Source organism: Dipteris shenzhenensis, chromosome 2 (genome assembly GCF_047967505.1).
Source record: "Dipteris shenzhenensis isolate YYH24624 ecotype China chromosome 2, Dip_SZ_1.0, whole genome shotgun sequence".
In the NCBI taxonomy this organism is placed as follows: Eukaryota; Viridiplantae; Streptophyta; class Polypodiopsida; order Gleicheniales; family Dipteridaceae; genus Dipteris; species Dipteris shenzhenensis.
The window spans coordinates 33,144,697-33,216,785 of NC_141597.1; the positions used below are offsets into that span (position 1 = coordinate 33,144,697).

At 39.6% G+C, this 72,089-nt stretch overlaps 2 protein-coding genes across 2 annotated transcripts in view; one reads left to right on the forward strand and one right to left on the reverse strand.

Moving 5' to 3' along the window:
* Positions 1–2,547, forward strand: part of LOC147904646 (uncharacterized) — a 5,295-nt gene extending 2,748 nt beyond the window's left edge. Inside the window, exons 3-5 of the mRNA XM_087387808.1 lie at positions 942–967; positions 1,495–1,971; positions 2,361–2,547. Of these exons, the coding sequence (XP_087243934.1) occupies positions 942–967; positions 1,495–1,690 (222 nt within the window). The 3' untranslated portion in view covers positions 1,691–1,971; positions 2,361–2,547. The remainder of the gene's footprint in view (positions 1–941; positions 968–1,494; positions 1,972–2,360) is intronic.
* A 9,097-nt stretch (positions 2,548–11,644) lies between these two features.
* On the reverse strand, positions 11,645–59,541 carry LOC147904647 (pentatricopeptide repeat-containing protein At5g27110-like). The gene is made up of 12 exons (XM_087391995.1): positions 57,530–59,541; positions 57,354–57,454; positions 57,051–57,143; positions 56,839–56,963; positions 56,521–56,625; positions 49,516–49,788; positions 49,321–49,413; positions 44,719–44,805; positions 23,754–23,780; positions 23,506–23,577; positions 11,832–11,963; positions 11,645–11,746 (listed from the first exon to the last, which is right to left on the reverse strand). The coding sequence occupies exons 1-12, from the start codon at positions 59,539–59,541 to the stop codon at positions 11,645–11,647; spliced, it is 3,222 nt and encodes a 1,073-aa protein (XP_087248121.1).
* Between the last annotated feature and the right edge of the window lie 12,548 nt (positions 59,542–72,089).

Genomic DNA, 72,089 nt, shown 5'->3' on the forward strand with positions numbered 1-72,089 from the left:
TAATGGTGCAACCACACAACTTTGTACCCTTGTGCAAGTTGGTAGACTCAAGCTATTGTCACATCATTTTGAGTTGAGCTCAGTAGAGCACAGCTGCCTCTTCAACTGTGTCTGCCGTGTGTTCAGGTGACTCATGCTTTGTGTGGGTCTCGTGGACGAAGAACTCCTCTCAAGGCCTCGATTGCAGAGCCGACTCAGGTCAAGCTCCCCAAATGGAGACCCTGCATTGAGGACGAGGGGGAGTTCCGACACGCCAGGCAAGCCTTGAGAAAGGCCGTACTGTGGAAGTGTTGGCCCATGTAAATTGTGATTTAGGAAAGAGAGGCAATGTTTGGAGTTGGATGCATCAAATGTTTCAAAGCATTCAGGAAGGTTTCAAGTTGTTAAAAAATGCATCCCCATGTTTAGGGTAATGTTAAGTATTGCAGTTTCTATGAGGCTGCATCTTCTCTCCCACCTCTTTTTCTCTGGTTTGGTGTTGGCATGGATGCCACATGTGTGCTCATAGCCCTCTTGACGGCAGCGGTTTTGATGATTGTTTCAATGAATTTGACAATCGGGGGAAGGCGCTGCTTGCTAGCGCCTTTGGGTGTAGTTGCATGAGGTTTTGATCTGCTACAGTTTTTTTTGAACCCCATTAATAGCAGAGGTGCATAACTACCTAACTCTCTTCGGCTAATAACCTGGCTTGCAGGCCTTAACTATTTGTTCTATTAACAAACTGGTCAGAGCGTTGCAACAAGGTGTCCGTACCACTAGCTTAATTTGAACCCTACGATGTAGACCATGCCAAGTTGCAAATGTTCAGTTTTATCGTCTGTTCTTAAGCTCCCTCTGTAATCGTGTACAGTATGATTTTGATGGAAATTTTTTCTTGATCCTGCTTTATCATGATTATGTCCAGTTGACATTAATAACCATGTGTTCCTGTGGTGCTGCAGATTCGGCAATTAACGATTACAATCCGGTATGTTTTTTTGTCTGTGATTTCATATTTGAACTCATTACAATGTACAAACTTAGATGAGACATGCATATTGTCTTCAGTGCTGGTAAGCATCTGGTCATACTTAAGATTCTATAGCTTTTGCGAGCAGTTGTAGCTTGAATGAAGAGGTTGTGGACTACTTTTTGATTAGCTTTGTCCTATATTGCTAGCCTTTGTCACACCTGAGTCTGCCCTTCATATCTGGAGTGCTGACAGGAACTCAGTATGAATACTTTTGTACAAATGAATGCCCAATTGTGTGTGGCTGTGTGGATATGTATGTGGGAGCCCTGCTATAAATGATGGAGTTTATGGTGTGCTCAAACTTGTGAGTGATCATTATGAGATTGGAACTGCACTATTCGTTGTCTGTTTAGAGGATAGGTTTGAGCACGTTGCTAGATTCATTCAGATATATAGTACTTGTGCCTTGTGGAGTTGTATAATCGACAAATATGTAAGGCTTACATTTAGCTCACTAGGTATCTCTTCTTTATTTTGTGCAGGACGATTATCAATGGATTGTGCTACCTGGCAACTTTTGTTTTTGCTGCCAACTTCCTTGGCTTGACTCTCTACTCCATTCAGCTGGCATTAAATGTAGGTCAAACCCAACTCCCTCTAAGCAATAAGGATGAGAATGATACAGATGCTAAACCGGGGGAAGTGACTAGGTCAGATGATATTGTAGAGAAAGAGTGATTCTTGCAATGCTCTTGCCCAATCCCAGCTTGGAGGATCACTGCAGGGGATGTGCAGCAATGGAGAAGGAAGTTGTGGATAGATGGGCAGGTAGATGAAGGCTGGATTTCGATTGCACCAGTGTTTTATGTATCGCTTTAAAATTTTATCAATGAAGTGTGGGGTAATCCTGCCAGCAACGTCTGCAACATATGAATGATAAGCAGTTTTGACGGTGCGTGACCGTGGGAATCTTGTAGCGTATTGACCACAACTGTGCTTTTGAATCTATATGAAGCACTGTTATGAATTGTCTGAATGCTAGCACTTGTTATGAATTTTGGACTACCTTTTCATTAGCCTTCTCCTTTAGTGCTAGCCTTCATCATGGCTGAGTCTGCCCTTCACCTCCGGAGTGCCGACAGAAACTCAGTACGAAGACTTTGTATAAATGGATGCTCAAGTATGTGTGGGTGTGTGGATTTGTATGTGTGAGAGCATATTTTTATACTATGGTGTACACCCACTGTTGGGCGCTGATGACGTCAGTGGGGATGTCATAGTAGCTAGTCCCTGCTATGCATGATGGAGTTTATGGTTTTCAACCTTGTGAGTGACTATCATGAGATTGAAACTGCACTATGTTGTGTTTTTAGAGGATGAGTTTGGGAATGTTCCTGGATTCATCTAGGTAAATGAATTGTCTGAATGCCATTCCTTGATTGAGTGAACTTGTTGAGCATGCATATGCAATTCCAAGTACACTGTGCTGTTAAATATGGTGATGGTTATATTTCACACTTGTACCACATGTAAGCAACTGGTGAAACAATACAGTATCACTGTGACCACTTGTAACAGTGTTCTAATCCAAAGTGTAGGACATTATTTGGATGTTTTGTACTCGTGCATATCTTATTTCACATCCCTTATTTCACAATGCTTATTTGAAAGAGGCTATACCGTACATAGGAAATGCTGATAACCTTGGGATGTGTTGGTCATGTAAATTCAAAACTTGTACAACGATACCTTTACGTATAAAGTCTATTCATATAAAAATTGAAATCAAGCACAACAGTAGTTGGAACTCTTGAACAATCATACTGACTAAATTAGTAGTGAGAATTTTGGATTCATTTAATGTGCCTACAACTAGATAAAATATCAATCTATGACAGTGTTAGAACTTGCTTCTAAGTATTATGTAATTAGATTATTTGACGGAATTGTGAAATTGTAAAACATGTGTTGTTTTGGGTTTGAAGGCTCAAATACAGCTTTTTTGGGTTTGCAAGTATAACATGGGTACGCCATGACTAGAAGATAGGTATGAGTACTCGTGTTTGTGATGTATATGAGAAATTTTCATGTATGTGAGGTATTAGCCTTTGTTTTTAAAAACCTTCCTCCATTAAAATTATACATTTATTGTTATTATACGAGTGATGGCAACCGATAAATAAATAAATTGCATTGTGAGTGGGCTAGAGAATTTGGAATAGACTTGAGTGTGTTCGATTTATTAGCAAATTATAGAAGTTTGACTCTAGATGTTGGAGGTAGCATGTGAGCCCCAAGTTGCACCACCAACTTACAAACAAGGTGAGTTCAACTTGCGGACGATGATGCTTATTAACATTACTATATAAGTTAGAACATGAAAATAGATGCAAATCACACTCATGCATTAATACAAAATTTAAAGTAGAAGATCAAGGCTGAAAAACATCATGTTGTGTTTAGATGCAAATTGCAAAAAGTAAACTAAAATGAGAATTTTATTGATGATAGAGATTAATGGAAGCAAAATTTTTAGTAAAAAGTCTTAAGGCTAAAAAACATAACGTTAATTCAAAGGCAAATTGTAAAAAGTAAACTAAAATGCCTTGTAATAAACTAGCGAGAAATAATGCTATTGATGTGTGATGTGCTATAGTAATGCTTGTATTTGTAATCAAGGAAAATGAGCTCCATGATAACAAGTTGAATTTGCATTCAAATGGCTTGCCTTGTAGGTACTAATTTTGAAAGGCCATGTATAAGAGGTAGTGGTTGGACCAATATACATAATTTGTGCTTGTAATATTTCTATTTGATTTTTTGTTTGTCCAAATTTGATCTATTGTTGAGCTATGTCCTATTGTGGGTTGGCCAATTACTTGTTGCATTTCCTTTCTCCAGTGGCTTTGCTTTGTTTTGATGTTGCTCTATTATAATCTATGTTAGAGTCTCTCGAGATGATTGTTTACATGTGTTCTTGTATGTGTTGAAGCATTTGTGCGAGGGTAGCAATGAGTTTTGTGGTGTTTGTATATATTAATTGTTGCTATGCTGCTTTGTTTTGGAAGTTCAAACATAGCGAGTGTTGTAGTACTGATGCTGTTGTAGTTTGAGTTGTTCTTTGTAGTATGTCACTATGCCTACGTAGGCTTTCACCCCTATATAGGTATGTGTTGGGAGCTTGGCAACTTGATGTTTGAAGTGCATTTTGCTTATGTTTCTTGGATGCACGGAACTGTGGTTGCACTTATGCTCTTGGTTGATAGTATGTCTTGTGCGTGAAGCGGAAAAGATCTTGAGTTTAAACATTTTATGTTCATGGTTGTTTCTAGTAGCGTGGAGAAATCCTTCTGATCCATTGTCCATGGGCATTCCTCTTATAGGTTCTTAATTTCAGTGGTGGTGATTCTTAGAATTGCATAGGAAACCACCTAAGCAACCATAAAGACAAGTCAATGTTTTCATTACTGGATTTATAATTTAAACGCAGTCTAATACAACGAGCTTCTCATCAATGAATCAACTATGCTTATGTATTATTCCCATCATGCTAAAACATTTATGTGAACGTTGTAGCAAGAGTGCTTATTGCAATTTTATTTTTCATTTCAAGCCCGAGCTTAGCTAGCAAGAAAGACCAAGTTCTCCGATCCGAGGCTTTTCCATTATTGCAAGCAAACCATATTGAAGTAGACCTCATCTATAAACAAATCTCACCCTCGAAAGCGTTAGTTCCAGTTGACTTAAGGGCCACAAACTCAAATAGTCTCCCCTTCTTATGGATTAGAGAGTTATCTGAGTATCTCTTATATGATTTTGCATTTGAGGGAAAAGCACTTGCAAAGTACGGGACTTTAGCTTTTCCAGTGCATGGGTGCCACGTGTTCTGGCTTCCCTTATGTTGAACCAGGGAAGGAGAATTAGGTTTGCCATCTCAAGAAAAGTCTCTATGGCTTAAAGCAAGCATCCAAGACCAATTATCAAATCTATATGAGAGTGGACTTCACAAATAGAGAGTGTGCTAAGACCATCACACTACACGTCCCACATGCTTATGTCGATCAATTGAAGGATATTATCCAGGTTGATAGTTTTTATTGCATTAAGGCTCTTACTGTTTCCAAGAGATCTAATGGAGAGGGTGGTAGGTACTTTGCCTCATTGCGTGTTGATGCAACAACACATGTACTGAAGGCAGAGCTCTTTGACGATGCTATATACTTTATTCCTGAGAAAGAATACACGTCTATATTCCATGGGTAGCAAACAAACGACAATCAAAGAGCTTCATTCACATCTATCATAGGCACAATTGCTTTTGTCATAGTGAAAGTCACCCTTGACAGCCTCGAATCTTATCAAATTATTTTCATTGATGGTTCAAATCCTCAAGACTGCATCACAGTCAATCATCGAACCCATCACAATCTTCCTCAGTAAAGACTCTTTTTTTGGGCTGCAGCTCTGCGTTATAGCTGAGAAATGTAGCACATTGACTCACTTAGTATAGGAATTCATTGACAAGGATGGTGTCGCTAAGAATATCTTGTTCATGAAAGGAAAACACACATAGGTGGTCTTTGGTTTATCATCAAATGCTTCATAGAATCTGAGACATTTACAAAGGAAGGTGTTGCAAGACTGCTTCATAATTCCTTCAGTTCTAGAGAATTGATTTATGATTGCTACAGACGCTTTTCCAACAAATTCTTGGAGTCATTTATTTTGTTTTCCTTCAAGGAGGAGAATGTGCTAGAGGTATTCAAGGTTGGACTACCAAAATCTCACAACAACCACGTTGTACTTTTGGATGAATCCAAACTCTCTATGAGAATCTTCCTTTGCTCCCAACTACAAAGCAATGCACATACATCGTCTGCAGAAAGGAGTATGAAGCCCAATCAAAAGATCAACAACTCCCCCAATGTTCCTGCAAGACAACTTGTGTCTATATATGACAATCAATATTTACATGGAAGGTATTCCATTCAGGCCAATTTTTAACAAGATATACAGAATGATGACTACATTTCAAAAGGAGAATCCGACACTTATTCTAGCATTTCCCGACGAGAGGGGAACAAGTGCAATAATCCATGGCCTTCTGAAGGCACACATCACACTTGTCTCATGACACCCACATAATAAGCACTCTTAAGAGGAAAAGGGTTGCAAATAGTGCTCAAGCTCTATGCAATAGGAAAGTAGAGGACTCTCCAAAATTTCAATGCATCTACTTGTGGGTGCCTGAGTTTTTACTACAAACTGAAGAAAATGAACCCCACGATTTCATTGTTCCTCCAGGAGCACAAAGTCCTTGAATATACAACAATTTATCAATGGACAATCTAATCCCTTTGCTATGAATGATCTTACAAGAACAAATTACCAAAATTTTGCACAAACAACATGGTTATGTCAACAAAGACACATTACACAAGCACCCTAAATAAAATCAAGTAGTAGCTATTGCCAATAAGAATTTCTTTTGTGCAAATTCATGAGCTAACATATGATGGTTAATATGGTTTGCATGGTAGTGTTGTTAAAATTTTTGCAAACGTTGACAAAGCACAACGTGTTTTGTCAAGGTTCCTAACAGACAATGCAACTATAATGATTGCTATCAATTGGAATGTGCAATACAACCACAACTACATAAGTGGTCTTGTGTGCCACACTTTAACAATGTGTGCATTGCACGAGCTTATTCAAACACCCCTTTACTAGGGTAACAAAATCAAAATAAACCCACTTTGGTTAGAGCATATATGCAGTTTGCAAGCGGGGGAAAAACATCATGGCCCACATTAATAAAATAGAAACTGAAGCCATAGTGCAAGATGATGTGCAAGCAGATACCTTAGTGAATGGCATCTACATGAGCCAACAAGTCATCGACTTGAGGACAAACCCATTATCATTGCATCGACCAAAGGTTTCTCACCTTTAAGAATATTCAAGGACAAACATTGTGAGGAGCTAGCATCTCCAACTTTATTCTATAGACATGCATGTGCATACAACATACCTACTCAAACAACTTATCAAGAGATAATAATATAGGATCTCAAAAACAAGAACAAATGATTTGCTTTCATCATAGACAACATTTTCTTCAAGACAATGAAAGTGCTAGTTTAACAAATTTTGTTGTGGACATGCATTCGGATGTAGAAAGGACAACTAAGAGGCATCTCATTACAGGACAAGGATGCATTGGCCAACATAAACATCAAGATACTACTACAATCAAATATTGTCTTTTGTGACTTCAATTGTTTGTGTACATCTGTAGACTACAAACATTGCCTAAAGAAGAACCTATTCGCCATGCTTGGACAATTGGGTCCACCAACATTCCTTATAACCTTTCTTTGTAGTAGAGATATTGTGAGACTCTTTGATCACATGCCTGCACAAAGCGGTAAACATTCTACGAGACAACAACCTGCTAAGCACAACTATAACATATGAAACCTTATTTGTGTAGACCTAGTAACTACAACTCAATACTATGCTCATAGATTCAAAGGCATGGAATTCTTGCTAAAACAAGATGCTTCCATTTTGTATTGCATCATTGATGACTTCTTCATCATCGAGTTTCAAAACAAAGGGAGCTAGCATGACCATGGGCTATTGTGGGTTGAGGGAGCGTCAAATTGTGACATAGCTAATGAGGATATGATAAAGGCTTATATCGACAACTACATAACAATAGACACCTCACTTCTGATCTCCCACAAAAGGGTCATTGTTTGCTTGGGTGTAGCCATTTTTGGTGAGGTCCACGGAATTTTTTCTGTATAGGTATCTTGCATGACCCATAATTTCAACGGACTTCGGAAATCTAAGGGTCATTGTTTGCTTGGGTGTAGCCATTTTTGGTGAGGTCCACGGAATTTTTTGTGTATAGGTATCTTGCATGACCCATAATTTCAACGGACTTCAGAAATCTTTGTATTCAAGTTGTACACATTCCAAACGTGAAAATGACACCAAAAAAGATTATGGAATAATGATTTGGAATGATACCATTAAAGCATTACAAGTGTTATGTTGCATGTGAAGCATGCATTCTGAAGAGTATAGGAAGTAGTAATTTATTCAAAAATATCAAAATTTTATTATGTACATACATGAAACCAAGTAATCATTCAAAAGTATACTATGTGAGCTTCTCCACAACCCAAGGACACACCTAAATGAGAACATTAGGTATGGGCTAACAAGCCTCCAATGTTGTGCTAAAGTGATGTACACCCATTTGAGGGCACACTCCATAATGTTTTTTTGATTTGTTGAAAACCAAAATGGACTAAAAATTTGGAGTTCAAAGTAGTGGGACTACTACATGGTGGTCTTAAACATTGATAGTTGTTGATATTGGTATATGGATTCACCCTAAAATGAAAGAAGCTGAAAATGTGTGGTTTGTGCATGTGCAAAGATCTTTCAATAAATCCAACACTATTTACAATTTTGAATTGTTTCTTTTTCCATGCACTTGTTTGCTATATGGCTCATAATCATGCCAAAGTTCATTGCATTTCATAATATAAAGCATCAAACCTGATAGCATGTCCTTTGGACTATTTGTGTTTTGATTCTTGAAGCTTGTTTGGGACATCCAATTTTGTTGACATGTATTGCATGAGGGGGGAAAATCTGATAGCTGAAAATTTTGCTACTCCCATGAATCTTGAATTTTCACACCTCCTGCCCATTGAATCTTGGAATATTAAGTACCTGCAACTTGCCCTCGCCTTGCAACCCGCATGTACCTCGACGTGACCTTGGGCATTTTTGAATTTGGCATCGTCTTCTTTTGGGTAAGTTGTCTTCTATTCTTTGCTTGTCTCACAAGCTAGCTTCTTAGGTCTTTTCTAGACTGATCGTGGCCATGGCATCAATGGCAACATGCAGCTCACCATGGCTTGCAAGAGAAGCAGACAGAGGCTACGAGACAAGAAAGCTGAAAAGCTTGGTCTAGGCACAAGGAATATATTACAGGTCGAGGATATTGAAATGGCAATGGAAGAAACTTTTGCAACATTTGCAAAGGGAGAAACAATGATAAGAAAGAAGAATCCTTGTAGAGTAGCAGTAGGAAAATAGTTGCAGATGCACACATTCGCTCATTGCCATAAGAGCAAAGAACACAAGCTGTGGTGTCACAATTGGTGGGATCATTCGAGGCAGCATCATTAGGCCATTCAAGAGAATACCAGTCTTGAGTCTTCACAAGCTTTAGCCTACACCCTAAAGTTCATAGAGTAACAACCCTACCAACACCTCGAGAGATACTAGCCCAAGAGGCGATGCTTTCTAACCTGAGAAATAGCCTACAGAAAGTGAAAGGGTGCATAGCTTAGATCAACTAGTTGCAAAGAGGGAGACATTAGCTTCTTAGTGTCCCCTGAAACAAATGAGAAATGTCCTAGGTGCAAAATGTTAAAGATGTTGTCAATTAAAAGGCCCAATGTGGATATAGTGGTTGAATGTAGAGTGGAAGCAATGCACGATAATCCCGATCCAAGAAGTCTGTGGGCTTCAACAGAATGCAAGAAAAGGAGAGACAACCTAAGTGTAGGAGTCATTGCTAGAGTGATGACATTTTGGCATAAAAATATGAGAGTTTTTCCAAATAGAAAGGACATCTGTAAAGGTGGATGGGACACAAGGTGTTTGATAAGAGCAGATCATTCACATGCTTGATACAACGTAGGTCAGTGGTGCCTAACCCAACCCGGTGGTTGTTTGTAATTGAGCCTTGGGATAGTTTACTTGTTTCATTATTGTACTTAATGTGATTGTCCTAAACCATCCTGGTAATTGGAACATCATGCAACCATGGCTAGTTCAGCTCAAACATCAGTCTCGTGATTGTCTTGAACCAGCGTGGTTGAACAAAAATTAATAGCAATATATTTTACAACAGAACAAAAATATATTATTATTGTCCTAAACCAGCCCAATGGTTGGGACATCATGCAACCATGGCTGGTTCAGCTCAAACACCAATTATGTGATTGCCCTCAACCAACATGGTTGAACAGACATTAGTTGTTGACCAACTGGGTGGTTGAAATTACTGTGTTCCTTAGTACTTAAATTAGTTAAATTTAATTTCCTACTGTTCGGGTCATATACTACTTAATTTCTAGACCGGGATGGCTTGGACTTAATGTTATTGTCCTAAACCAGCCCGGTGCAACTTCTCAGCTTCTGCAATGCACTGTGTGGATACTTCTTACAGAATTAAATTCCAAGCATAAACAAGATGCTAATACAACAACTTATCAAGTATACGCAGTTCTGTGTGTAAAGTAGAGGCAGTCGATAAAGCAAGCGATGAAAACCGAGCGAGGTAAGAAAAGCGAGCAGTGAAAACCAAGAGACTACACTTTACATAGTTAAAGTCATGATTCCAACATGCAATTGAAAATATGATGTTGCATGCCTATCCTATCAAGTAACACATTTAACATGGTCCATTAACAAATTAAACATTAATGTTTTGACTGGAAGGACATTAAGATAAATAGTGATGTTGTATGTGAAGTCATGCAAAAAGGAAATAATAATAAAATAAAGCAAGCATTTGCCTTTTTGCAAATAAGTAAATAATAGTCCCATCATCACCAAAGCGGCAATAGCCCCATGTGGCTATATTGTAGCCCAAGTGTCCCTTTATGACTTTGTTCCATGGAGGGATCCCAACATTCCCCTCCATCTTAAAACTATTTATGAAGACAAACAATCAACCCAAAAAATTTGCAAGTATGATCTTATTGGACCTCTATGAAACAAAGGTTTAAAGTTGAAATAGGCTATATCCATTTCGTTCCACCCATCATTTTTACATTCATAGTGGCCACATAGTATTTACAACCAGAACCATTACCCTTCAAAAATTTTCTATCCAATTTATACAAGAGGAAAAAAGGATGCATTATAGAACATTATTTGGATGTTGACATCTGTCCTTCAAGCATGGTGATGGAACTCCATGAAACAAATTGAAGATAAGAAAAAACCTAGAAAGATTGATCACGAACTATGCTATTGGCGTGATCTCGAAGCTTGTAGGTGGTTCGAGAATTCAAAACCCAATGCAAGAATCAAGCGCACCCCATGATACCAATTGATACCACTCTAAACAAACAAAATAACTCAAAACTATACCTAAAACCACAGGCTGTGCTGCTTGATCAAGCTTTGTTGCCTTCCTTTGTGCTCCTCCATCTCCTCTTCTCCCACTCTTGAGCTCAGCCTTGCCATCCCTAGATCTCAAGGAAGCAAACATATGCTTTCATCCCTCCAACTTAATGTCCTCTATATATTGTTGTAGTGTATAATCTTTCGGCAAATCAAGTGGCTGGGTCATTGCACAAAGTGCACATAAATCCTCCAAAGCCATTGATGATTGGATCTCCACTTTCTCAAGGAATGTCTCCTTTGTTAACCACCTACTTGGAAAGAAATAAAACTAGCACATCAAAGAAAGAAATCCAACTAAGCGCATACCATCCTGAGAAAATATAGGACATGCATGAAACACTTACCCTCTATACTCATTATCTCCTGCATGCATAAAATACATCTCCCTCATCCTCTTGTTATCATCAAGAAGTGATAGCAACATGAGTCTCTTCTCATTTCTCAACTCCGCATTAGCAAGATACTTTAGCTTGGATAAGGTAACAATAGAATCATGACTTTCAAAGTGCAATGAAAAAACCTTTTTCTTTCCACATCACCAAGTTTAGCATCAAGGATGCTGAGCACCTAGGATGATTCAACATAAGCAAAAAGATAAGATACTTTACATTAAAATCCATCAATAGCATTCAAGAAAAAGATGGTCACATACCATTCCCATTTTATTCGAGTACTTTTTGTGAATTCTTGTACGCTCTTTGCACTCAGCCTCTGCCCTCCTCTCTTCAGAAACTGTCTTTCCCACATGTTCTATTGCTTGCGTAAGGTCTCCAGTGTATTCAACCTATGAAATCAAGACCCTTGAGAAATAGTGAATGGATACAATTAAACATGCTAATGTTGCTAAATGAAAACAATGAATACAATGAGAAATGTGAATACAATAAAAATGAGCACACCCAAAGCACCAAACGTGCAAGATATCCTCTTGTCAAAGGGTACCATTGTTTTTTCCCTTTTGGATTCCTTGTCCTTGCTTTTTCAATGACTACACATTGTTCACTAGTCAAAGTACTAAGAAACAAGGTGGCATCACACCCACATATATTGTTTGTGTTAACAAGAGTGTCTCATACACTAGGTTTAATGATAGCATGCTCATTTAATCTACACAAATAGACAAGGTTCAAACAGCATTCTAGTTAGTAGTTTCCATATCAAATCATGCACGGCATCAAAGAAAACATTTTAATGTACAGTCATTTCAGCTTACTATGATATGAGTTTGGCACTGCGTATTAATACGGAGTGCTCAAGCCATGAAATGGCAAAGATCCATGTGGGTTCCATGGACAAAGAGCTTGTAGAGAAGGCACTCATTTAAGCTTTTATAACACAGTTTGGCACCGCGTATTAAAGGGCAAAGATCCATGTGGGTTCCATGGACAAAGAGCTTGTAGAGAAGGCACTCATTTAAGCTTTTATAACACAGTTTGGCACCGCGTATTAAAATGCAAAGATCCATGTGGGTTCCATGGACAAAGAGCTTGTAGAGAAGGCACTCATTTAAGCTTTTATAACATAGTTTGGCACCGCGTGGTGCTCAAGCCATGAAAGGGAGGCTGGAGTCGAGAGGCTTTTTGGCTAGAGGCTTGGATGCAGCAGGAGTGAGTGAGCGAACGAGCAAACAGGCAGGAGTGAGCGAGCGAGCATTAGGATTGAGTAGCGACCAGGGAAGTTTCTACAGCCCTGATTGTTTGCGAGAGGAAAGCCAAGAGGGGCTTCATGTAGGTTGCAGCAATGGCCGCATTGAAGGCACCAGAGGAGGGGGGATAGGAGGAGGTGAGAAGGAATGTGTGTTGGAGACGACCATCTGCTTCTACGTAGATGTTTTTCATGGCCAAAAGAACCTGCGACATGAGTGTGGTGTCGGTGCCTATGATGATGCTGACGACGGAGGAAGGAGGCCACGTTCTGCTGCACCCATGACATGGCTGTGATGGTGTCGTTGAGAGAAGTGAGATCTTTGTTGGGGAGGCCGATAAGGAAAGAGATGCCAGTGTAGAGCTTGGTTTTGATGATTGTTGCTCGAAAGCCTGTTAGCTTTGATTAGATCTCCTCATCTCCCAAGTGCACGCTTTCTAGGACGAGGATGACATAACCAACAGAGGAGGACGAGGACGACGTCTCTCCCTCCTTCCTCTCCCATTCCAGCAAATGCCTCACCACGCTCGTAATGTCTGCTAATTAGTCATTGAAGCCGAGCAGACGTCTAATTCAAATAGGCTTATCACCCATTTGGGGTTCATGCGAGCTAAAGCTGTCTGGCTGTTCATCGTCGTTGCAACATGGAGTTGGCAAGTCTAACATACCGTCACCTCTCCCAAGCAAATGAATATGTCTCTACAGTTGCACAACGCCTTCCAATTGCTATCGAGCTTGCGTTTTGAAACTACCTTAGCTCTCAGCCTGATATTATTCAATTCCTAACTTCAGGTTGGAGTGGACCTGCTTTACGGACCTGCTCATCTGTCTGGTCTCAGGAACTCAGCTCTCGATCTTCTCGGCTGATGAGATTCTTCAACATGCAGCAAATTGCCAATAGCAGAAGAAACATGCGAAGTAGCCAAAAGCAGCAGAAACATATGAAGATTTGAAAAGGCCAAAGGAGCCCCGTTTGGCCACATTCTCTGAAGATGAAAATCGTGCAATTTATCTTCTTTCTGTCTATGATATGCTTCAAAAAATTCATGCAAGGAAGCAAGGAAAATGCGGATGAAAGGAAAAAGGAGAAGGTACCTAATGATTGAGAAGAAGGGGAAGGGGAGAAGAATGTTGGTGAGCGTCAGGATTCTTGGAGTCAAGATTTGGTGAGCGTTAGGATTCTTGGCGTTAAGAGCTAAGATGGAGCAAAGGAAGTTTGAAGCAAAGCTTGAGAGCAAGCTTGAAGCAAAGTAGAAGCAAAGCCAAGATGGGGAAGATGGAACTTACAGATTTTCAGCATCAGTTTTCCAGAGTAAGCCGCTTCATTGAGCGTCAGTTTTCATTGAGTTTGGAGCTTCAGATTTTCATTAAAACTGACGTCAAGATGGAGCGACAGATGGAAAACTATGCTAGGCTTTCTGAAGATGGAAACCACTTTCGATTTTCAACAGTCGCTTCGTAGAACGCTCAGTTCTCCGAGTTAGGCAGAACACTCGGTTAGGCATAGTTAGATCGTTAGCATGCTAGTTATAATGAAGTTAGAAGTTAGCATGAAGTTAGAAGATCATAGTTCTGTTGATGGATAGTTACAAGATCATAGTTCTGTTGATGATAGTTAGAAGTTAGCATGATGTTAGAAGTTAACACAAAGGATAGTTAGCATGAAGTTAGCTGTTCACACTCTCGAGCTTCAATATCGACATCATTAGTTTTGGCAGCTCATTGCATGAGTGGTAAGTGGCATGAAGAAAAGGAGTGGTGGGCTACCTCCAAAGTGATGGGCAGAGATTCACGCAATTAATACGTATTCGGCAATGTGCACCATCTATTGGTTCGTTGTTTTGGACTATTCTCCTGCTAATAAATATAGCGCATCATGTACAAGTTCACATAATAAATTCGTATCCACCAATGGTAATTGGTAGATTTTATCACATTGAAACCTTTGCAATACAATAATAATATCAATTTAAAATTGTAAATTCAAGATTAACACACGTATTCATTCTTGTCACCTTTCTCCGCTTCTCATCACCTTCTACTATATCTTTGCAATTCTCAAAGCTCTCCATTTCTTGTCACCTTCTACTGGCTTTGCAATTCTCCAAGGCCTCCCCTTCTCGTCACCTTCTACTGGCTTTGCACTTATGTTCTTCTATCCAAGACAATAGAATGGCACCTCAAACTATTCTACTAAGATATCTCCAATCTCAAACACTTGGTATCAGATATGATACTGAGTTTTATGAGGTTGCGTTAACAGACATCAAGGACCATTTTGCCATTGGAGATCAAGAGATTCAAGTACATCAACAGATTGGAATTGAAGATGTTGCTATTTGTCAACCTTTGGTGGATTTGGAAGGGGAAGAGAAAGGATTCAGATTGGATGGCTGAACCCATCAACATTTCATGGTGGTTGTAAGAAAAATAGTGTGAAATGCATCATCAACTTCTGTTGAATGTTGTAAAGGCTTCCATTGTCTAGCTCTTTGCATGTCGCCTTTCAAGTGTGCAATATAATGAGAAATAGGATGCTCAGAGTCTACAGAGATGAGTAGCAACTTTCCCTACACCACACTTCTGGCCCTTTCATGTTTTAAGTTGTATTTGATGTTGGTTACAATATTCTTTCCCCAATACAATAAATGAATGATTTGGATGGTCTGCTCGCTTTTAATGCTCGGTGTAATAGCTCTGCTCAGTTTTTCTTGCTTGCTTTTTGGTAACCCTCTGTAAAGTACATATGTGTACTCTCTCTAGTGGGATGGGCAAGATGGGACCCCACTTTGGATCCTTCTTGTCATGATTGGGAGCTTGCATTTGGCTACAAGAGAGAATGCCATTCTTCCTGTTGTGATTGGGAGCTTGCATTTGGCCACAAGAGAGAATGCCATTCTCCCATTGTAGTCCAGCGTGTTGCTTATGTTGAGAACACATGCAATAAAGGCATGTGAACATTACATTTGTCCGTGAATCACAACCATGCAAAGCACTTGAGGGGTTTTCAAATAACTGGCAAGATGCCATTCAACTCAAAATAATCCATGGCCATCTACTGTCAGTGTTTGCCCTTCCTCTTGTCTTCTAATAGTTTATGGGATTCCTATTCTACCTAAAACCCACTTCAATGTCTCATGGCACTCTTTCGGAGTCTCAAATGCTGCAAGCCACCATATATCTTTCTCTGATTGAAACTCTACTTTCTAGTCCCGTTAAACAAAGGCTAAGACTTTGTTTACAATGCAGAATCTCACTCTCTCTAACTTATGTTTCACCAATTGAGCTTCACCCATTTTGATGACAAATATGAGCTTGCCATTGCATTTTGTACAATAAAAGAGAGAAATAGTTAGGATAAACATGATATAGGAAATAAACTAAGTAAAGTACAATGTTGTAATCGATTTCCTCTCCCCATCTTCTCTCATGCCATAGAATTTGACAATTGCTTGTTGTAGTTGAAAGCATTCATCTCAAAGGTATGCAAACCAACTTTCTTTTTACTCTTCCAATTCCCTATGCCCCTTATGCAATGGTACCCTCCAAGCATTTCTCTTGCACATTGGTTTGTTTCTCACCGTGCATGCCTTAGAGACCAAGGTGTAGGTAGTGGCACCATAGACTTCTTACACTTTCCCAAAATAGCAAACTGGAAAATTTTGTAAATAGATGTGTAAGCTTCATGACTTACACCAGCAGTATCACAAGCTGCAAGCATATCCTTTGCATCTACAATGTCCTTGAAGTCCTTCATCACCTCTTCAGCAGCTTGCACATGTAGGCATTTGTGTATTGGGTCTCTTAGTATCCCAATGACATTGATTGACTTTAATAAAGTGGCTAGTGCAGATGAACAATCAATATCATCCCTGTCCATTTTTCCCATCACATATTCCATGGGTCTTTCATGAAGTTCCTAAACAAGAACACAAGAAAAACTTAGTCACAAACAATGTAACACAAAAGAGTGTAATTTCATTGAAACATTGGATAACCAACCTTGTATCCCGGATTTTCCTCTTCTTAGCACCACTCATGGGTGCATGCTATATAAGTACCATCTTTTCTTGTCCTTCAATACCAAAGGTGTTTCTTTCGTATTTTGCACTTGTTCTTCTGCGTTCTCTCGTTCCTTCTCTATGGCCCATTGAGCTTGGTTGTATATAGATCTTTCCAAGACTTTTTTGGTTTCAATAGCTAGCTTACAGAGTCACTCTTGTAAATATTGTTGCTCCAAGTCCAATGCATGTCGTTGCAAGTCTAATGATTTGTCTTTATCATGAAGATCCTTGTTCTGCCTCTGAAGTTCTTGCATAGAGTTATGCATTCCATCAATGGGGCTATTTCCTAGATGTGCTAGCTACTCTGCTTAGGATCTATGCACTTGCTTGCATAGCCATTGTCTGAGCATTGTTCAACCAATTACAATAACCAAGCAACCCAGCATGTCCATTTCCAACAAACCAAACTAGCTCATGCATTATATAAAATGGAGGGATCTTTTTTTCTATAGGATCTACAGGATACAAGGATCCTTATACCCAAAGGTCATGATGCTTCTTTCCTCGCAAATGAAGACAATAGATCTTGGAAGCTCCCCTAAGAGGAGGGAGGGAATTCAAAATTTGAATTTCAAATTTTGAATTTGTTGGCTCCCACCTAGGAGTAAGAGTGGTGTAAGAGGTGTAAGAGGTGGGGTCACTTGTGGGCTTAACCCACCTAGGTGAGCGGGGGCTAGGGCCTTTTGGTCCCTACCATGGCCCTTTCATTAGGACTAATCCATTCCTTATGAGGCCCTTTTGAGACTCCATTTCTCCCCTAATGCATAGAGTCAGCTACGAAAGAGGACAAGGGACTCAAGGGCTTCAATGTGAATGAATTGGCTTTGAACCTCCTTATCCGGTTGGGTTAATAGTGCACGGCAAGCCCATCAAGAGAGACACCAAGAAACCCCCACATGTTCCCCAGAAGAGACAATGTCTAGTGTGGGGTGTGCAATGGTAACCACCCATCCAATGGGTGCCCATGCTTAAGGGCAAGGCCTCCATCACTCTACTGTGCCCATTGTATGAGGTGGGGTAATCATGATATGTCACAATGTCAATTCCCTTGCATGGTTGCCCGAGGTTCATATCATTCACACCCAACTCTAGCTCTAACTGCAGCCCCAAACCGAGCCAACCAAACTCTGCTAGCAGGGCAAGGCACCATGCCCACCAATGCAAGCCAGTATAGGGCTCCAAATGTACCATTTACCACTTCCAATCTTGGGTACCCAATCACCTCCACCGTGCATAACTCCAGCAAAATCAAGTATTGGTGGAGGAGTTACCTAATGACTAGGAGGATCCAGAGCAAGATCAAGAGCCCTTGGATTATCCTCCATACAAGGAAATGTCAGGTCAACCTGGGACGATAAGTCCTACATCCTACATGATGATTAGCATGTTCCAGTGTACCGAAAAACCCCAATCTCCCAAAGGGAAAGAGACATGAATAATTAGTGCAACATGCTCCAATATAGTGCTATACATGCCAGGGCCCGCATAGGCTAGTGAGTGCCCATATAAGGGGGCATCCAACTGCCCACTCTCATGCTTTAAGTGCCAAGGGCCTCACTTCCTAAAGGAATATCCTTATCAGGACACCAGTGGCGCCATCTCCTAATGCCCCAACTCGCTTATGTGTAGGTTGTAGAGTGAAGCAACTATTCAAGGACTGCCCATTGAGGAGACCTACAACACTAGCCTCTCCCTCCAAGGGTACATGCCTATGATTTTTGAGCATGATGGAAGGGCAAGTGGCCTCGGTAGCATTACAGGTAATAACTAGAATGCAGGCCAAGGCCTTGGAATTCAAGAAATGCTAAATGAGATAAAGATACCATGTCTCAGCTTAAGGAGACCAGCTGTCTGACTTGAGGTGTAGCATGGAAGGCAACCAAATTGGGAAAAGAGGCAAACCAAATGATTATTCAAGATGGTTCAGATGAGGATACAACCATGTTAGCCACCTTAACTTCATTCGATCAAGTCCCCTTCCCTAGGAAACCTAAGTCACCTCCTTCATATCTAGAGGTCAACAAGCCTGTAAGGGGGCTCAAGGCTTAGAGCCTCCCCATTCCCAAAAGGTATCTACCCTAATCCAGTGGTGGAAAAACAATGGCTTCTAGAAGAACAAATATTGGTACGTGATTGCAAAGAGAGATTTGAGCAAAGGATAAGGAGCAATAGAGGGGTTGATACCATTCACCCCGAACATCTAACCCACCCTAGAGGCACCAAGGCTCTGACCGAGTAGAGGAGGAAGATCCACAAAGTCCCACCACCACGGGGGACTTGGTCTTCTCCAGCAAATTTTCAAAGAGGATCTTTCCCTGCAAATATTAAGAGAGGATGACACCCATACCTTCTATTGCTTTAGAAGCCATTGTTGATGGGTCATGAACCATCTAGCACTCCATGAGACATAGCAAGATTAGCAACCTTCCTATTGATAGAGGTCAAGATGTAAATTGCTTCCTTGCTTTGAGGAAATCCTACCCTATGGAAGGACCTCTCTGACTGGATGAATGGGCGAATCCTAGCTTTGGAGCTTACCTACCCAGAGGAATTGTTACCACCTCCTGAAGATGGCCAACTTAACAAGATGGGCTAATATTACAAGAGTGATGACAACAACATGATTATCCCCATATCGTGATGCAATGTTAAGGTCGAAGCCATACTAGATCGGGGAGCCAGTGTGAGTGTCTATACTAGAAGGAGTGTTGGGGGAAATGGGGGAAACCTTCCCTAGAACTAACTAGCTTGGTGGTGAAGTTAGCCGATGGTGGAACGGTTGAACCCCTAGGTGTCCTAGAGGGGATCAATTTAAAAGGTTTTGACTTCACCTAACCGGTTAAGTTTGTGGTGATGGATTCACCTAGCAGGCCAATTTTATGAAGTGATACTTGGTAGGCCTTTCCTACAAAGGTTAGGATTGGTGCATGGCTAGCTAACGGATCGTATCTATTTATGCCAAGGCGACCAAGTCATGAGGGTGGACCTTCAAACCTTCAAGGCACACCACCTATCGGATCACCTATTTGCTACTAAGTTAGACACCATGGAACGAACAACATCCTTGAAGTTGATGCAAGCACAATAAGTGGAGGATGATGATGAGCACTGGTATGCTCCTCTTCGTGAGCCTGAATTCTTCCATAACTGGATGCACATTTTGGAAACCGTAGATGTTCTAAAGTAAGTGGGATTTCAATCTACAACCCCCTAGCTAGACGAGTAGAAGCCGATGGTGCCTCTCCGTATGTTTAACATGCTAAAGCCCTGAGAAGTCAACAAGGGGGAGGTATGAGTAAAATTAGACCTACATTGGCTGTCCTATGTGGGTGCCATATTGGCTCACCATGAGTTCTCATCAAATTGGGGATGTCGAGTAAGCAAGGTGGTAGACCTTAGTAGGAACTATTATAGCTATGAAAGAGCAAACCAAAAAGTTGAAACCCACTAATACTAAAAGACATATTGAATCAAGTAAGGGCAAGTAGAAGATTAAAACCATAGTGGAAGAGGTTGAGGATGATGACAAAGAGGACCTAAGATAGGTTTCACCTCATTATAAGGCCTAGACAATGGAGAACCATAAGGTCCTCTATCAACAGGCGAAATGAAACAAGGAGGAAGGTGACTCCTAGGGCTATCATGGCAACAAGTTAAGCTAGCACCAGAAGAGGTAGAGCCACAACCTGTATTAATTGCAGATGACCTTGCCCCACATTAGGAGGAATCCCCCATCAATATCCTCAAGGAGTTTAAGGACTGCTTTGCTTGGAAGTATACATACATGAAGGGGTGTGGTTGTGGAGGTTGTTTAGCATACCATTCCCATGCTAGACGATGCCAAGCCATTGAGGTAGTGCCCTTATCCTATGAATCCAAAATATGCACTAATTGTGAGAGAAGAAATTCAAAAACTTATAGACACGGGGTTCATATATGAAATCAAGCATACAGACTATGTATCACCCATCATGATAGTTCTGAAAAAGAATGATAAAATAAGAGTATGCATCAATCTAAAAAAGGTTCATGCCACCACAAGGAGACATCACTAGCCCTTGCCATTCACAAAGCCGGTGTTAGAGAGGGTTGGCAGAGAAGGAGGCCTACAGCTTCCTAGACTGGCTATTTGTCTACAACCATGTATCCTTGCCCCTAAAGATCAACACAAAATAGCTTTCGCCACCACAAAATGGGGCATCTTTGCAACCAAAGTGATGATATTTAGGCTAGCCAATGCTCCCACCACATTCCAGCAAATGATGATCATGGCCTTTAAAGAATATCTGAGGGACTTCCTTGAAGTCATCTTAGATGATCTGTTCATGCACTTGATCATCTAATCAAGCTAGTCTTTGAGAGGTGTAGACTTTACCGTGTATCATTGAACCCTCTCAAATGCCGTCTTTGGGTAAAGCATGGATTGCTTCTAGGACACATAGTGTCCAAGAATGGGATCTCCATGGATTTCAATAAAATCAAGCTCATTTTGGAGCTACCACCACCTATGAATGCTAAGGGTGTACAACACTTCATCGGCCACATGGGCCATTACAGGAGGTTTATCCTATTTTATGCTGATATGGCGAGACCCTTGTACAAACTCTTGATTTTTTTTTAGTTGACTGGAGAGTGTCAAAAAGCCTATGACACTCTAAGGCTAGTACTAACAACATCCATTCTAAGGACACCAGACTAGTGTGTTATATTCCATGTCCACATCAATGCATCAAACTATGCCATAGGGTGTGTATTAGCCCAACCAGGTGATTTTTGATATCCTCTGGATTTGTCTTTGATAGTGCATTCATCTCCATCAAATATGACTCGGTAGGTGTGTTTCGTCATTTAGCCAACTGACAAGGGACAATGCCTTTCCATTGAATTGGATTTGGTGTATTATTACCGTCTAGATAATATTCTTCTATCCTTCTAATGGTTTCATCTTTGTGAACCATTCTTGATGCTTTGTCATATGAGATGATGCACTGCTGTCGATGTACCAAGGATCTTGATTTGCTTGGTCGACTTGATAACTGTATTTCCCTTTTGAGTTGCAGTCTATGTTAAGATATATTATTTTAGTCTTCTGCATATCCTTACTTGCAAGGAACATATTCGCAGATTCATTGGCATAATGACTATGAATGGAATGTCCACTATGATGATTTCCTCTTCCTCAAAAATTCCCTCGATTGCTACAGATTGACCGCCTTGGCCGTACTTCTTCTTGCAACAATCTCTTTCATAGTGTCCAAACTTATGACAATAATTGCACTAAATATTTGACACATTGGTGGATGCATTCCCTCATCCTTGGAATCTTCCTCAATTGGGATGATTTCCTCTTTGTTGTTGGTGAGGATGATGTTGATGTTGATTCTAAACTTGATGACTTTGTTGTTGCTGATGATGACCACTTCACTAAAATGATCTACCTTTACCTCTGTTTCTACCTCTGCTTCTATCTGAATCTGTGAATGCTTGATCATTGGAATGACTGCATGAATGGATTGCATCCTGAGTTCTTCACTAAGTAAAACTGATTGGAGTTCTTCCAATGTTAGAATTTTTTGTTGAATGGCAATACTCTAGACTAGATTCTCATATCCCTCTCCTAGTCCTTTCAGGATGACTTGAACCATTTCTGTGGGATTCATGGTTTCTCCTACTGCTGCAAGTTGATTGTTGTAATCCTTGATCCTGAGTACGTAAGCATGACTGATTTCACTGTTATTGCAAAAACTCTGGTATATCTGGTTTCTCAGTGTGAGAATCTTGGAAGTGTTCTTGGACTCATAGAGAGCTACGAACATATCCCACGCTTCTTTTAATGTCTTCACTATGGTGGTGAGATATCCTAGCATGACATCTTCCACATTTTGCTTGATCAGATGATATGCATATTTGTCTTTCTTGTCCCATTTTGCCTGTGCTCGGGAAATGGCAGGATCTGCTACCTATAGATGCAATCATTGTTGGTGTAGCTATAGATCTTGTTGTAGATCCCGTTGTTGCTATTGTTGTGGCAATAAGTGGAGTAGACTACTGCTGGCTCGATTGTCCAATGGTTTAGGTGTAGATCCATCAACATACTCATAGGAGGCCAGCTGCGGCTCTTATACCATGACAAAATATGAAGAGGGGAGAAGAGAAGAGTGGATATGAGGAGAGAGGGCACAACTAGAGAGCACACCATAATGACTAACTGTACACTAGATTTAGTTGAAAATGTAGAATATATACAATCCCTTTTAGGCTTAGGGTTAGGGCATCTAACCTTTTCCTTTATAGCACTCTATTGAGTTAGTGCTATGCACATATCAAATACATGATGTTGAGCATGGTTTCTCAACAAGCCCCAATCAAGTGTCTTAGAGGCCGCTTTCATCTGGAACTTTTGCCAAGATAGTGAAATCATAAACATATAGGTTGTTTCATGCTTTCATGTATGAAAGGTTCTTCACAACATACATTACAATGTCTTCATCGAGGAACTCTTGGACAAGCTTTGACAATGTGTTGCGAAGATTCGCTAAACACGATGAAGCATGGATTATTGAGTTCTTGTGTTGTGTTGAGTTTACAAATTTACATCAAGCCAAGGAAATTACTTACTCTGACATGGTCCTCTGGATTAGGCCCATTAGTAATAATGATCGTGTCGGATGCAGGCCCATCAAGATCAACCTTTATGATGACAAAGGTAACAGTGTTCAAAACAATTGTGAGCACTTGGTTGGCAACCCACACGGTGCATATAGGCAAAGCAGTTGGTTTGGTACAAAAGAGATTTCACCAATAAAAGTCTGTACTTTTAGCACACTTTTCGTCGCATCGACACGCAGCATCAATGAAGAGCTTACCTTGGTCTTCATGGATAACTGTGGGACCTTCAATTTGATAAAAGTTATCAACATGCTAAATGACTTTGAGCTGGTTCACATACACTTGCGATATGTGCAACGTAACTATCTCACAACAATGCTTGTGTGCAAGGTCGATGCGCATGCAGACATGATACTTTTCATCTTTGACCTTATACATACCATACTTTGCAAGGGCCTTCCTTTTGAATGCAACGTGGTATGACAAATATTCTAACAATTCTGAATAGCTAATACTAGTAGTGCTTTATTGATACTTGCAAAGGGTTGGGGCTTGCAAATTTAGTCCGTTTGGTTTCAGAGTTTGTACTTGCTGAAATAAATGATTTTGAATTTCATGAGGAAAGGCTCCATTGTTTTGATATAGTTTTTCTTGGAACATTTGACGAGGATATTGAAAGGGTATATAATGCAAAAAGCTAGACCATAGGGTAACATGGTAGAAGGAGGATGGCTACTGCAAGGATCAATATATCTTGTTCCCACTACTAGGACTAATGTATAATAAGCCTTTCACAAGGCTCCTCTATGTACATTCTCTCTTTAGATATTTCCACATATTTACAAATTCTCTTTCCACATGGTTTCTTATGAACTACTCCTTTCACCATCTTAGAGTTTATTTCTTAACACATTGGTTTGAGATGACACTAATCTTGCCAAGTGAACAAATCTCTATTTCTTCTATCCCATATATCTTCCCATTTGGTAAAAATCCTATGATCCATCCATTTGGTTAATTTAATACCCTCAGTGATACTAGACCATTGTTCTAAAGACAACAAACCTTGGACCACCAGGTAGGGTTTCTCAGGTGGCCCCACCACCAAGAATGTCCCAAATGAGCTAAGGATGACACTAACCAAGGCATAGGTTGTCCTAGGTATCTCAACTCTAACCTTAATTGTACCAAAGGTACATCATGTCCTAACTATCCCATGGTTAGGTTACATGATCCTAGGTCAACCTTACCTTCATAACACTAACCATGTTATGTCCATACATGGGTGTAGTTCATGGTTGGTTTGTGAGGCTTCAAGATTCCCACAGGTGGTGTGGTTATGCATAGTGGCACTTGTTCCTTTAGAATCTATGGGTGAAGAAAGCTCATGATGGTATTAGTAGGCAACTTGAAATTGAAGTCCCCATGAACAACATTATTACCAATGCAGTAAAAGGGAGTTGAATCAGACAATATAGATTTGTTTGATTGCTTTCATTTATCAGGGAAAAGTTGGCATATTTCAATACACAATCCATGTACCATAGGGGAACCATTGGTCAAGTTTAATCTACATATTTTTACCTTCGTCTTACTTAGCTAGTGTGTTTTGAAGAGGTGAGCTAGTCTCTAAAAGCCTTTCACTATGACATCGGCCTTCTTCCTTTGACATGTGGACAAGGGTTTCCTAGACACACCCAAATACATCTAGTGTGATCATCCCCATGTGTCGTCCCAGTAAGAGTAATAAGACATGGACATAGACAAACACGTGGACACACAACACACACACACACACACACACATGATGAGTCTCTCTCTCTCTCTCTCTCTCTCTCTAACTCACTCACTCACTCACTCACTCACACACATATGTGCACGTGCATCTGCACACACGTGCATGCATGTGCGTGCATGCCTCACACACACACTCACTCACACAGTCAAATGCAAATGCACGCACACACTCTCACAGTCACACTCACTCACATGCTTTTTTACACCTTACACATTCACACTTACACAAATGCCCAAGAACTCTTCCTAGCTCCATGTATGGCATGCTTACTCACAACCTAGCCATGCCTTCTAATGCCACCCTTGCATGCTTCAATCTCCTCTCCCTTTCTTAAACAGTGGGTGCCCTTGCACACTTCTACCTCCTCACTGCTACGGTACTAATGGTTTCTTTCTCTCTATTCCACTAATATTCTCGACCTTTACCAGCTCTTCTCCCCCCTTCTTCTGGTTGGCCAGCCCGCTATGGAACTTTCCATTATGCTAAGCCCCAACTTTACTTCTCACCCTGCAGTCTTTTGCCTTCCCTCAACTGCATCCCCTCACAAACTCTTTGTCTAAGGTGATCACGGTGGCCTTTCTTCTACTGCATCAACTATGCAAAACTATTGCACAACCAACTGTCACTCTAAGGTTCTCCGCTCTCTTGTTTTTGCAAGTACTGCAAGGTCCCTTCTCAACTCATGGCTCCTACTTTTCCTGCTGATGTGTCCACTTTGCCTACCTTCTTTACTACTCCTTGGACTCTTTGTTGACCACCCTGATCCCTCATAAGTTGACCACCCTGATCCCTCATAACCTTCAAAATTTCTCCTAGCGGTCTTGTGATGCTGCCTCCATTCTCTCATTACGTTTGAGTTGGCTTCCTCCTTAGCTTCCTTCGGTTAGGTAGTGGCCAACTGGTATGGCAACTTTAGTTCCACTACAGCTGCATCCTCTCGCCCCTATGCTCTTTTGCAATGTTATCATCACTATGGTCTCTTATCCATAGCTATGAAAACCATTTGTGTATGTGTATGTAATTATATATGTATGTATGTATGTATGCATACACATTTTCATGTATATTTGAATGTAGCTACATGTTTATTTACTTGCACCCATTTATATTGTTACATACATTTAATTGTTATTCCCTCTAATTTTTTCCTTTTGCAACCCATAGTACGTATGAGTCCCCCGAACTTTTTGTTTGCATTTCTTTCTTGTAAAAGTTAATAAATCGATTGCTTATTCTTCTTAATAGTTATTCATGCAATTAAGTGCTTATTTTCCCTTCACTAATTCAATTCATATCTTCAAATGAATTTCTTCATTTATTTCTTCTAATCAAATTAATCTATTTTTCCCCCTTTATTCAAAGTAATTTAGTATATGCTTAACTTATTCAAAGGGATTATCTTATATGAATAATTTATTGATTTGTTTGATTGTGTCTAAATAAAGATGAAAGAGATTACGTTTTTCTCACAATGGTGTGGACTACCTCCCTTGTAATGCTTCACATAAAGATGTGGATCGTTCCTTGGTCTACTTTATTTGATAATTTTTTGTGTTCGAGAATGGGTGTGGAGTACCCCCTTATTAATATTTTTTTTTCACACATTGGAATCTGGAAGGTTGCTCTTGTTCAATATAGTAATAGAGTATAGAGTATAGGTAACTTGTTTGGTAATGGGTGCGGAATACCCCCCTGATTTTTTTTTTTGGACACATTGGAATCTAGAAGATTGGAATAACAAGCCAGGGAGCACAAGCTTTACCTCTCTACCCAAATCACGCTTGTCCTAACAAATGGCTTATTTGGATGGTGGATTTAAGGCCTTCTTTTGGCATGGTCACCCTGACATCCATATGGAACCTTTGGGCTTCACAAAGAAATCTTATTTTAAGGTAGACTTTCAAGATCCTCTTCATTATCCCATTCTTAAATCTATGAGATTTATACATGGGATGATAATTACACATGGAAATTAATCTAAGAGCATCAAGATTTGACCAGGGAAGCTATGCAAAAATGAGGTGATGTTGTCAGCACCAATCCACTAAATACTCCTAAAGCTATGAAATCTTGTACATGGGAGGATAGTTGCAATAATCATTGTATACAACAGCCCAAATCAAAAACGACAATCCTAATCCAAAACCTTCAATTGCTAATACAATTAATCCCAACAAACACTCCAACATATATCTTGGGAGACTTCAACATTGACTACAACATCAACATATCAACAAACAAAAGCTTCAACAATTCATGGACACAACCAAAATGTAACAAATCATTCTAACATTGACAACAACCCATGGCTCCATGCCTTTTCATCCTTAGGGAGCCATAAAGCTTCTCCTTCCCTAGTGGTTGGTTTCTTTTCTTTTCCATTAGCCACATTCTAGATCCCCTTTTTCATGAGAATAAACTTTAGTTTGGTCTGCCAAGTATGAAAACCATCTCCCTCAAACTTATCTATCTTGACTTTGGAGGCCATAAGGAATGTCTTACCACTGATGTGGCAGTGTCTATTCCCATACAATGCCACTCAAACAAGTATGACTATGCAATCATCCCCATAAAAATAAACGACAATGAGACTTGGAGATTTCATAGAGCTAAATAATGCTAAGTCAAAACACTGATTTGACAGTTCAGCAAACTAAAATAGATATAAAACTAAAATTTGATTGGTCAATGAATAGTAAAAGTCAAACTTTGACTAAGATTTTTGAATTTTCCCCAAAACGAGAGATTCTTAGTTGTAGGCCAAAATTGTGGAGGTAGAGAGTAGAAAACAAGGGACTTTTGGAAGCAAATGAAAGCCTAAATACCATAGAAGATTCACCAGAGAAGAATTGTGCAATCTTGCATCACGTCGCCCAGCATTACACAGTGAATTTTGATTGTAAAATCGATGAGTGTGGCCCAAATACTTCACCAACAAAGACAAAATTCCATCAAGAGGTAGCCCTTAGGGTCGCCCAACCTCCTGTAAGAGGAATTTGAGAATGGTTTAGGTATGCAACCAGCATTGCAAAAATACCACCATGAAGAAGAGGAAGCGACACATGAAATCGGCAACAATTTGGGGAGATACCTCTGGTTATAAAAGTCACCCAAACATGAGCAATATCTAGCTTGAAGGATTCCTCAATCCATCAGTCGGATGCTGAGTATTTCCTGTTGCAAAATCGTGGGCAAAGGGAAAGACTCCATGGAAGAGAGAAAGAAGCTTGGTAGGGAAGATGATGATGTGACTAAAGGAGGCTCAAGCAGGGAAGTATGGCTCTGATACCACATGATGGAACAATAGCAAGGGATCAACAAATGAAGCAAAGACAGTAGTTTATTCAAGAGTGGAGAGGCCCTTATAAGGGCAACTGATACAATGCATGTGCCCCAAAGGAGAGCATCTCTAGATCCACAAATCACTCCACTGATTTCTCAATCACACCTAATAGAACCTTCTACCACCTAACTAGTCACACTAACCACCATGTGGTCACATACAAACTCACACAAACCTTGGTCCCCCGTGGTACACCCCATTACATCAATTTGTCCTTCAAGAAGTATGCATTGTTTATAATGAGTAGGCCTTTGTATGTTTGAGTACCAATTCTTATCTTTTTAAGGATCTAAAGACATGGTTTTTTTTGTTGATGAATTGTGTTTTGTAAGTTGTAGAAGTGAATGTGTGTTTTCTAGATTGAGACAGTCATGTTGGATGATTTGCTTTGTTCAAGGAAAATCCACGAATCTTTAGTCGAACTTGCTTGGCACAAGTCACCACATAAAATCACATCCATACTACCGATTGGTGCTTGGTGGTTATGTTTTATTTCATGCTTTCACATGTTTGCTGCATGGAATGTGTTTAATCCACCAAGGAGACTTCATCAATGACAATGAGCTCGACTTATTTGTACCATGCATGTGGATGTCATTAACAGTAGATGCAATGCTGCATGTATTATAGTCCCCCCAACGTTGAGTGCTACTTTACCAGTGTATGCTAGTAGTGGTACTCATGGTAAGGTAATGTCGTTGGTTGGAATGTGCGAGCAGAAGCAAAGAAATGCTTTGATTATTAATAGCAATGTGAAGGTCTTGCCTATGCCAACATTTCTTAAAAGATAAAAGTGGATGGGTTGTTTAGGGTTAAGCCATTTTTAAAATATTATGTCCTCAAGAATAATGTGTTGTTCAACACTCATTTTGCGGAGCTTGTCATAGTACAAACTAGTGTATGCTCGTAGTAGTACTCATGGTAAGGGAATGTCAATGCTTCAACTATTGATAGCAATGTCAAGGTCTTGCCTATGCCAGCATTTCCTGAAAAAAGTAAGTGAATGTGTTGTTCAAGGTTGAGCAATTTTTTTAAGATTATGTCCTCAAGAATAATGTGTTGTTCAGCGCTCATTTTGCAGACCTTGTCATAGTACAAATTCTTTGCTGAGATTTTGCAGGTTGACTTTGTTATGAAGTTTGGTGTTTGTTTATTTGATTGTATGTCCATCTCATTGCCTAGGTCAAATTTCTTAGATATTGGTCTTGATACTAAGTTTGTGGACATTGATCGTGTGTTTGAGGATCTATTCTTTGCGATGTTTGCATATGATGATATTTTGTTATATCTCTCATGATTATGGTCAATAATGTCTTTGTGTAAATTGTACATGTCATGCCAAGAAGGACAATGTTCATTTAGTCTCTGTTCAGTGTTTTAAAATGGGAGAAATAGTAGGCAAAGATCTCTGTAATGTTGCTCAGGGGTAGTTGTTAAATCTGACAATTTTGCCTCTTTTCTTTTCGCTCTTTTGCCTCTCATGTATAGTGTGCTAGCTTGTAAATGTTGCAAGGCATTTTGATTATAATGATGGTTTGTGCTTTAAGTATTTCTTGATTATGTCATCAAAGAAGATGTATGTATTTCTTGGATCCATCTTCTCAAGCTCAACTCTTCATCATAGAAGTAGCATTCAATCTTCGGGAGGGCTTGTGTTGATTGTTGATGTAGATGAATTCTCTACTAGTTGTTGTTAATGGAAAGGACAAGCATAAGTAAACTACTTGTTGAGAGCTTATGTGTTGTGTGTTCAGTATAGTGTTTTTTATGTTTTGAATATGTTCATTCACTATAGCATTTGTTTGTAATCTTTGTGTGAGAGCATTATCCAATGAAACAAATTAAATAGAACTCATCCAATGAATTGTTTAAATGGAAGGATTGGTGGTTTTGTGTGTCTATCAACGAGACATGGAAAGATATCAAGACAAAGAACAAGGAATACATGCAACTTGACAAATGAGTCCACTATTGTGGATGCATCAACTTATCAAAAGAGCTTATCAAATGATCCCATCATGGTGGATGCATGCAATGAAGGGGCGATTGGTGAACTTATCAAATGATCCCACTATGGTGGATGCATGCATGGAAGGGATACATGAACTTATCAAATGATCCCACATTGTTATGGGTCTATGCAAGTGAAATCTGGGTGTCTGGATCAGTGACATGGCAATACCTCAATAAGAACTTCCTAAACCCGAAGCCCAAGTTGGTCACAAGGAGTATAGTGACATGTTGCATTTTTGCACAATATGCTTATTGTAGCTGGGGATGTGTCAAAAGATGACGATTGCTCTGACGGACCACATGATCAGGATATGTGCCATCGAGCAGTTGAACCCATTGTTCATGCTCTTGTAGGGCTGTAGCAACTCGGGCAAGTGCACAACAAGATGATAAATGAATGATCCCCTATTTTGATGGGTGTATGCATGCAAGGAAGGAATACATGAAACTCAACAAATGATTCTACTATGGTGGGTGCATGAACTTATCAAAAGAGCTTATGATCATACTATGGTGAATGCATGAAAGTTGCGATACATGAACTTATCGAATGATCCCACATTTTGGTGGGTCTATGCAAGGGAAGTCATGGTGTATGCATCTGTGAAATGAAGATAAGTTGGCATGAACTTATTAAATGATCACACTATGGTGGATGCATGCAAGGAAGGGATCCATGAACTTATTAAATGATCCCACTATGGTGGATGCATGCATGGAAGGGATACATGAACTTATCAAATGATTCGACATTTAGGGTGGGTCTATGCAAGGGAAATCTTGGGTATATGTATCGGTGACATGAAGGTAAGTCTTCGATGAACTTATTAAATGATCCCACTAAGGTGGATGCATGCAAAGAAGCTACGATACAATAAAAGCTATTGCTACTTTGTATGTTGTTTTGGTTTTCTGTTTGTTTGTTGACTTCATCATCTAAATGCATTGTTCACCATTTGTTGGTGGTAATCTTCATAAAATAAAATAACTTTGAAGGGAGAGAATATCAAATTTGAGTATGGTCTCTCAATGTTCAATGTGATTTTAGGTGGTTTGTAAAAAGATTTGTCCATCCTGACGTGATAAAGTTTAAGCCATGCATATCCAAGTTTCAACTTCTTCTTAGAGTAAGGTACACACCTTATATCAAGAAGTTAGAACATAACTCACTCTATTGAGAAACTATAAATGTTTTTACTGCTTAATAACAAAATAGCCTTTCTTAATTCAAAGTATCTCCCCCCCATGTCAACCTTTAAGGGCCTGAAATAGAGGTTTCACTTGGTGAAACTGAAATGGTTTTAGGCATTTCATTGAAATGGGTTTCTGACCCCTCTGAAATGGTTGCTCATAACTTCTGATCCAATGGAATTGAATCCCAAGGTCTTCCGCTAACTTCTGGGAAGGATACTTGCATTAAATAGTAACATTGAAATTAGCATTGATGCCAACATTTGGCAAGCTTTTGAAATGCTCTAGGATTGTCTATACTAGTAGTTGTTTTGAATGATGCGATAAATGTTTGTATTGGCTTTGGTAAGTATATATATCAATAGGTTTTTGGATAAAAATATTATGGTTAGGGAGTTGGTCCATGTATATCTAATGAATTTTGGTCCATGTATACAATGCATCTAGCATCATATAATCGGTGTGCAGATTTGAGTGATAGCCATTTATCTTTGATGAACTTTTCATCGGCAAATCCCAAACACCACTTCGCATGGCATGTGCGATTCTTTCTTTTCACCCCATTTTGAAAGTTACTAAACTGGCATATCTTTGAAGAACTTTTCATCGGCAAATCCCAAACACCACTTCGCATGGCATGCCATTTAGAATCACGTACTTTCTAATGGCTTGTACTTTTTTCTTATTAATATGGACGTCATCAAGAGATATGATACACCCAAGATTAAATACAGGGAGCTTTCAGAATATCACTTAATTGTAGCATTGAAATGTCTAATATATTTAGAGATGTTAGGTGTCCTTCCAATGATCTGGTATACCATCGAGTATGACCTTCGAAAGGTTTGTTTAATGGTACTTGGGTTGAAGGGGAAGGGTTAAAAGGGTAAAGAGCATGGGAAGGGTTTGTTTGATGGTACTTGGGTTGAAGCGGAAGGTTAAAGGGGGAAGGCGCCAAAATGAAAAAAATCCCCCCCAAATGTTTCCTTTGCCTGCGGTCCACCTTCAAACGGCTCCTCAATGGTGCTTACCTGTGCTTTCTATGCCCTCATCCCTGCTTTGTACTCTCCCTAAACATGGCACGCCCTGGCCTGCAATATACCTGCAGCTTCCCTAATCGTGGTGACTCATTGAGTCGATGTCATACTATCAGCTCGATCGCTTCTTCTAATTAGTTCTCAAGATACATCGATCTGCAAAACTGCACAATATTGGCATTGCCGATGCTCGTGTGCACGCAGTAACGAGAGCAGCTCTCAATATATATATATCTGGTACTACATCGATCGGAGCAGCTGCAATACACTGTACCATGACCGCGCCAAACCTCCAGGACTGTCCAACTATTCGACCTGCAGGTAGCTAGCTCCTTGAATGGTTCCCCTAGCCTATAGCAGCTAGCTAGTGTACGTCATATATATTGTGCGCCTTAGCAGCTTTGATTCCGTCAATAATTCCGTCGATCCGGGTGTGGCCCATGAGCAGAGCAATAGCGCAGTGCGCGCGCACCAGAAGCTTGTGTGAGCAGAGCACCTGCGAACACTCGTGAGCAGAGTTGCAGAGCAGTCTTGCAGCATTACATTAATATGGTGGAGGCCAACTCCCAATACGATTGCAGCTGTAGCGATGCGGTAATCTAGTGCAAGGTAGTAATTTCAGAACGTATATCGAGGTATTCATCATCAATCCAATGTTCCAGCATTAGAAACTATAGTTATTATAATCAACGAGCGAGTAATCCTTAAGGTGCCCACGAATCACGATGTTGTGCCTAGCTCCCACGCCAATGATGCCACAGATGTCGATGCACTATGCATTATGCTCATTTTTTTCTCTCTATGCATTATGCTCTATCTCTGTCTCTCTCATATATGTATTTATATGCTCTGTCTATGTTTCTCTATGCATTATGCTCTATCTATGTTTCTATATGCATTATGCTTAATGTTTATGCCTTATGCTTCTATGAGTGCCTATGCCTATACTTCTACACTTGCCTATGTCTATGGTTTATGGTTTATGTGAATGCTTGATGTTTATGCCTATGTCTATGCTTTGTGCTTTATGTGAATGCCTATGTCTATGCATCTATGTTTATGTAAGCCTATGTCTATGCTTGCATATATCCATATGCCTATGTGAATGCCTACATGCCTACGCTTCTATGGAAATTATGCTTATGTTTCTATATGCTTTATGCTTTATGGATCTATTCCCTAAATGTTTATGAATGTCTTCTTTATGCTTTATGCCTATTCTTTAAGTTTATGTCTTTATGATTTATGCCTATTATGCTTATATTTCTATATGCCTATGCTTCTATATTTCTATATGCCTATGTCTATGCTTCTATAAGATAAGATGTTGATTCATTTGTCTCTCGTATTCCTATGTCTATGTATGCCTATGTCTACGTATGCCTATCTATGCTTCAATATGCCTTATGCCTCTATGTTGGAAATGCCTCTATGTTTCTTTATGCTTCTATGTTTCCATATACCTATTTGATTGCCTATCCTTCTATATGCCTATGTCAATTAATAGTTCAACAATTGCTTCTATGTTTCAATATGCCTATGCTAGATGCCATTGTTTATGCTTCTATGTTTCATTTGGGAATAGTTCATTTGTCTCTCGAAGCAATTGAGGCATATAGATAATATGTTTATGTTTGCGCATGTTTCTATATGGTTCTATATCTTTATGCTTCCATGCTATTTATGCTTTATGTTCTATATAGATCTATATGCTTCCACATCTATATCCATATCTATATGCTTCCATATATGCCTATGCTTCTTTAGTTTTTGTTTCTATATGTCTATGCTTCTCTAGTCTATGCTTCTTTAGGCGAATGCCATTGTTACCACCAGGTTTTAGATGTAGCTCATATTGTTTCATTGGATCTATGTTTCTACTGAATTTATGCCTATGTTTCTAAATGCCTATGCTTCTTTAGTCTATGCTTCTATGGATTTATGCTTCTTTGCCATTGATGAATGCCTATGTTTATGCTTGCCTATGTTTCTATATGCTTCTATGCTATTTATGCTATAGTCTATGCCTATGTTTCTATGGGTGTTTCTATATGTCTATGTTTCTATATGCCTATGTTTCTATATGTCTATGCTTGCTTATGTCTCTACATGCTTTATGTGAATGCTAGTATATGCTTTATGTGAATGCCTATTAAGTTTATGCTTTATGTGAATGCCTATTTGCCTATGCTTCTTTAGTCTATGCTTCTATGCCTATTTAATGAATGCCTATGCTTCTATGCCTATCATGCTAAAGTAAACCTTTGCAATTACATGCGTGCCTTTACTTTTCCTTAATTTTAAAGTAATTTTAAAATAGGCATGTATGCTAAGATCAGAAGAGTAGATTGGAACAAATTTAGTTTTAAAATGTATATAAATATAATGCTCGTGTTTAATTCTACGATTGTTAGAATGCTTTTGTCTTTAAATGTATAATATAAAGCTCATGTTTAAAATCTTTATGCTTTTATTTATGATTCTATGCCTATTTAATGAATGCTTTATGTGAATGTCTATGTCTATGCATCTATGTTTATGTATGCCTATGTCTATGCTTCTATAAGTCTATATGCCTATGTGAATGCCTATATGCCTAATTCTATATGCATGTTTTATGCTTTATGCTTTATGAATGTACTCTTTAAATGTTTATGGATGCCTTATTTATGCTTAATGCCTATCGCTATGCTTTATGTGAATGCCTATTTCTATGCTTTATGTGAATGCCTATTTGCCTATGCTTCTTTAGTCCATGCTTCTAGATGTCTATATGCCTATGTGAATGCCTATTAGTCTATGCTTCTATGTCTATATGCCTATTAGTCTATGCTTCTATGCCTATAAAGTTTGTGCTTTATGTGAATGCCTATTTGTATGCTTTATGTGAATGCCTATTTGCCTATGCTTCTTTAGTCTATGCTTCTATATGTCTATAGGCCTATGTGAATGCCTATATGCCTAATTCTATATGCATGTTTTATGCTTTATGCTTTATGGATGTACTCTTTAAATGTTTATGGATGCCTTCTTTATGCTTAATGCCTATCGCTATGCTTTATGTGAATGCCTATTAAGTTGATGCTTTATGTGAATGCCTATTTCTATGCTTTATGTGAATGCCTATTTGCCTATGCTTCTTTAGTCTATGCTTCTATATGTCTATATGCCTATGTGAATGCCTATTAGTCTATGCTTCTTTAGTCTATGCTTCTATGTCTATATGCCTATTAGTCTATGCTTCTATGCCTATTAAGTTTATGCTTTATGTGAATGCCTATTTCTATGCTTTATGTGAATGCCTATTTGCCTATGCTTCTTTAGTCTATGCTTTATGCTTTATGGATATACTCTTTAAATGTTTATGGATGCCTTCTTTGCCATTGATGAATGCCTAGGTTTATGCTTGCCTATGTTTCTACATGCTTCTATGCTATTTATGTTGTAGTCTATGCCTTTGTTTCTATTGGTGTTTCTATAGTCTATGCCTATGTTTCTATTGGTGTTTCTATATGTCTATGTTATTTTTCGTGCCTATGTGAATGCCATTGTTTGTGCTTCTATGTTTCATTGGGTTTATGCCTTGTCTATATGGTATGGCAATATTTCTTTTATTTGCTTATGGTATGGCAGTTTCATTTTTACGTTATGATATGCTATGCACTTATGCTATGCTAGACACGTATCTATGGTTCTATGTGTGGGAGCTAAGTACCAGAAGTGACAAAATCTCATGGGTATAGTCCTTCTTTATCCATGGAGTGGTTGCTAGGGTGTGCATTTGCATGGCCTACAACGGCTTACCTACGGTTTTACCATGGGTGAGGTTGCTTTGATGATATCTGTTGGGAGGCCGTCTATACGGCTGGCACTAGTTGCCCATACTTAGGACCCTACTATGTGTTTTTATTTTAAATGTGTTTATACATGTTTATAAATGCTATGTCTCTATGCTTGTGATGGACTTTCTTGAGCTTATGTAAGTGTTTGTTCTCTAGGGTGTTTTATTTATGATTTCATGTGCCTTATTCCAGATGGCAATAGATGATAGCCTACGGAGATGTAGATGCAATTATAGGTGTAGGCATTCGCCTCTTGGCTATCAAGATGTGAGCCGGAGGACATATTATGTGCATTTGCAACAAGACTCCATTGGAAACTTACACGCATCAATTTTGAGGAATGTGAATGAGGAGAACTCTATTGACAATGATACTGCAGTGAATGAAGAACTCATTGAATCATCTAATCGACGGAGGCGGGTATGGTGTAGATGTGAAACTTATTGCCATGGTGGCCACTTGGTCGCTCCATCAACTTATGCAAGGCATATGCAAGTCGATGAGCGATTTGAAACTATTGCAGAAAATCTTGGTTTGCATGCTCCACACTTTAGCTCTTGTGGACCTGAAGAAGAGGAGAACAATGAGCCTATGCATCAGATGGAAGGGAACGATGAATTTACTAATATGCATGAACAAGATAAGTTGGATGATGAAGAGGATAACATGGATGCTTTAGGAGAGGATAGCCATTTATCTCTTGCTGATAAAATCATACAAAGATTGATTGAGTTGCAAGCTCTTTGGGATGGACATCAAGCTTCAGTGGAGTTTCAAGATAGTATGCTTAAAATTCTATTTGGAGATATGGGTGGTCCTAGGTCTACAACACATGAAGGCGCAAAAAGATCGAGTCTGAGTAAACTATTGGTCCAACTTCCAAAAACATGGGATGGAAGTCTAAATGGAATAACTATTCCCACATGTTGGGAGCAATTAAGTACTATGTTGACAAGGCTTGGAATGGTTAAATCAAAGAGATCTAGAATATGTCAAGGGAAAGAGGATTCCATACATGCTCCAATACTTTATTTACCAAGCAAAGAGGACGCTTATAGTGGTAACACTGTTGAATGCCAATGCAATAGAAATGTCACTGGAAAGAGAAAATTAAAGCGCAATTGTTTAACATGTTGTGAGAAGTGTGAGAAATGTGCAGTGCCTAGAAAGAAAATGTTATGTTTTGACTACATTTCGATTGGTGAACAATTGAAACTACTTGCTAAAAGTAGATCTTTATGCCACGAATTATTGGAAATGTGGCAAAATAAAGACAAATGGCTGGTATCGAACAATTCTAATGAAAATATTAGAATTGATGAGTTTTGGGATGGCAGTAAATGTAAAAGTGTTAAAGAGTTTTGGGATTCAGAATCGGAGTTCGAGTTGCCATTGGTATGTGAGAAGGGGTATTGCAAACAAGCTTATACAGCATGGCCATCTTCACTTAAATCGGAAGCACTTTTGGAGGGTTGGAAAGAACGTGAGAAAATTTACAAATTTGTTTGCAAGGCTTGTCGAGCTCTGATACAAGGTCCCCAAAGACTCTGTACGGTAAATTTTCCTAATATATACTATGTGTAGTCTCTAATTAATTTATGTTCGAGGATTCCATGTAATGTTGTACTCTAAATGTATCTTTGTTTACATATACAGGGAGATCCATGCAATTTTGCTCTCTTATTGCACTGGAATGGGTTCAAGACATCAAGAACAACCCAGAAGAATTGTGGTGTCGTCGAGATAAAGGTTCTGAATTGTGGAAAGAAGTCCATAATTGGAGCAATACCAGTCTTGTTCATTCCATTTAGTTGCAAAAAAATTATAGGAAGCTCAAGCAAACTCTTTCATGTTTTTATGAAACCTTTGATAGATGAATTAGAGAGTTTGTTCATAGATGAAATTGATATAGATTTCAATTATTCAATGCCTTTAATTTTTGGGCGTGATAGCTCTTTTTTCCAAACCTTCAAAGCACGTGCTATGCTTATGATGGTGACTAGTGACCATCCAGCTCAATGTAAGATTGGAACTTTTAAAGATGGTGGCCAAGCTTTTTGTCGTAAAGACAAACCTATAGCTACTTTAGAATGTGAAGGATCGAGTCGATACCTTTATGACCAAAATAGATTCCAATTCAGATATGCTCCAGCCAAGAGGTCCACAAAAGATATGTTGAGAGACTTGCTTCTTGCAGAGCGAGCAAGCACTCAAACACAACGTGAAGACATTCTCAAAGAGGCTGGTCTTTCACGTAGATCATGTCTATGGAGATTATATGATCTTTATGGGTTCGACTTATCTCTTAATCTTGTGTACGATTGTATGCACATACTAGCATTGAATATGTTTTCAAAGTACATGAGCTCTTTAATGAGAGATATCGATAATAGAGTGAAGAAAGAAATTGATGAAGCAACTCATAGAAAGACCTTGGCCACATCTTATTCCATTCGATATGGTCGATGGCCAATGTTTCCTAGCAAGTATTTTGAGAGTTACAAGGCAGAGGAAACACAAAAGTTCGTACAATGGTGTCTTCCTTATGTCCTGAGTGAAGTCCAAGGTATTCCTAAGAAATTCTATGATTTGGGTCTCTTGATCATAGATATTGCTCATGTCTTTTATAACTATACTAGAAGTAATGGATGGTCTCAAGAAGACATAAACACTCTGAGGGTATTGCTAGCTTCATGGAGAGTAAGATCAGAAGAATGGATTGGAAGAAACTTAGCTCCATTAGAGCATGTTGCAGGTTTCGGAGAATTTCTTAATGATATTTTGCGACATGGCAGCCACAATGGGTTTTGGTGCTACATATATGAGCATATGGTCTCAACATATGCTAGCATCAAAACAAACAATAAGGACAATGAGATTTCATATGCAAACTATCATCGAATGAGATTTTTCACATGGGTCTTTCTACATATTCAAGAAGATGCTGATAGGTTGTTTCCTCATGACTGTCCTCAATGGCATTCATTAGGATTGATACATGTATCATCCATTGAAAAATCGAAACATTTATGGAGTTCAGCTACATTGCATGTGAAAGACTATCCTTGCCAAAGAGTCTCTGGCCAAAAGGATATTGTAATAGCAAGAAAGAAGCCAAAAGTTAGATACGCAACAAGTGAGGAAAGAAGGTATGTAGAGGAAAATCTTCAATTCAGGATTAAAAGAGTAACAGAATACAAAAAAATTATGTTTGAGGGTAAGGTTTATAAGATTGAAGATAAGGTTATCGTAAAGTCTAAAGAGGATGCAACATTAGTCTCTAGTGTGGGACACTGGAAAGCATGTATAGCATCGTTTTTTTCCTTTCAACATAATGGTGACATGCAACTATTCTTTGGAGCACACTACTATAGGCAACGCATTGTTGAAAGAGGATATGAAAAATTAGATATTGATGGCACCATTAGCACGAGTGTCCTACTAAATGCATATTTGCCATACACCTGGAATTGTATAAGGCCAATTAGTTCTTTATTGCATAAGTTTATTCCTCTACAGCATGGAGATGGTATCATTGCATATGAGACAAAAGATTTAGGATTGAGAACACGTTTAATCCAGCCTGGTTGCATTGGATGTATTCCTCCTTGGCTAGAGGAGAATGATATTGTTTTGTTGAAGTCTTATCTTGATACAATATGCTCACCAAATGATCTCAAGTATGCCATTGTCAGAGATGTGGATCACATGCTAAATCAAGTTAAAGTAGCATGGCTAAAGCTGGTTCACACTGAGGAAAAGAGATGTAAGGTCTCGATGGAAGACAATGAATGGAAGGATTGGTGGTTTTATGTGTCTGTCAACAAGACGTGGAAAGTTATCAAGACAAAGAACATGGTAGTTCAGGGCAAAGCCAAGATAGTTCCTATCATGTGGCAATCTTAGCCATGTAGCTAGGATACATGAAGTTAACATCATTCAAGGAATTGGAAAACGGATTTGGTACGTATTTGTATTTGATTTCCTTGTACATCTATTTCTATTGTGTGTGTTTTTATTTAATACTAACAATAACTATACTCTTTTATGCTTATGTTGTGCATGATCAAGATGGCTAGCAACAACATGGACATGGCGGAGCTACTAAAGAAAATGATGAGTGAAGATGCAAGTTTCCTTTGACTCATGGATTCCATGGTTAGTTCAATTAAAGGTATGTCATTTTTTGTTGGATTTATGTTATGCATTTTGAGAGAGAAGGGGTTTAATTTATGGCATGTGTGTTTTCCATTTGGAGAATGCATGTGGCTGACTTTATGGCACGTATGTTATGCACTTAGAGAAAGAAGGTGGCTGAATTTCTGGCATTTATGTAATTGCATTTGGATGTAAGAGGGGGGGCTGAATTTATGGCATGTATGTTTTTGCATTTAGATATGAGAGAGAGGGCTGAATATATGGCATGTATGTTTTTTATATAGGGAAAATGCCTATGGGAGATGCATCAAAGGATGTGTCCTTCATAGAGAACAAGGAGCATCTCTCTTTGCAAGATAAATCTCAAGTTTCTGTTCCTCCGATCTCAGGGGCAAGTTTTACACCTATATATGATGAGGTGTTTAAACCACCCAAAATGAATAGTAGGGATAAGAACAAGCTATATGGGGAAAAGCTCCTAGAAAAGTGCTTTAGAGACCAGCATTCTCTATTGTTAGAAAACTACCATCATGTACGAAGGTGGTTCGAGGGAATAGAGACTGTTATAGATCTACGGCATAAAAAGGAAGAACAGCAGCATATTAACGGCATCATCCATGAGCGTCATCATGAGATAGTACCTCTAAAGTTTAGTGGAGTTGAATATAGCTAGAGAGGAAGATATATACAAGTGGTGGATCTCCTCAAAGCAGTCTAGCAGGAAATACTCGAAGAAGAGGACCCTTGTAAATAATGTCAGTTGGCCTTTCAATTATGTGATATTTTATAAAACTGTATATTTGTAATATAGATATGATCTAGTCAATGAATTCTATTGTGTTTCAAAGGGTGAAATGAGCAAAGTTCAGAGAAATCTGGAGCTTAACGCAACTAGTCCTTGTATTGACAAGTCTCCACATAATTCAATTTCAAAGAAGGACTTATGTTCAATACATTTAATGGTTCTCTAGCATGAAGTAAAAATTTGTATTTATTTTCATAATTTGTGCCACTTCTTACTTGGATTATTTAGCTCTTTAACAATTTATTGGAGATTCTATTTCTATTAAAGGAGAATTTCATGAACAAGGATATTCAACATCTCAGGTTGTTGACGCATTTGAAAGATATGTTTTTTCAAGAAAAATTAAGAATATCGTATACCAATTGAACTAAGTTCTCATTCCTTTGGATTTCAAAATGATATATAAGAGTTTAATAAAATTTCGTATGTCTATTTGAAACTTTTTAGAGATATATGGAGCCTCAAGCAACTACTCCTTGTATTGACGAGTCTCCACGTAATCTAATTTCAGAGAAGGTATGTTTATATTAATACCTTGAATGGTTCTCAACTTTTAGTAAAAAATTATACTTTTTCGTGTAATTTATGTGACATCTTACTTGGATTATTTAATTCATTGGCAGTCTATTGGAAATTCAGTTTCTATTGGAGGAGAATTTTATGGACAAGGATGTTCAACATCTGAGGTTGTTGAAGCATTTTCAATAAAAGATATGTTTTTAATTTTATAAAGAACATAAAATGTTTTTTTTAATAAAATTATATGTTGTTTTGTATAGATAGATAAGTTCATGGCGAAGAGATTCGAAGGGTTTGAGTATTATCACTCTGATCAGGTGTGTAAGTTTTAATCATGAGTTGTCTTCTATTTTGAAAAAGTATTATTAACCATTCAGTTATTCACAATTCATCTATCTTAAATATTTTATATCAGGATTCTTATGATGAAGCGAATGCTGATATGAATGACATGACATTTTCTAAGATGTTTCATGGTGACATCACTATAAATGAAGATAAGGTATGAATTGCCTTTAACTTTTAGATATGCTTATGATTGAAGCTATTTTCTTTGATTCAATTGTGATCAGCATCTTCTTTTTAGACAAGTTTTAATTTAATTTTGTCATATTTTTAGGATCCAATATCAAATGTGATTGATTCTACGAATGATATGTTTAGAAAAAGTGAACGAAAGGAAAAAGTAAAAGTTTTCATTTATGCAATACCCTTTAAAAGTAAAGCAAGTGCTTTGTATGCTTGTATTCTTTACATAATTCTTTCCAATGGCATTAATACTACTTGTTTATGATTCATAGGTGAGTGAAAAAATGAGAGATCACTTAGAACAAAAGACCGTGCAAAGAAGTGATAAATCCCAAGGAAAGAGATGCAAGGTATTCTTATATTTAGAATTTATTTTCTATGATTTGAAGTCTTTATACCTTGATTTTAATCTCAATTTTTTATTTGAATTAGAACTTAAAAGATATTCAAGGTACAGACATGGAGGTGACTACGATTTCAAGCGAGTATAAAAGAGTATGTGACAACCTTTTACATTAGGCTTGATTATTGAAATCATTTGCTTCGATTTTGTTAATATATGGTCACTTGTGTTGTTATTATGCCCTCGGGTGGATGACATTTCAGAGGAAAATATGGAGACGATACTTTTGAAATACATGGGAGTCCACACAATTCATGATATGTACTTTTCCTTAAAAAGTACATATGTGAAGCTTAAAAAGATGGAGAGTAGCTTCAAATAGTACTCTACAGACATCAAGAAACCAGCCAGTAACATTATGATAAGGGACATTGTGCATTGACTTATTGAAAGTCAAGAAGTTAGATTCATGAAAAAATCTGATGTGCTTAGTTTAGAAGATATAGAGATTTTGATATGACATTTAGCTTAATTCAAATAAGTCTTCAAAGATGTTATGTAGAGCTCGTTTAGCTCTCTTTGGTTGTCTTATATTTCTTATAGTAGAAGTTTTTTCAAAGAATTGAAAAAACTTCTCCTAAAAGAAATATAAGAGAACCAAAGAGAGCTAAATTTTTTTGAAAAAACTTCTACTATAAGAAATATAAGACAACCAAAGAGAGCTAAAAGAGCTCTACATAACATCTTTGAAGATTTATTTGAATCAAGCTAAATGTCATATCAAAATCTCTATATCTTCTAAACTAAGCACATCAGATTTTTTCATGAATCTAACTTTTTGACTTTCAATAAGTCAATGCACAATGTCCCTTATCATAATGTTACTGGTTGATTTCTTGATGTCTGTAGAGTACTATTTGAAGCTACTCTCCATCTTTTTAAGCTGAAAAAGTACATATCATGAATTGTGTGGACTCCCATGTATTTCAAAAGTATCGTCTCCATATTTTCCTCTGAAATGTCATCCACCCGAGGGCATAATAACAAAACAAGTGACGATACATTAATAAAATCGAAGCAAATGATTTCAATAATCAAGCCTAATGTAAAAGGCTGTCACATACTCTTTTATACTCGCTTGAATTCGTAGTCACCTCCATGTCTGTACCTTGAATATCTTTTAAGTCATAATTCAAATAAAAAATTGAGATTAAAATCAAGGTATAAAGACTTCAAATCATAGAAAATAAATTCTAAATATAAGAATACCTTGCATCTCTTTCCTTGGGATTTATCACTTCTTTGCACGGTCTTTTGTTCTAAGTGATCTCTCATTTTTTCACTCACCTATGAATCATAAACAAGTAGTATTAATGCCATTGGAAAGAATTATGTAAAGAATACAAGCATACAAAGCACTTGCTTTACTTTTAAAGGGTATTGCATAAATGAAAACTTTTACTTTTCCCTTTCGTTCACTTTTTCTAAACATATCATTCGTAGAATCAATCACATTTGATATTGGATCCTAAAAATATGACAAAATTAAATTAAAACTTGTCTAAAAAGAAGATGCTGATCACAATTGAATCAAAGAAAATAGCTTCAATCATAAGCATATCTAAAAGTTAAAGGCAATTCATACCTTATCTTCATTTATAGTGATGTCACCATGAAGCATCTTAGAAAATGTCATGTCATTCATATCAGCATTCGCTTCATCATAAGAATCCTGATATAAAATATTTAAGATAGATGAATTGTGAATAACTGAATGGTTAATAATACTTTTTCAAAATAGAAGACAACTCATGATTAAAACTTACACACCTGATCAGAGTGATAATACTCAAACCCTTCGAATCTCTTCGCCATGAACTTATCTATCTATACAAAACAACATATAATTTTATTAAAGAATTTATGTTCTTTATAAAATTAAAAACATATCTTTTATTGAAAATGCTTCAACAACCTCAGATGTTGAACATCCTTGTCCATAAAAATCTCCTCCAATAGAAACTGAATTTCCAATAGACCGCCAATGAATTAAATAATCCAAGTAAGATGTCACATAAATTACACGAAAAAGTATAATTTTTTACTAAAAGTTGAGAACCATTCAAGGTATTAATATAAACATACCTTCTCTGAAATTAGATTACGTGGAGACTCGTCAATACAAGGAGTAGTTGCTTGAGGCTCCATATATCTCTAAAAAGTTTCAAATAGACATATAAAATTTTATTAAACTCTTATATATCATTTTGAAATCCAAAGGAATGAGAACTTAGTTCAACTGGTATACGATATTCTTAATTTTTCTTGAAAAAACATATCTTTCAAATGCGTCAACAACTTGAGATGTTGAATATCCTTGTTCATGAAATTCTCCTCTAACAGAAATAAAATCTCCAATAAATTGCTAAAGAGCTAAATAATTCAAGTAAGAAGTGGCACAAATTATGAAAATAAATACAAATTTTTACTTCATGCTAGAGAACCATTAAATGTATTAAACATAAGTCCTTCTTTGAAATTGAATTATGTGGAGACTTGTCAATACAAGGACTAGTTGCGTTAAGCTCCAGATTTCTCTGAACTTTGCTCATTTCACCCTTTGAAACACAATAGAATTCATTGACTAGATCATATCTATATTACAAATATACAGTTTTATAAAATATCACATAATTGAAAGGCCAACTCACATTATTTACAAGGATCCTCTTCTTCGAGTATTTCCTGCTAGACTGCTTTGAGGAGATCCACCACCTGTATATATCTTTCTCTCTCTAGCTATATTTAACTCCACTAAACTTTAGAGCCACTATCTCATGATGACGCTCATGGATGATGCCTTTAATATGCTGCTGTTCTTCCTTTTTATGCCGTAAATCTATAACAGTCTCTATTCCCTCGAACCACCTTCGTACACGATGGTAGTTTTCTAACAATAGAGAATGCTGGTCTCTAAAGCACTTTTCTAGGAGCTCTTTCCCATATAGCTTGTTCTTATCCCTACTATTCATTTTGGGTGGTTTAAACACCTCATCATATGTAGGTGTAAAACTTGCCCCTAAGATCGGAAGAACAGAAACTTGAGATTTATCTTGCAAAGAGACACGCTCCTTGTTCTCTATGAAGGACACATCCTTTGATGCATCTCCCATAGTCATTTTCCCTATATAAAAAACATACATGCCATATATTCAGCCCCTTCTCTCATATCTAAATGCAAAAACATACATGCCATAAATTCAGCCCCCCCTCTTACATCCAAATGCAATTACATAAATGCCAGAAATTCAGCCACCTTCTTTCTCTAAGTGCATAACATACGTGCCATAAAGTCAGCCACATGCATTCTCCAAATGGAAAACACACATGCCATAAATTAAACCCCCTTCTCTCTCAAAATGCATAACATAAATCCAACAAAAAATGACATATCTTTAATTGAACTAACCATGGAATCCATGAGTCCAAGGAAACTTGCATCTTCACTCATCATTTTCTTTAGTAGCTCCGTCATGTCCATGTTGTTGCTAGCCATCTTGATCATGCACAACATAAGCATAAAAGAGTATAGTTATTGTTAGTATTAAATAAAAACACACAAAATAGAAATAGATGTACAAGGAAATCAAATATAAATACGTACCAAATCCGTTTTCCAATTCCTTGAATGATGTTAACTTCATGTATCCTAACTACATGCCTAAGATTGCCACATGATAGGAACTATCTTGGCTTTGCCCTGAACTACCATGTTCTTTGTCTTGATAACTTTCCACGTCTCGTTGACAGACACACAAAATCACCAATCCTTCCATTCATTGTCTTCCATCGAGACCTTACATCTCTTTTCCTCAGTGTGAACCAGCTTTAGCCATGCTACTTTAACTTGATTTAGCATGTGATCCACATCTCTGACAACGGCATACTTGAGATCATTTGGTAAGCATATTGTATCAAGATAAGACTTCAACAAAACAATATCATTCTCCTCTAGCCAAGGAGGAATACATCCAATGCAACTAGGCTGGATTAAACGTGTTCTCAATCCTAAATCTTTTGTCTCATATGCAATGATACCACCTCCATGCTGTAGAGGAATATACTTATGCAATAAAGAACTAATTGGCCTTATACAATTCCATGTGTATGGCAAATATGCATTTTGTAGGACACTCATGCCAGTGGTGCCATCAACATCTATTCTTTCATATCCTCTTTCAACAACAATGCGTTGCCTATAGTAGTGTGCTCCAAAGAATAGTTGCATGTCACCATTATGTTGAAAGGAAAAAAACGATGCTATACATGCTTTCCAGTGTCCCACACTAGAGACTAATGTTGCATCCTCTTCAGATTTTACGATAACCTTATCTTCAATCTTATAAACCTCACCCTCAAACATAATTTTTTTGTATTCTGTTACTCTTTCAATCCTGAATTGAGGATTTTACTCTACATACCTTCTTTCCTCACTTGTTGCATATCTAACTTTTGACTTCTTTCATATCCTCTTTCAACAACAATGCGTTGCCTATAGTAGTGTGCTCCAAAGAATAGTTGCATGTCACCATTATGCTGAAAGGAAAAAAACGATGCTATACATGCTTTCCAGTGTCCCACACTAGAGACTAATGTTGCATCCTCTTCAGACTTTACGATAACCTTATCTTCAATCTTATAAACCTCACCCTCAAACATAATTTTTTTGTATTATGTTACTCTTTCAATCCTGAATTGAAGATTTTGCTCTACATACCTTCTTTCCTCACTTATTGCGTATCTAACTTTTGGCTTCTTTCTTGCTATTACAATACCCTTTTGGCCAATGACTCTTTGGCAAGGACAGTCTTTCACATGCAATGTAGCTAAACTCCATAAATGTTTCGGTTTTTCAATGGATAATACATGTATCAATCCTAATGAATGCCATTGAGGGCAGTCATAACATCCATGTTTGTCCACTAAATATCCATCTAGGACTGAAAGAACTCCATGAAACTCTTTCAACATCCTTTGATGAGGAAACAACCTATCAGTATCTTCTTGAATATGTAGAAAGACCCATGTGAAAAATCTCCTTCGATGATAGTTTGCATATGAAATCTCATTGTCCTTATTGTTTGTTTTGATGCTAGCATATGTTGAGACCATACGCTCATATATGTAGCACCAAAACCCATCGTGGCTGCCATGTCGCAAAATATCATCAAAAAATTCTCCGAAACCTGCAACATGCTCTAATGGAGCTGAGTTTCTTCCAATCCACTCTTCTGATCTTACTCTCCATGAAGCAAGCAATACCCTCAGAGTGTTTATGTCTTCTTGAGACCATTCATTACTTCTAGTATAGTTATAAAAGGCATGAGTAATATCTATGATCAAGAGACCCAAATCATAGAATTTCTTAGGAATACCTTGGACTTCACTCAGGACATAAGGAAGACACCATTGTACGAACTTTTGTGTTTCCTCTGCCTTGTAGCTCTCAAAATACTTGCTAGGAAACCTTGGCCATCGACCATATCGAATGGAATAAGATGTGGCCAATGTCATTCTATGAGTTGCTTCATCAATTTCTTTCTTCACTCTATTATCGATCTCTCTCATTAAATAGCTCATGTACTTTGAAAACATATTCAATGCTAGTATGTGCATACAATTGTACACAAGATTAAGAGATAAGTTGAACCCATAAAGATCATATAATCTGCATAGACGTGATCTACATGAAAAACCAGCCTCTTTGAGAATGTCTTCACGTTGCGTTTGAGTGCTTGCTCGCTCTGCAAGAAGCAAGTCTCTCAACATATCTTTTGTGGACCTCTTGGCTGGAGCATATCTGAATTGGAATCTATTTTGGTCATAAAGGTGTCGATCCTTCACATTCTAAAGTAGCTATAGGTTTGTCTCTACGACAAAAAGCTTGGCCACCATCTTTAAAAGTTCCAATCTTACATTGAGCTGGATGGTCACCAGTCACCATTATAAGCATAGCACGTGCTTTGAAGGTCTGGGAAAAAGAGCTATCATGCCCAGAAATTAAAGGCATTGGATAATTGAAATCTATATCAATTCCATCTATGAACAAACTCTCTAATTCATCTATCAAAGGTTTCATAAAAACATGAAAGAGTTTGCTTGAGCTTCCTATAATTTTTTTGCAACTAAATGGAATGAACAAGACTGGTATTGCTCCAATTATCGACTTCTTTCCACAATTCAGAACCTTTATCTCGACGACGCCACAATTCTTCTGGGTTGTTCTTGATGTCTGGAACCCATCCCAGTGCAATAAGAGAGCAAAATTGTGTGGATCTCCCTGTATATGTAAACAAAGACACATTTACAGTACAACATTACGTGGAATCCTCGAACATAAATTAATTAGAGACCACACATAGTATATATTAGGAAAATTTACCTTACAGAGTCTTTGGGGACCTTGTATCAGAGCTCGACAAGCCTTGCAAACAAATTTGTAAATTTTCTCACGTTCTTTCCAACCCTCCAAAAGTGCTTCCGATTTAAGTAAAGATGACCATGCTGCATAAGCTTGTTTGCAATACCCCTTCTCACATACCAATGGCAACTCAAACTCCGATTCTGAATCCCAAAACTCTGTAACACTTTTACATTTACTGCCATCCTTAAACTCATCAATTTTCATTAGAATTGTTCGATACCAGCCATTTGTCTTTATTTTGCCACATTTTCAATAATTCGTGACATAAAGATCTACTTTTAGCAAGTAGTTTCAATTGTTCACCAATCGAAATGTAGTCAAAACATAACATTTTCTTTGTAGGCACTGCACATTTCTCACACTTCTCACAACATGTTAAACAATTGCGCTTTAATTTTCTCTTTCCAGTGACATTTCTATTGCATTGGCATTCAACAGTGTTACCACTATAAGCGTCCTCTTTGCTTGGTAGATAGAGTATTGGAGCATGTATGGAATCCTCTTTCCCTTGACATATTCTATATCTCTTTGATTCAACCATTCCAAGCCTTGTCAACAAAGTACTTAATTGCTCCCAACATGTGGGAACAATTATTCCATTTAGACTTCCATCCCATGTTTCTGGAAGTTGGACCAATAGTTTACTCAGACTCGATCTTTTACCGCCTTCATGTGTTGTAGACCTAGGACCACCCATATCTCCAAATAGAATTTTAAGCATACTATCTTGAAACTCCACTGAAGCTTGATGTCCATCCCAAAGAGCTTGCAACTCAATCAATCTTTGTATGATTTTATCAGCGAGAGATAAATGGCTATCCTCTCCTAAAGCATCCATGTTATCCTCTTCATCATCCAACCTATCTTGTTCATGCATATCAGTAAATTCATCGTTCCCTTCCATCTGATGCATAGGCTCATTGTTCTCCTCTTCTTCAGGTCCACAAGAGCTAAAGTGTGGAGCATGCAAACCAAGATTTTCTGCAATAGTTTCAAATCGCTCATCGACTTGCATATGCCTTGCATAAGTTGATGGAGCGACCAAGCGGCCACCATGGCAATAAGTTTCACATCTACACCATACCCGCCTCCGTCGATTAGATGATTCAATGAGTTCTTCATTCACTGCAGTATCATTGTCAATAGAGTTCTCCTCATTCACATTCCTCAAAATTGATGCGTGTAAGTTTCCAATGGATTCTTGTTGCAAATGCACATAATATGTCCTCCGGCTCACATCTTGATAGCCAAGAGGCGAATGCCTACACCTATAATTGCATCTATATCTCGCATAGAAGCATAAAGATATAGAACCATATAGAAACATGCGCAAACATAAACATATTATCTATATGCCTCAATTGCTTCGAGAGACAAATGAACTATTTCCAAATGAAACATGGAAGCATAAACAATGGCATCTAGCATAGGCATATTGAAACATAGAAGCAATTGTTGAACTATTAATTGACATAGGCATATAGAAGGATAGGCAATCAAATAGGTATATGGAAACATAAAAGCATAAAGAAACATAGAGGCATTTCCAACATAGAGGCATAAGGCATATTGAAGCATAGATAGGCATACGTAGAACAGCGGTAGCACTCATAGTTTCATCAATTCTAAGACCTTAAAGAAGGTGGGACTGATTGCTACTGAGATTGATCATGGGCTGAGAGTAGAGGTGGCAAACGGACAGCATTTGGTCAGTAAATTATGTTGCCAAGATGCAAGGATCAAGCTCTCTGAGGATTATGAATTTGCTAGCGATCTCTTGGCACTGGATATGGGCCCAATAGATGCTGTCCTGGGCTGCAATTGGCTGAAATCTTTGGGTAAAATCAGCATAGATTTAAATGCCCTATCGCTCAGCTTTGTCCACAAGGGTAGAACTATAGCATTGCATGGCATTGCCACTCCTAAATTGCAGGTCATTTCAGGAAAGGCAGTTAGCTAGAGAGCTCAGGAAGGAGCATGCCCTCTACGCATTGAATGTGTCAGTATCTCAGGGGGGTAGCATTCCCCGTGTTGAGGATTGTGATATGCAGCAGTTGCTATTGGAGTTTGCTGGTGTATTTGTTGATATGCCATCCCAATTGCCTCCCAAGAGGGATGTGGATCATGCCATTCTTCTAGAGCCTGGCAGTAAGCCCATAAACAAAGCCCCATACCATCTCTCTAAGGTTGAGCGGGAGAAAGTGGCATTACAAGTGCAGGAATTTCTTGAGAAGAACTTCATCTCTCATAGCACTTCTCCTTTTGCTTCTCCGGTGCTTTTGGTGAAGAAGAAGGATGACATGTGCATTGATTACAGGGATCTAAATAAGGCCACTATCAAGAACAAGTTTCCAATCCCCAAGATAGATAACCTGTTGGATGAATTCAAGGATGCTCAGTTTTTCACGAAGATAGATTTGAGGTTTGGTTACCATCAAATCAGGGTGAAAGAAGGAGATGAGCACAAGACAGCCTTCCGCACAAAGCGCGGCTTGTATGAATTCAAGGTGATGCCTTTTGGATTGACTAATGCACCGGCCACCTTCCAAGCACTCATGAACAAGATATTGCAGCCACTTCTTTTCAGATGCGTGTTGGTTTTCTTTGATGATATCCTCATTTACAGCAAGGATAGACAAGAGCACATTAAGCATCTGAAGCAAGTGCTGGAAATTTTGAGGATGCATCAGCTTTATGCAAAAGCCAGCAAATGCACTTTGATGGCAAAGGAGGTTGAGTACCTGGGATATGTTGTGAGTAGACATGGCATTCGGATGGATCCTGCAAAGGTGAAATGCATCAAAGATTGGCCACAGCCACAAAACCCCACCCACTTGAGAGGATTTTTAGGTCTTGCTTTCTTCTACAGGCGCTTTATTCGCAAATTTGCCAAGAGGGCAGCTCCTCTTACTGACCTTTTGAAGAAGGATGCTTTTGGGTGGTCAAAGGAAGCACAAAGCAACTTCGAACACCTAAAATTTGCTCACTCATGCACCTATCTTGGTATGCCCTGATTTTTCGCGTCCTTTCATTGTGGAGGCAGATGCCAATGGCAAAAGATTGGGGGCTGTTCTGAGGCAAGAACATGGGGTAATAGCCTTTGAAAGCAGAAAGTTTGACGCCAAAGAACTCAATTTGCATGTTTATGATCAAGAGATGCTTGCTATCTTGCATGCTTTCAAGAAATGGAACCACTATCTGTACAAGTAAAATTAAGATAAAAACAGATCATAGGACACTCAGATTCTTCCTCACCCAGCCAAATTTGTCATATAAGCAGAAGAGGTGGTTGGCTGCAGTCCAATCCTATGATTTTGACATTGAGTACAGAAAAGGGAAGGAAAATGTGGTTGCAGATGCCTTGTCCAAGATGTGAGCTTGCAATTTGTCTGCTATCTCTACCATATATCAAGAGTGGATTCATGGCATTCAGGAAGAGTATATGCAGAATTCTAAAGCAGCTCTCATTTTTTTCAGAATTGCAGAAGCCTTCTAGTCATGGTCATCTGGATTTCAAATTGCATACTGGGCTGTTGTGGTGCCAAGACAAGATTTATTTAGTGCCAGACTCAAAATACCACCAGCTGGTTTTGCAAGAAAGGCAAGAAATGCACTCCTCTCCCATGGCTGGACATGCGGGTATCACTAAAACATATGAAAGAATCAAGTAGAGCTTTATCTGGGAAGGCATGTGGAGAGATGTGGTTAAATACGTGGCTGAAAGTGGACAGCAAATTACCCGCAGGTCTCTTGCAGCCATTATCCATTCCAGAGGGCAAATGAACGCACATAGCAATGGATTTCATCACACGATTGCCTTCTACAGAGAGGGGATGGGACAGCATCTTTGTTGTGGTGGATAGAATGACAAAACAGGCCCATTTCATACCCACTAAGACCCTGTATTCAGCATCACAGGTTGCTTGGCAATTCATTGAACATGTCTTTAAGCATCATGGTTTCCCTCAGGAAATTGTTAGTGACAAAGATGCAAAGTTTATGGGTCACTTTTGGCAGGAGATATTTACAGTAGTGGGTACTTTACTCACACCTAGCACTCCTTACCATCCTGAGACTGATGGATAGTTGGAAAGGGTGAACAAATGGGTGGAGGAATATTTGCGGCATTTTTGTCATGTTACTCAAAAGTCTTGGGATAAATGGTTCACTTGCTAAATTTTGCTACAACAATACCAAGCATCTCTCCATTGGCATGAGCCCCGTTTGAGGCAATGTACGGATGCAAGGTCGGGATGCCCTCTTCAATTGGTGACATGGCTGTGAAAAATCAGCAAGCACGGAATGACTTGGAGAGGATGGATGCCCTTCTGCACTTGGCAAAAAGGAAAATGCAGGATGCCCAAGCCAAGCAGAAGAAATATGCGGATGAACGCAGGAGATATTTGTCTTTCAAAGACGGAGATTATGTGCATTTGCGTCTCCGTAAGAACCGTTATGCCTCGCTGAAAGGTAATACCAACACAAAGCTTGCTCATAGGTATTACGGTCCTTACAGGATCATCCGCAAGGTTGGAGAGGTAGCATATCAGTTGGAGCTACCCAGTACCTCCAAGATCCATGATGTTTTCCATGTGTCTTTGCTGAAACCACATGTTGGACAGCATGTCCATGTTCTTCCAGAGTTGCCACCTATGGATGAAGAGGGCCACATCCTCTATGTCCCGAAGTGCATCATGGGTTTCAAGGACCATGTACTCCAGAACAAGGCGTACGTAGAGTATCTTATCAAGTGGCAGGGATTCCCTAAGGATGAAAATTCATGGCAGCCAAAAAGCATTGTCCAGGACCACCCCTATCTCCTACCGGATTAATTAGTAGTTGCTGTTTGCTGCACTTTTGGACAGCCATGGTGTGAAATTTTGAGGGCAAAATTCTATGGGAAGGGATGTCTGTAATGAAGGGGGAAAAGGGCCAAGTTAGAGATCCTTTAGGTGGAAATTGTGGAAGGACTATATAAGTCCCCATCCACCCCCTACTATGTACTTTTTGATGTGACATCTAATCCTATCTACTCTCCCTTCCTCCTTGCCTACACTCACTCACTCTCTCTCTCTCTTCCCTACTCCCTCTCTTTCCTCCCTCATTCTCTCTCTCCTACCCCTTCTTCTCCCTTCTTCCCCTATCTCTCTCTCCTTCTGCTAGTCTATCCCCCTTTCTCCAAATCTGCCCCTACCCCCTTTTCTACAGCAACTTGGATCAGCAAAGAGAGCCGGCACGGTACCACCAAGAGAGGTACGCAGGATCACACACAAAACAGAGGGTGCCGAGAGCACACTCTATTGAGGTCTGGCCCATCACAACTTTCCACCAACAGAGATGGGGAATCACCTTGGACATAGCCTAGAGAGTTCAGAGATCGAGGAGACCGCATCCCTTACCACAGCGCGAGATAACTCGTTAGACGCAAATACAAGATATTTTCACAGCTCGCCAAGCTATTACTGTGCCGGTCTTTGGTTTCAGAGTCCAAGCTCTAAGATTTACTTGATTCAGCTTGTACTTGATTGATTATGATTTTGCTATCATAGATTAGTACTCAGCAAGCGCCCTAGCGCGCCATTTGCTCCAGCACACTGAGGCGCTTATGAGTCTACCTTTTTTTGTGCACTTTGTCCCATAGGCCTGCGAGGCCTCCCGCGGACACTAATACATCTCTCTCTCTCTCTCTCTCTCTCTCTCTCTCTCATATGGGGGCTCACAAGTGGTGAGGTGACTCCTAATTTCCAATTACCAGAAGCAGAGCCTCCTTGCCATTCCCATTCTGGGTGCACCCTCTACCATAGCAATCCACCAGACCACATCTAGCAGGGGCATTTCTGTGAGAAGTGAAGCGGAAATGAACAGAAGTAATACTTAGAGAGAGAGAGAGAGAGAGAGAGAGAGAGAGACTCACACACACCACACTGAGAAGGAGAGAAAGACACAAGAGAACTGCAAGTGATCTCTGGCAAAAGCCCCGCTACAACTGCGGGGAAACCTCTGCACAACAGGCTGCTGAAGAGCTATACAGGACAGCTCAAAAACCTTAACCACTGGAGGCACACAGGGGTGGAAGAACTGCTCCACAACCCTGCTCCAGAACTCGCACAACTGGGCTCGCTATGCTGCTCCAGCAAGCACACTACAGGCTGGAAGAACTGCTCCAGTTGGTGATGGAGAATGAGGGCTAAGGGGCGGGGGCTATAAATAGCCCCCAGCAGCAGGGGGGCATATAGCTGACCCCCTGCCCTAGGTGGCCAACCAGCAAGGGAGGGTGGGCCGACCCACCTCTGCCCTATAAAAGGGCCTGGTAGCAGCCGTCCAAGGGGCTGGTCCCCTGCGCCGTAAGGGCCGATTGCCCTGCACTCCACACTAAGCTATAAAGGGCTCAAAGACAGCCCAAGGGGAGCCTCTCCTGGCCAACAACCCCGACCAGGCTGCCACTGACTGCAGCCCTACAGGAGGCTGCCACACTGCCACATAGCCTCCAAGTCTGGGCAGACACATGGTGACCACCCTCACGGGGTGCCGGCACACCCACAACACAGGCACTCACTCATCTACCCTAGCCTCACAATGGGCAGACACACCTACAAGCAAGGCCCTCTCTCTCTCTAGGTGACACCAGGAGATGTTGACCTCGAACAATCTCTTCAACACATACCGTGTATCATCCAGGCACCCACACTTGCCATATATTGCCAGCAACAGTGGCATGATAATAACAAAACTTATTAGTTATATTATATCACATATCTAAGCCCTCGCATTGTGTATTGTATTCGATAAGAAATTGAATGTTGTTCCTATGAACATTCCTACTCAACCTCTCCAACTCCACGTGTATCCTCCAGTTGACGACATGATGCTGTGGCTTCAACAGCAAATTCATGCACTAATTTAATCACCCCAATTCTGGCACTTTCTTTAAACCATTGCAATGAATTGACTTCTCAGCTTTACCATTTCATCAGACCTACCTGCATTAGCATGAATGTTTGCTAGCAATACATATGGAGAAGCATTCCTGGGATCTAACTCGAAAACAAAATTCGCAGCACGCACAGCCTGATCCACATGACTATTAAATCTGCATGATGATAGCAAGCTCAACCATGCTGGTGCAACGTGTTGAAATGGCATGCTGAGGATCAATGTCTCTGCCTCTTCAAATTGTCCTCCTCTCCCAAGAAGATCAATCATGCATGCATAATGCTCTACTGAAGGAATTATGCCATAATTTCTTTTCATTGAAGCAAAATATTTCCTTCCATCCATTACCTCACCTGTATGGCTACATGCAGTGAGAACACAGATGAAGGTTATCTCGTTGGGCTTATAGCCTTCTGCCTGCATTTGCTGAAACAGTTGTAGAGCCCCCTTGCCATATCCATTCTGGGCACACCCTGCAATCATGGCATTCCAGGAGACCACATCTGGCAGGGGCATCTCTGCAAACACAGCCCATGCATCATCCAGGCACCCGCACTTGCCATACATATTCAGAAGGGTATTAGCGAAAAAAACATGCGGCTCCCAGCTGTTGACAGCAACAGTAGCATGCAGCTCTCGTCCCTCTTTTAGGGCTGCCAGACCAGCACAAGCATCCAAAACACATAGCAAAGTGATCTGGTTTGGCTCAAAGCCTTCAGCCTGCATTTGACCAAACAGTTGTAGGGCCTCCTTGCCATGTCGGTTCTGGGTGCATGCTGCCATCATGGCATTCCAGGAGACCACATCCAACAATGGCATCTCTGCAAACACAGCCCTTGCGTCATCCAGGCTCGTACACTTACCGTACATACTAACAAGGGTGTTCCCCACAACAGCGCACGACTCCCATCCATAGCTAGCAGCAGTGGCATGTATCTCCCAGCCTTCTTCTAGGGCTGCCACACTGGCACAGGCATCCAAAATGCAGATGAAGGTGATATTGTCTGTCTTGTAGCCCTCTGCTTGCATTTGACAAAACAATTGTAGGGCCTCCTTGCTCTGCCCATTCTGGGCTAATGCAGCCAGCATGGCATTCGAGGAGACCACGTGCAGCAATGGCATCTCTGTAAACACAGCCTTCGCATCATCCAAGTTCCCACACTTGCCATACATATTGGTGAGGGCTGTCCCCACAACAACATCAGACTCCCATCTATTGCCAACAACAGTAGAATGTATCTCTTGACCCTCGCCTAGGGCTAATGCACCAGCACATGCATCCAAATAGCAGACAAAGGAAATCTTGTTTGGCTCAAAGCCTTCTGCCTGCATTTGACCAAACAGTTCTATGGCCTCCTTACCATGCCCGTTCTGGGCACATGCTGCTATCATAGCACTCCAGGAGACCACATCCCGCAATGGCATCTCTACAAACACAGCCCTTGCATCATTCAGGCTCCCACACTTGCCATACATATTAACTAGGGCTGTTCTTACAACAAGGTCTAAGTGCCATGCGTTGCAAGTAACAGAAGCATGCAGCTCTTGACCTTCTTCTATTGCTGCCACACTGGCACACCCATCCAAAAGGCAGATGAAGGTGATATTGCTTGGCTCAACACCTTCAGCCTGCATTTGACTAAAAAGTTGTAGGGCCTCCTTGCCAAGACCACTCTGGGCATACACTGCCATCATGGCATTCCAGGAGACCAGACTCCGTAGAGGCATCTCAGCAAATACAGCCCTTGCATCATCCAAGCCTCCACACTTGCCATACATACTGACAAGGGCTGTTTCCATGACATCATCTGACTCCCATCCATTGCCAGCAACAGTGGCATGGATCTCTAGACCCTCTTCTAGGACTGCCACGCTAGCAGCGGCATCCAATACACATAGGAAGGTGACCTTGTCAGGCTCCAAGCCTTCTGCCTGCATTTCCGCAAACAGCGCTAGGGCCTCCTTGCCATGCCCGTTCAGGGCACAAACTGCCACCAATGCACTCCAGGACACCACATTCCGCAGTGGCATCTCTCCAAATACAGCCCTGGCATCATTCAGGCTCCCACACTTCCCATACATATTAATGAGGGAATTTCCTACTACGATATCTGACTCCCATCCTTTGCAAGCAACAATAGCATGCATCCCCCGACCCTCTTCTAGGGCTGCTACACTGGAACACGCATCCAAACTGCTGATGAACGTGATCAGGGTTGCCTCTAAGCCTTGTTCCTGCATTTGACTAAACAATTGAAGGGCCTCCTGGCCATGATTGTTTTGGGCACATGTTGTCATCATTGCATTCCAAGAGACAACATCTCGCACCTGCATGTCCATAAACACAGCCCTTGCATCATCCACGTTCCTACACTTGCCATACATATTGACGAGGGCTGTCCCCACAACTATATCTACCTCCCATCCATTGCTAGCAATGGAAGCATGCATCTCTCGACCCTCTTCTAGGGCTTCCACACTGGCAGAGGCATCCAACATGGAAATAAAGGTAATTTTGTCTGGCTCGAAGCCTTCTGCCAGCATTTGACCAAACAATTGTAGGGCATCCATGCCGTACCTATTCTGGGCAAACGCTGCGATCATTATCGTCCAAGTATACAGATTCCTACACTTTATTTGGTCAAACACAGCACGAGCATCCCCTAGGCTCCCGCACTTGCTGTACATTTGGACAAGAAGATTACTCAGAAATGTGTCCCCTGCATATCTACTCCTCGTCATGTGTTCATGCACATGTTCACCGTCAGACAAGGCTTTGGCCTTGGTGCAACGCCTCAAAAGGGAGGCGTAGGTGGCAACATCTGTCTGGGGGTGCAGCTGGCTGAGGATCTGCTCACTCAAGCTTTCAGGACAGCAGTCGACATTTCTGGCAAGGTCAGTGTGCGTATGACCAGCCTTTCTAATTCCAAGCTTGCTTAGCACTTCTTCGGCAAGCTTTGGCCCGCTGAAAACGGGTTGCTCGGTCTCCATCCACCGCAAATCAGGGATAGGCAACGATCCCAGGACACCAAAGTGTAATTTCCTGACCATAGCACAAGCGCTCGGCGGAGTGCAACATGATACCCTATGTGCTAGTCTTGTCTGCAAGGACAGCGGCTCAATTACAAGATGAGGCATGTTGGATGGCCAAGGACAAGCGCAACAGAGTAGCGCCATGCGAGGACATTTGATATGTGTCACTAAAAATCACCAGAGAGAGATTGGCAATGATGCCAGTCACAAACGGACCGTGTTCAATAATAAGAGCATTTCTGTCACTCTGCCTCACTCTCTCTCTCTCTCTCTCTCTCTCTCCCCCCCCTTCTTCTCCCGGCCCTTCTGCCTAGTTTCACGGCCTTCTTGAAACTAAGAGCTCTTACGGTAGTCATTCGTTTCTAGCTTTAATTCTTGCTCCTGAATTTGTCTCGAAAATCTCGTACCTCCTTTGTTCATCGAGCTGAAGTTCGTACACAGCAACTATCGACTAACGCTATCGTCCAGTTCACAAATCTCTGGAAGTTTAACCTTCTTGCTTTCATTGGAAGCAGCAAAAGCGATAAAGCAAAGAACTAGAGCATGAATGAAAGATTCATCTTGAGGCGATCCTGCCCCCCTTTCTCATTCCTGTTCTGCTACCGTTAGTCCACATAGTGTAGTTCGCTTGGGACTTGTGGTCCTTTTAGTCCGCATAGTCTAGTCCGCTTGGGACGTGGTCCATCTAAGACTCTGCACTTTCAAGCAAAGCTTAGAGACTTCACACCCATGAATTCGTCAACCACTATTAATCACGATGACTCTCTCCTATGCTCATTTCCACACAGCGCACACACCATTCCAAGACCCCAACTAGCACTCTGACAGTTCCCCCAAAGGATCAAATTGGGGATCCTCTTGAATTTGACGAAGGTGTAACTAAGGTGCAAGATTGAGCAACATGAACACACATGGTCTTTGAAACTGCAATCGCACAACTACTGTTTCTTAACAGGCTTTCACGTTACATCATGCCTTAGCGTGATCACACCTTCCTTCTTATGATTTTTTCCTCCTCACCAACTTGTGCTCTGATACCAAATGAAACATGAAACCCCAATAACCCAATGTTGAATGCAATCGAAACTCTCTGCCTTACGAATCACGGGCAATAGCAATTGATTAATCCTTCCAGCCAACCTCTAGAGAAGCAAGCCCAATCAGAAGTAATTGCTCCTGCATGCTTTCCCTAGAGCCCTCATCTCCCTAGAGGAATCTAGATGCCACATGTCATGATCTAGAAGCTCCTAGCATGCACCCTTTTTACCCTCTCTTGGGATAAATATTAATTCCATTTGCCTCTTAGCAATTCACACATTTAGGTGCACCTAGGTCTGTGGCTTTAAATTCATCTAGTATGTGGCATATGACCCTCACCAAGGACCTGAGTAGACAAAGCGAATGAGACAAGTGACACATAAGGTAGCTTGAGGCCATATCAAAAGCCTTATTCCATGATAGGACATGTAATGGCCATACCCTAGAGTAGAGCTATAAGCTCATTGAAGTTATTAATCAAAAACTTTAGCCAAGGGCTAGAAAAGAAGCGTCTTCTTAAAATTGCAATAATCACGTATCAATTCTTTGGGAGACATCAAAGCCTAGCTTGCCAATGGATAGACTTACATGAAATGGGAACCGTTAGCCTAGCTTGCCAATAAATAGACTTGCATGAAATGGGAACCGTTTGACATATTTCATATACTTACATGTGAATAGGCTACCAAGGATAAGTTGCCTTTGGAGAAACTTCCTAGATCAAGAACTACAAAATAGGCCCTTTGATTGATGAAAAATAGGTCCATTGGAAGAAGGTCCACCTAGTTTGTCAAGTTCACTAGAGGGCAACTAAGCCCATCTACTTTATTCAGATGGTAATTGGACCCCTTAAATTTGGCTACATGATAATTAGATCCATCTCATTTAGGACATATGGTAACCAAATCCATCTAGTCCAATTACTTGGGAAACTTACCAAGTAACCAAGTACCGTCCTCCACAAGCAACCTTTGTTTCAATCCCAAGTACTCCCTCCACAAATTCACCCATAAGATATTCATTCATAAGCTTTCAAGCCACATCCATGGTTGTATAAGAGGGGGATACTTCCTGGCTTTACTTCCTAGCTCAACCACCATTCAACTAGTGTCATTGCACACAAATATTGTCAATAACCACACCCACAATTTTCCCTCTCTTTCTTGCTTATGGCACCCTTCCTAACACTTTTCCTTGAAGTTCCACAAGCCCATATGCTGTCTTGAACCTTTCTTTCATGGGCAACCCTTCTCTCATACAATGGGAATTACTCACGGAACCTGCAAATCATCGAAAACACAATGAAAACTATACACAAGAATATGCACAATCTTTCAAAACTCACAAACGAAAAAGATAACAAGTGTGTTGAGTGCAATCTCCCCCCATGGGAGTGGTACTCATCTTCCACTTCCTATGTATTTGATTGATTCAATAATTTTGAGCAACAACTGATAGAAGCTCATGTACATCTCCTCCATGCACGAACTGGAGATAAGTCACACACACACTTTCCAAAATAGCTTGCCTTTTCTAGAAATAGAGTTTGCTTTTCCCACTTTAGTTAATACGCTTAGGCTAAGCCTCTAATGCTCCAAAAATTAAAATATGTACATGAGCATTTGTAATTTCAAAACTAGGCTTTCTGAAGTAAGCCTTGTTTATTCCTCGCATCACTGCTTGTGTCTTATGCGCACAAAAATGCTTGCTGCCAATAGCCATCACCCGATTAGTTACTCTTCCCTTGAATTCACAACATCCATCAATAATGCAAATATTTCAAGCATACGAACCTTGAAATCAATCACCAATATTATTCAATCTTTCAGCTTATAAGCAATGCAAAATTAAGAAATCATAGATGGATGGTGCGCACGTGCGACATATACCATCGTATGGTGTTGCGTGCACACACTGCTACACATGCATAAAATCATGTGGATGGTGCACACACTGCTACACATACTGTCATTGCGTATGTGGTGCATACATTGCTACCTCATCGTGTAAGTGATGCACACACTACTACACACTCATATGAACAACGAGCACACACTGCATCAGCTGTGTGACAAAATGCTGGATCCCACAAATAAATATTGAAAGATTAAAAAAATAATGGGATAATTCCAATTCTTGTAACATCCCTCTTGCTTTTGATATAGCTTGTCCTCAATTGTGTGACAGAAAGGTAGTCAACAAATCAAGGTACTCGCAAAAATCTCTTACAGGCATCCACTTGGCATCCTCTATAGGGTGGTTCTTGAATGTAACAAGATAAATGGGATATGAATTTCCATGTATCGTCTCAATAATTTGTGTATCAATGATACGGTCTGGCTCTAATAGCTGGGTCTCTCCTTGAAGCAAAGGCGCCTCCTCGATAATAGGGCAAATCAGTGGGTTTCCACGAAAAGGTTTCAAGAGATGTACATGAAAAGAATTATGAATTTTCCAATATGGCGGTAATTCTAACCAATAGGCATTGTCATTGATACGCTCTAAAATTTTAAAGGGACCATGGGATTTAGGGGCCAACTTTACAACAGAATGTGTCTCAATACTCTTAAGTTGACGCTTTTCAATTTGTAACATCACTAGGTCACCTTTTTCAAATATATTTCTTTTTCTCCCCTTGTTGGCTTGTTTAGTATATACATCTTAAGCGTGCTCTATGTTCTTACAAATAGTAGTCAAAATTGTAGAGAAGTCCTCAGTGAATTGGTCAGCAGCCTCTACTTGATTAAGATGGGTCAATGGAGCGGGAATAGTCTTGCCATAGACAACTTGAAATGGTGATTTACTTATAGCATAGTGCGTGGTATTGTTGTAGGCAAACTGCAAAATGTGTAAATATTTGTCCCATTTGCATGGCTAACCCGATACATAAGCACGTAGCATGTCACAAATAGTATTTTGTGTGACTTCAATTTGACCATTGGACTCCAAATGAAAAGTGATGGAGAAGTCTAACTTCGTACTACCAAGATTATCAAAAAGTGCTATCTAGAAGTTACTATAGAATTTACTATCTCAGTCTGACACGATTACTTTCAGAAGGCTGTGGTGAACAAAGATATGCTTGATGAACAAATGGGCAGCTTGAACGGTTGTCAAAGTCCTTTTGCATGGAATAAAATAAGCCTATTTGCTAAATCTATCTATGATAGTCCAAATCATATCGAAACCTGAGCTAGTTGTAGGAAATCCAGTAATGAAATCTATAGAGATTTCTTCCCATGGACCGGTAGGAATCAGTAAAGGCATAAGCAAACCTTGATATTTGCCCTTGTAGCCCTTGACTTTCTGGCAAATAAGACATTATGCAACAAATGTTGCAACATTGACTTTAAGCTTGGGCCAAAAAAAAAAAAAAACTATACTTTGTTACATTGCAACATCGATACCTCTATGCTTATAGTACTAAATGGCAAAATGATGCAATGATGCACAAGCACTTTTTGTAGAAAAGGTAGTCATCGTGAATAGAATATGAGGCCATAGGAGTACCATTGGCTTGCTTATTTTTATGCCAAATATTTGAAAAGTCTCGATCATTGGAATAGGCATCCTTCATAGGCTCAAAAGGGTCTCCCTTGATGATGACTAAGATATTATATAAGCTAAGGCATCGGCTCAGTGCATCGGCAACTACATTGTCTTTTCTTGGTTGGTATTGGATCATCGAATTAAAATGGTGAATCTTTAGGCAGCCCATTCTATGTGTCTATCAGAGATCACCAATTGAGTAAGGAGATGTCTAAGCCTTTGGTGATCATTCTTAATAAGTAATTTAGAACCCATAAGATAGTCTTCCAAAGTTTAAGGGCATGGGCTACCAAAACTAACTCTTTATCATATGTGGAACAGTTTAGCTCCGCTGGTTTCAACCTATGTGACTCAAAGGCAAAGGCAATCGGATGGTTAACTTGCATAAGCACAGCCCCAATACCCTACCTACTGGCATTCGTGACCATGACAAAGAAAGGTCTCGTGAAGTATGGCATGGTCAAAAGTCTCATGAAGTCTGGCATGGTCAAAACTGGTGTTTGGGACATTGCCTCTTTAAGTCGCTAGAAGGATAAATTGTGTTTTTATTTCCAAGAGAAAGCACAAGTCTTACATAGAAGTTCAGCCAATGGATGTGCCTTGTGTGTAAAATTCTTAACAAATCTTTGGTAAAAACTACACAGACCTAGAAAAGATTGTAACTCATGAATATCTTTAGGCTATGGCCAGCAGTTCACTATTGCCTCTGCTTTCTTGGGATCTACTAGAATACCTTTAGCTAAAATGATGTGACCAAGATATTCAATTTCAGATTGGAAAAATGATATTTTCTCTAGGTTGGCATAGAGTTGCTTCTTGTGTAAGAGGGAGAAAACAAGATCCAAGTGGTTCTCATGTTCCTCTCGACTCTTGCTATAAACCATGATATCATCGAAGAAAACTACCATAATGTTCTGATAGGGTAGGAAAATACTATTCATCATCCGACTAAATGTGGCAGGTGCATTAGTCAAGCCAAAAGGCATAACAAGGAATTCGTAGTGACCGGTTTGGGTCCTAAAAGCAATCTTGAAAATATCAGGCTCAGTCACTCTCACTTGATGATATCCTAACTTAAGATCGATTTTGCTAAATATTGTGGCTCCTTTCAACTTGTCAAGAGGGTCGTCAACTCTCGGAATGGGGTATCAATTCTTCACTGTTATTTTATTTAGGGCACGATAATCGATGCACATCTGAAATGTCCCATTTTTCTTCTTGACAAGAAGAACAGGTGCCTTGAATGGTGAACTGCTAGGTCGAATCAAGCCTCGCGATCCAATAGGTCTTCTATTTGGAATTGAATTTCTTACTGCTCAGTAGGATTATGTCTATATGGTGCCTTGCATGGTGGAGAACTACCTAGGATAAGATCAATCTTATGATCCTCAGGTCTAGACTGAGGAAGGCCTGAGGGACTAACCTCAACCTTGTTGACCATGACAAGATATGTTTTATTATGTTTGCGTAGCTCTTTTAGCTTGGGTATGCGACAACAAAGGCCAAGAGGGGAGGCTCTTGTAGCATTCCAAAATCATGGACTCAATGTCCTAAGTCACAGTAATAGTCCACTCAAGATTATTAGGTTTGGCATTGTGATCGACGCATGAGGGCATCCCAAGAATAAGATCTTGCTCGTGCAAAGGAGCGACTAAGAAATCATGCCTCAGCTCATGGCCCTATAATCACCTGAATATCCTTCACCATTTGCAAACAACTGTAATGTGATCCTTGGAAAGCTGATTTGACTTTGTATTTTGTTTTGATGGATGAAAGACCTAGTTCCTCAGCTAAACGATGTAAAATGAAATCTCACAAATCCTTGTTGTGAGGGCAAACAATTGCAGATCGCAAAATCCTCAATGTGTAAGGAATGATTTGAATTTTAAACAATTTATAAAGGATCTAGTCCATAACTACTATACTATTTAGAACTATGTCTACACTTAAAAGTCCATCGTTTTTTCCCAAAAAGAGCATTTTTTACATACACGTAGCATGCTTAAACCAAAGTGTGTCCTTTGATCTAAAATAACCTCACTCCTCTCTCTCGCTCCCTGCTCCTCCTTTTGTCACTGCCCTTGGTGGCTCACCTGCTTGCTCCTGAGTCCCTCTCTCTATTTTCATTAAGAAATAGTACAATGCTTGACTAAGTAGATCCTAAGAGACACATATTCTATCTAGTCTAGCCTCTCTTCTATTCAGACCTGTTTGACTGTTGCACCAAGTAAAGGTGCCTTTGACACCAGAATCCACAAGGCATAAGACTCTTTAAACTCTTCCCAAGCTATGTGCTCACCTCCTCTTATGACAATTTCTTTCTCAAGCCATCTGTCAGCACTGTCTTCTACCATGTTGAAGTCTCTCGGTTACATTCTTTATGTCATCCCTAGCACCAAATTTTACTGAAATAACCTTATCATCTTCTTTAGGTGGGGGGAAGAATTGTGAATATTATATCCATCCTTTGAAACTCCCCCACATTGTAGGGAAATTTCTTAGTGAGGTTATAATTAGCATCGTGACAGGGCAGCTTATCAAGCTAGCTAGTGCAGTACCATCCAATTGGGGATGTGTTGCACTGTTGCTCCATTACCCTTTGGAAGGTGTTGGAATCAATCACTATGTCAATGTTGGGTGATGAGGGTGCTGTAACCTCTATTGCTACTAGCTTGTCTCCCTCAAATTACTCTTGCTCTTATTGTACCCATTGCTTCAAGGCTTGATAATGATCTTTCTCAATTTCAGCATTGGGGTAGGCTTCCTTTGCTTCTTAGGTGGCACAGTGTGCTGGGCATGGCCTCACTAAGTTGTGGGATTGGTGAGGCTTGTTTTTCTAAAGGGCTCTTTGCTTTTTGAGTGGAAAGGAGTTTTTGCTATGCCACTTCTTTTTAGTACCTTGTTATGACAAAGACTAGTTGTAATACCACACTTTGTGTAGCCACACTATGATTTTCCATATTAATCATCCCCAGGGGTACATCAGGTTTTATTCATTGGTTGGTTGATGCTTTCTCTAAGTGCATAGTCCATGCATGCATGCCCAACTCCACAATCTCTACACATAGGTTGAAATGCACAAGGGTTACCCTTGTGTGGGAATTCCACTATGTGGTGGTTTTCCCCACAACCAAAACACTTGATGGGTGTTTGATATATGGTTGGCCTTACTTGATTTGCATATACAAGAATGAGTCTTGTACCTTCGATGTAGTACATTGGGTACTCATGTTCATACTCGTATTATGGTTCTAGTTCTTCGAGTTGGAGTTGTTGCACTGGAACTACTGGAGCAAGATTGGGGGCTAGAGGATATTGCAGAGGATTGGGATTTCTCAATAGTTGAGGCACTTGTGTTGGGGTTGATCCATGTCACTTGTGCATTGGGTGCTAGTGTTGGCTGCCTATATATTTCTCACCGAGATGGGGTTGATCCATGTCACTTGTGCATTGGGTGCTAGTGTTGATACTGGGATTGGCGGCTATTGGTATTGTTGGGGTCGGTGGGGTTGTGCTACCCTCATATTGTAGAAACAAGTATTTACATCATCATTTGCAACATTGCAAATGGCACACCATGACCTTGGGGGTTGAGCCACTTCTGATGGGTTGAGTTTGTTCCTTACACAATGCTTAATTGCATCTTTCAAGTGAGTGCATCTAACTTTGAAATCCGCAATTGATTTCAATCTTCATAGTCCAAAAATGGCAAAACAATATGCAATCAACAGGTCAAAATTAGTGCAGGAGTGGTGGCAACTTCTCAGACCCAAAATGACGATCAAAAGACTTAAAAATCACTTTTGATGGAGATCTTTGTGTGCGTGAAATTCGGATTCAAACTGGGTGTGATTTGGCCTACAAACAGCCAAGATACGAACCCTCAAAGAAGGGGCCAAAAAGGTCAATTTTTCGATAAAGGCCTTCTCTTTTTCTTTTCAATTTTTTTTTAAAGGGGACGATTGGTTAACCTAATGTCCCTAGCTACCTATGAGTTGGTTCCCTCCTTTTTTCTTTTTGGGAAGAGAAAGGTTGGTTAGACTAACCTAATGTCGTTAGTTACCACTAAATTAAGGTTAAATATTACCCTATCTCTCGCTCTTTCTTCTCTCTCTCTCTCTCTCTCTCTTTCTCTCTCTCTCTCTCTCTCTCTCTCTCTCTCTCTCTCTATCTATCTATCTATCTATCTCTCTTTTGGCATGCATTGTTCAATAACCTAGGTGCCAAGTCGAGATTCACATTTTCTTATCATCAAGAGGCTGATGGATAGAATGAAGCTACAAATAAAGTCATGCTAGAATGTTTGTGTTGTTATGTTCATGATCATCCATAGCTATGGGAGCACTACCTTCCAATGGTAAAGTTTTTGTACAATGATAACATCAACTAAAGATCCAACTAAGATATTGCATGGAGGCCCTTTGTAGTTACATATGATGTGCAAAAAGGATGAAATATTGGTCACTTCAACTAGCTTTAGGGTTTTGTCCTTCAGTTGGGTAGAAGTAATTTCTCCTTTTTTTCTAGTCAGCTCTTCCACCTACAAAAATGCTCTAGCCCTCCTCTGTGTGTGTGTGTGTGTGTGTGTGTGTGTGTGTGTGTACCCCCTAGCTCCTGTTCTTGCTCTAGAGTGGTCCAAAGCTTGATTATAATGTGCCCAAGAGTCTTATTAAAAAAGAGAGAGTGCTCAATGGAGAAAAGGGAGCTCACAATATCAGAGGAGAGAAATGGTGGACCACACAAATTGGAGTCGAGACATAAAGGGATTGCATTGACTATCACCTTCATGAATGGAAGTCTAGAGTGATCAATGCCATACAAAGGAATGATCACCTATTAACTAGGCAACCACATCTCTCTTACCTTATCCAAAATCCTATCAAAGGATCAAACTCTCCAATCACCTATATGTACAAATCTCAACACTTCCCTTCAATACAAAAAGGGTGGAGTATTGCATTATCATCAGGTGATATAATCTACATGAGAAGCCTTTATTAGTTATAGGCTTATTATACAGTTTTGGATTTTAAAGGTTTGACACAACTTACTACACAAAGAGATTAGTGTGTTTATTAATGACTCACATGGGTGTAATGCATCCTAAAACATCAATGTTTCTATCTATCACAGACATAAATCGATATATGATACATGATCTTGGGTCGACGTTTGCTCGGGTGTAGCCAATCGCGAAACCATCTTTGAGGCCATTTTTGGGCCACATGTGATGCGCTCTTAGGTGAGATTTTGAATTTGGGGCGGATTGTGCTCTTGCCAAAAAATTTCCCGACATCATGATGCTACACTAGCGTAATAATGAGATGCAATTTATTTATTATGAACACCGCAAAGCTCAACACAAGGTAGTTCTACCCTACTTTGTGCAGTGCAGTCTCTAGCATTACTACATCGTGCATCTCTGCATTGCTTTGCGCAGTGCAATCTTTGGCCTGACCACTTGTCATCGCATAGCCTTTTGCCATAACTTTGCCACCTATGATTGAGTAGCGCGCCCATGCAGATCATAAAATTTAAGGTTGGCTTTGAGAGACCACTGTGCCGGTTCTTAGCATAATAACAAGACACAATCTATCATTCTAAACACTATTGTAGCGCAGTCTCTTGCCTGACTACTTGTTATTGCCCACCCTTTTGCAACAGCTTTGCCATCTGTCACCAGGTAGCACGCCCATGTATATCAAGAAAATTCAAGGTTGGCTTGGAGCGATCACCATGCTGGTTCTTGTTATGGAGTTACCTATTTTTACTTATTACAGAAGGAGATCTATGACAACCACCTTGCTGGCAGGCTAAAGCTTGTGAAGACTCGAGACTGGAATTCACTTGAATGGCCTGATGTCGCTGCTCGAATGCTCCCACCAATCATGACACCATAGCTCGTGTTCTTTGCTCCAATGGCAATGATCGAATGCAGACTGCTTGTTGTTGTTGCTGCTCTTCAAGGAGTCTTCTTTCTTCTCATTGTTTCTCCCTTTGCAAATGTTGCAAAATTGTCTTCCATTGTAGTTTCGATACTATGCCATTGCTTTTGTCGACCTGCAATCTGCTCCTTGTACCTTGACCAAGCTTTTTAGCTTTCCTATCTCACAGCCTTTGTCTACTCTTGCAAGCCATGGTGAGTTGCATGTTGCCATTGACGCCATGGCCATGATCAGTCCATAATAGACCCAAAGACGCTGGATTGTGAGGTGAGCAAAGAATAGAAGATAACTTACCTAAAAGAAGATAATGCCAAACCAAAGTCTATACAAGGTCACGTCGAGGTGCGTGCAAGTTGCAGGGTGTTTGTAGGGTGGGAGTAGATTGAAAGTACTTAATATTTCAAGATTCGATGGGCGGGAGGTGTGAAAATTCAAAATTTGTGGGAATAGCAAAATTTTGAACCTCCAAGTTTCCCCCCTCTAGTGATACACGTCAGCAGAATTGGATATCCCAAACAAGTGCAATGTGGCCTAAAATGCTTCAAAACAAAAATAGGCCAAAGGGCACGCTATCGGGTTTGATGCTATGTTTTTGCATAAATTGCTATATCCTATCGTCTTCAGGATGCATGCTTCACATGCAACATAGCATTTGTAATGCTTTAACGGTCTTGTTCCAAAGTTATTCCATAATTTTTTGGTTTCATGTTTAAGTTTGGAACGTGTACTACAACTTGAAGACAAACTTTGCCGCATTCCATTGAGCAATGCATAGTAATGGGTCATGCAATATACCTATTATAGAAAATTCCCTAAACCTCCCCAAAAATGGCTACACCCAAGCAAACAATGACCCCCTCAAATAAACATCTTATCTTTCAAGGATAGGGAAATAAGAAGAACCTACAATGTGAACCACACAAATTGGAGTCAGCACACAAAAGGATTGAATGACTATCACTTTCACAAATGGAAGGCTAGAGTGATCCATGCCATACAAAGGAATGATAACCTATTAAGTAGGCCACCACATCACTGTCACCACATCACTGTCACCTTATCCAAAATCCTATCAAAGGATCCAACTCTTTATCACCTAGGTGTACAAATCTCAACAAGGTGCAGCTTGTATCTTGCCTAAGCACATCTTCATGAAGATAAGAATTTTATAGTTGAACTTCCCAAATCCCTTGTGCAAATAGATACCAATACAATTTGGATTGTTATGTGTTAGGGCATCTGCTTGCTGAGAGGTCACAAAACCAAGAAGTTTTAACAATCTACCATCTTTGATTCATTTAGCAACAAGTTTGTATGCATGATTGCCTCCTCTCATGAAGATTTCGAGCAAGATTTTGGTACATGCAGCACATCATCAGTTTACTATTGTTTGCCTTTGTAAAGAAATCACTCACGAAGTCCTCAAAGAAATAGTGAGCTAGCTAGAAAGTTCCTTCTTCCTCCAATGTCAGATGAAATGGTAGTGGATATCAATGTGGGAATCTTATAATATTTGGGCTCTTTGTCAATAAATAATCATTGTAGCACCACTGTGGATTCCACCAAGATCCTCCAAGAGCCTTCAAAGATAAATTGCTTCATGTGCATGTAAGTAAGATAGATATAGGTACCTTCTACTATAAACAAAGCCATTATGGTCTACTATTTGTTAGACCAAGATACACAATGAGAATTTAGCATGAATGTGTATCTTGAAATAGACTTATAGTTGGGACCACCCCCAATGAGAAGAGATTTATATTTATTTTATAGAAGGACCTACATGACCTTAATCCATTATTCTTGAAGGACCTACATGACCTTAATCCATTCAAGAAATTTAAAGCCAATTTTTGAGAATCAAATTAGCAAGTGGATAAAAATCTTTGGATGTGGCCATGGAGGAGAGCACAAACCATATGATTTCAATGCCTTTTGCAGACATCATGGCATCAAAGACAGATCATTTATAACTACTCTCTTGAACAAATGTTGTTGAAGAAAATAGAGTAATTGGAGAATTTGCACCATGTA

Excerpts from the sequence above, each read along its gene's own strand:
- LOC147904647 (XM_087391995.1), bottom strand. The coding sequence starts at position 59,541 with ATGGTCAGGAAATTACACTTTGGTGTCCTGGGATCGTTGCCTATCCCT. Across the intron at positions 57,144-57,353 it reads CACCCTTGTTAGTATGTACG|CCCTAAAAGAGGGACGAGAG; the intron begins GTAAGTGTACGA and ends CTGGTCTGGCAG. Across the intron at positions 56,626-56,838 it reads CATGTAGCCATACAGGTGAG|GCTGTGCGTGCTGCGAATTT; the intron begins GTAATGGATGGA and ends CATGTGGATCAG.